Source organism: Gymnoscopelus braueri, assembly GCF_963280865.1.
Source record: "Gymnoscopelus braueri genome assembly, chromosome: 8".
Taxonomy (NCBI): domain Eukaryota; kingdom Metazoa; phylum Chordata; class Actinopteri; order Myctophiformes; family Myctophidae; genus Gymnoscopelus; species Gymnoscopelus braueri.
Window position 1 is genome coordinate 57048729 of NC_137609.1, and position 72089 is coordinate 57120817.

Sequence of the window (72089 nt, forward strand, 5' to 3'; positions counted from 1 at the left end):
TTGAATGGGGAAATAGGCGAGTTTATTAGACCTTTGAATGGGTGAAATAGGCGACCTACTTACCTACCCACGATTTATCAGACCATTCATTGGGTGTTATCAAGACATACTAACCTACCAACTGACATGACTTAATAGTTCAGTTTAGGTTTCGCTTTTGGTTTTGGACCCTGACGGAGGCGCGCAGTCACAGGCGAACTGTCACCCCGTGAAGGACCACAGAGGGAGCTAAGGCGACCGAGTTGCCGTCCTGAACGGTGTGACGTTCGCCTGTGCCTACTCAGCGCCGTTTGAGTTATGTACCGATAGGCACAGAATCGTAAATATTGTTGTGCGGACTGCTCCGCCTCCAAGTAGGTCAGTAGCTCCTGAATGAATGGTCTGATAAATCGCGGGTAGGTAGTAGCCTATTTCGCCCATTGAAAGGTCTAATAAACTCGCCTATTTCCCCATTCAATGCATTGATAGCACTCGAAGCCGGTCACACACGCGCGCACGTGTGTGTGTGGTCGCGGCAATATATGCTTGTGCACAAGCCTGGCTTGTGGCTCCCTCTAGTGTTGCTTCTACAGAATTGCTGGGTGGGTGGTAAAAACGAGCGAGCCTTCTTCAATCGTACTGGTTCTCCAATCATACTGTAACATATATATAGGTCTGAAGTGTTTTTGTTATAATACTAAAAATCTACAAAGTGACTAAAGTGTTCAAATAATTGTAGTGGAGTAAAAATATCTGCCTTTGAGATGTAGTAGAGTAGAAGTAAAATTGTAAAAAAATAATTGTAAATACTCCAGTAAAGTAAAAGAAAAGTATTTGAGTAAATGTACTTAGTTACTTTCCACCACTGCAGCAACATAAATAATGTCCTAATAATATTAATACACAGGAACAACGACAGACTTTCAAAACATTTATTAAACAATTACAGTTTATTCTACAAATGACCTTACAATAATCTCTCTCTCTCTCTGAGAAGATGATGTCATCTTTAATGATCGTACAATAACACATGAAATGAAACATTATGAAGAATGAGAATAATATGGAATGAAAACATAATGAAACAATGATCTAATAATGAATCAATAGATAAACAATGAATGATTTGACTTCATTGATGAATGAATGCATTTAGTGGATGTTTGAATCCAGAATCAAACACACACTGTTCCTCACTCTGTTGTGTCAAATAGACATCAAATACATGAGTGTGTTTCTACATGAGAGACACTCGTATGACCCTGATATTTACATCATCACCATTTATGATACATATTTATATCAAATACATGAGTGTGTTTCTACATGAGAGACACACGTATGACACTGATATTTACATCATCATCATCATCATCATCATCAGTATTATGATATATGATACATATTTATACATCTGTGGAGGTTTGTGCAGCGCTGTCTAATCTAATCTAATCTGATCTGATCTAATCTAATCTAATCTAATCTAATCTAATCTATTGTAATCTAATCTGATGTAATCTGATCTAATCTAATCTAATCTAATCTAATGTAATCTGATCTATTGTAATCTAATCTGATGTAATCTGATTTGATCTAATCTAATCTGATCTAATGTAATGTAATCTGATCTGATGTAATCTGATCTCCCTGTGGTGATGACTGAATCAAAGAAAAGGAGACGATAGTGAACTGGTGTTAGAGAGGATTTCCGTGGACCCCTCCTCTGAAAACATGTTGTACCAGGGACCCCCATACAAGATCTGTGATATTAAAATGTTTCAAAACATATTCTAAAATGTGTTCCAAGATGTATTTGACACTGGCAGATCTACAAGTTCACACGTTGTGAGCTTGTAGATCTGCTATTTCCAAAACGCCAATTTATATATGTTTAACTTTAAACCCTCCCTGGAACCCCCTCAAGGACCCCTGGGGGTCCCCGGACCACACTTTGAGAACCGCTGGTCAAGACCACCGCTTTTCAATGTCAGGTCTGGGGACCCCCAAGGGGTCCAAATGGACCCTTACAGGTCTGTAACTCTGAGAGTGTACCAGTGGCGTAACGCAGAATCGCGGGGCCTCCCCGCGGGAGTTTCACGTGAGGCCCACGTGCACAACCTGCGCGCGAAAAAAATCGGGTCTAATTCGGTTCTATTTGAACAATATAAATCAACTTTTTTCTTTTTTTTTGCTGTAAAAATATTTGTATCAGCGCAGGCGGGGCCCCCCCTGCTGGTGGCCCCCCCGCACCGCATCGCTTGCTGCCCCTCCGTTATGCCACTGGAGTGTACACATGGAACCAAATGGACCCTTACAGTTCTGTCCTTGGGGGGGGGGGTTCCCCAGCTAAAGTAGTTAACAGCATCACAATCATTTTAACCACTTTATAATGTTATGCATTGGCTACACAAAAACTGCAGATCTACAAGCTCACAGCGCGGCACAAAGTGCTGCGCTGTGAGCTTGTAGATCTGCTGTTTTTGAAAAAAGAAAAGTATTGAAAATGGTTGGAACATTTTGAACTAGAAAAAGTGCTCCTCGGAGCACAGGTCTCCGCCAGGTCAGGTAAGTTATTCTGGCCTCCTGGTGGCGCTATAATAGGCCAATGTGAAAAGGGTGCCAACCGTGCCATTTATTCTTGCATTGACACTGCATTCATGATTTGAGGCATTTTGTTCCAAAAATGTGTTTTGCTAAATTAGACCTGCTGGTGGCGCTATAACAGGCCAATGTGAAAAGGGGGGAATTTCTTCCTCGGCCTAGTGGGAATGTGCTTGTGAAATTTCACGGAAATCCCAAGCTGTGTGTATACTTTGAGGCTTTTTGTTCAAAACGGACCAATCCTGCAAACTTTGGGAGCCAACCATAGGCAATGAGGATCGAATATGGGAAATCGGGCAGATCCGTGTTGATCACATGACTATAGAGATAATGTGTACCGATTAGCATGACGTTTGGATACAATTTGTAGGAGTAATATAAAAAAATGGGTTTTGCACAAATCAGCCTCCTGGTGGCGCTATAACAGGCCCATGTGAAAGATTTGGGCCAGAGGTTCTGAATTGGCATCCAGGGAGTGTGTGTGCACAGTTTCGGAGCGACCGGGCCATCGGTGCCGGAGATTAGCTGGTGACAGACGGACACACACACACACACACACACACACACACACACACACACACGGACGGACGGACAAGGGGTAAAACATACTCTCTCGCCATGCCTTCGGCCTGGCGGAGACAATAATTTAGATTTTTCTGGTAAACATCTTCTCCTCTGGGGGTCCCTGGCACAACACATTTTCAGATGGGGGTCCCTGGCACAACATATTTTCAGATGGGGGTCCGCAGCCCAAACACATTAATCTGGGGGTCCTTGACTTGAACAGGTTTGAGAACCACTGCTGTAAGAGTCCATATGGACCCCTAGTGGGCCCCGGACCTGATGTTGAGAAACAGTGTCTAGATCAGTGGTTCTCAAAGTGTGGTCTGGGGACCCCCAGGGGTTCCAGGGGGTCCCCAGCTAAATGATTGAATCAGTTGATTCAGTTACAGATCTACAAGCGGCGAAGCGTTGTGAGCTTGTAGATCTGCAGTTTTTCTTATTAACCCATTAAGACCTGAGGACGATAAAAAAAAAGTTTTCTAAATCCTAACGCTTTAAAAATATATTTATATTTAATTTTCATGATTTTACAAAAATAGCAGATCTACAAGCTCATAGCGCGGCACTCGGTGCCGCGCTATGAGCTTGTAGATCTGCTATTTTTGAATAGCCTAAAGAAATCTAAAAGGTGACACAGATGCGTTCCCGGTCTAAATGGGTTAAAATGTGACTTTAAAAAAATTATCTCTGCCTATGGGGGTCCCTGGAATAGAATATGTTCATATGGGGGTCCTTGACATGAACATGTTTGAGAAACACTGATCTACAGATTGAAGTACTTGTGGTAACCATGACAACCTGGACTCACTCAGACATGTTGAGTAACCATGACGACCTGAGGTCACCCTCACATAGAGACTCTATCTCTGCTCACACAGACACACTGAGGAGGGGGAGAGTGATAACCTGAACCCAGCATAGAGAGGTTCAGTGAATGTGTCCCTGAAGGTGAACAGGTGTGTCAGAATGTCCTCTGATATTTGATAGAATGACAGAGTTCCAGCAGAACAGTCTAGATACACTGCTACTCTGTTAGAGCCTCTAGAGGGACGGACAGGGAGGCGAGTCTCCTTTCTATTGTGTCTGACACTGTACCTGTCACCTCTTGTACAGATCAGACTCCAGGACATGTCATTGTATCCTAGGCAGTCACCGAGGTGGCGACTTCCTTTCCTGCTGATTCCTCTGTCAGTCACTGCTATAGAAACCCCTCTCCCCCCCTGCCCCCTCCACTCTACCTCCCAGTAACAGCGTCCAGTCAGACCCTCTGAACACAGAACCTGTCTCTGTCCATCAAACCTGTCAGGATGAGGAGGATAATGATGATCCTGTCCTTCATATGTCACCTTCCTGTTGTCTTCAGACAGAGAGAGTTTTCTGTGTGCTGTGTTTGTGTCCAGTGTGAGACGATGATAATCTGATGAGAAAAACAACACAGTAAACATTAAACACATCATTCACTGAGTCACACACAGACACAGACACACACAGACACAGACACACACACACACACACACACACACACACACACACACACACACACACACACACACACACACACACACACACACACACACACACAGTCCAAGAACAAACGGGGGATTTTTATTTTTTATATCTGAAGAACCAGCGGGGACCCCCCCTACGGACCCCCTACCCACCCCATCCATGGCTGCAGTGAGCACCAGCCCGGCGGCGGCCCCCCCGACAGACACACACACACACACACACACACACACACACACACACACAGACACACAGACACACAGACACACAGACACACAGACACACAGACACACACACACACACACACACACACACACACACACAGACAGACAGACAGACAGACAGACACACAGACACACAGACACACACACACACACACACAGACACACACACACAGACACACACAGACACACACACACACACACACACACACACAGACACACACACACACACAGACACACACAGACACACACAGACACACACAGACACACACAGACACACACAGACACACAGACACACAGACACACACACACAGACACACAGACACAGACACACAGACACACACACACACAGACAGACACACACACACACACACACACACGGTTGTTGAGGCCGTAGAAGAAACGTTCTTTAAAGAATCATTATTTAACTATTTAAATGCTTCTATAAAGCAGTAATTCTAGCTTTTAGTGTCAAGGACCCCCACATTTATATGTATCTGTCTGTGGACCCCCATCTGAAAATGTGTTGTGCCAGGGACCCCCACATTTATATGTATCTGTCTGTGGACCCCCATCTGAAAATGTGTTGTGCCAGGGACCCCCAGAAGAGAAGATTTATGTTAAAAACTATCACAATTATTCAACTTGTTTCCAAACATTTTCAATATTTTTCAAAACATATCTAAAATAGCAGATCTATAAGCTCGCAGCGCGGCACAAAGTGGTGCACTGTGAGCTTGTAGATCTGCTATATTTAAACAGCCAACATGTAAAATATGGATAAAGTGGTTCCATTTTGCTGGGGACCCCCTGGAACCCCCCAAGGACCCCTGGGGGTCCCCGGACCACACTTTGAGAACCAATGCTATAAAGAACCATTAACCACTTTAACCCTTCATCGACCGGTGTCTCCCAGAGTACTTTTACTTTTGATTCTTTAAGTATATTTTGATGCCAATACTTTTGTACTTTTACTCAAGTAAATGTTAACTTTAACCCATTAAGACCTGAAGCCGATTCTACAAATGTCTTCTAAATCCCAACAGTTTTCTGATAAACGTATGTTTCTATATCAGTGGTTCTCAATCTTTTTCATGTCAAGGACCCCCAAAATGATATGTATTTGACCGCGGACCCCCATCTCAAGATATTTTGTCCCAGGGACCCCCAGAAGCAAAGATTTGCACACATTTTTCACGATTTTTCAAAAATAGCAGATCTACAAGCTCATAGCGCGGCACTCGGTGCCGCGCTATGAGCTTGTAGATCTGCTATTTTTGAATAGCCAAAGTGTAAAATAATGCTTTTTAGCTCAAATCAAAAAGTGACACAGATGCTTCAGGTCTTAAAGGGTTAACTTGTAACAGAGTATTTCTAAATTGCAGTTTTGATACTTTTACGTAGTAGTAAACAAATTGAGTACTTTTTCCACCACTGCTACTAGCTCTGCATTGTGAGCTTGTAGATCTGCTATTTTCGATGAATGCTCACGTATTAAGACATGTCAACATGGGATGCAGGGGTTTAAGTGGTTAATTCATCAAAGAAGGTTCTTTGATGAATTATTTATGGTTGTGAGCTTGTAGATCTGATATATTCAGGGAACATACTTGGTGTAGAGGGAAACAGAGCCCTGAGGAACTCCAGTCAGTGGCGTGGATTTAAGTGTTTAATATAGAAAATAAAATAATTAAAATAATGTTTTATTAATTCAAATCAGTTCCAGATTGCAGCTTTATTTAACACATTAACTGCCAGAGTTTATTCATAATGTACTCACCCCAGTGCAAGCGATTTGTGTTTAATAACCTTTTCAACCGGTCACTGAATTGTTATATCCATTATAATCGTTTGTCTGGCTGTGTTTATAAACAGACACGACAGCTCGACCAGCACTCAAACAGTTACGTTTTTGCTGTGTCTCTCCGCTCTCTCTCTCGACCCCCCCCCCCCCAATAGGCTGCAAACGTCATAATTAATTAATTAATTAAATAATTTGTGGATGGATGAATAGATGGATGGATGGATGGATGAATAGATGAATAGATGGATGAATAGATGGATGAATAGATGAATAGATGGATGGATGAATAGATGGATAGATGAATAGATGGATGAATAGATGGATGAATAGATGGATGAATAGATGAATAGATGAATAGATGAATAGATGGATGAATAGATGAATAGATGAATAGATGGATGAATAGATGAATAGATGGATAGATGGATGAATAGATGAATAGATAGATGAATAGATGAATAGATGGATGAATAGATGGATGAATAGATGAATAGATGAATAGATGGATGAATAGATGAATAGATGAATAGATGGATGAATAGATGGATGAATAGATGGATGAATAGATGAATAGATGAATAGATGGATGAATAGATGAATAGATGGATGAATAGATGGATGAATAGATGAATAGATGAATAGATGAATAGATGGATGAATAGATGGATGAATAGATGAATAGATGAAAAGATGGATGGATGAATAGATGGATGAATAGATGAATAGATGGATGAATAGATGGATGAATAGATGGATGAATAGATGGATGAATAGATGAATAGATGGATGAATAGATGGATGAATAGATGAATAGATGGATGAATAGATGGATGAATAGATGGATGAATAGATGGATGAATAGATGAATAGATGGATGAATAGATCACTGAGGATAAAAACACAATGAAGCTCGGAGTCTTATTTCCATCCTGGTTCTCTAAATACAATACTTATCATCCTGGTTCTCTAAATACAATACTTATCATCCTGGTTCTCTAAATACAATACTTATCATCCTGGTTCTCTAAATACAGTACTTATCATCCTGGTTCTCTAAATACAATACTTATCATCCTGGTTCTCTAAATACAATACTTATCATCCTGGTTCTCTAAATACAATACTTATCATCCTGGTTCTCTAAATACAATACTTATCAGGAAATGTAATAAAGAACCCATGTTCCAGTGGATCCAAAGTAGTTATTATAACCTCATGTTAATACTTTAAAATATATACATATAAAACCCACAGACACACTTTCACTTTCTTTTTTTTTACAAAAGTCACTAAAATATCTGATAAGCTCCCCACATGTCACATCCTTCTACCAGAATGAAGGAGGACACCCATGGAGTTGGGAGTCAGCGTTGGTGAGGATCTCACACACACAGACATTATGCTCCAAATAACTCCACACTTTGCAAAACATAATGCTCAGTATTCTGGCTGCTTTCTGCACCGTTAATGTACAGTTTCTATCAAACTCCATTATTACCCAATAATTATGTAGACTACTTCTGTAAGTGCTCTGACGTAATATACGTCACAATTTAGCAAAACAGATCTACAAGCTAACAACGCGTCACGACTCGATCACCAGCCCCTCCCCTTTTCACTGGACACACAGACAAAGAGAAAGGAGTTGTTTCCTAAATCATGGCTCTGCCTAAATCCACATAGATGTACGTTAGGATTGGCTGTATAGGATCGCTTCATAAATGTGACTTTGACGTTGCCCTACGGCCGAATTTATGGAAAAAAATATGCTGTTTTTTAGGCTCCATTAATAAATGAGGGCCAGTGTGTTTTGGGGACATTAAGCAGAATGTGTGTGGCAGAAGGAGTGTTGTATGTGGGGACAGTGGCCCTCATTTATCAATCGTAAAAAAACGGCTTATATTTTTGCCTATATTTCGCCTTTACACCAAAGTCCAAGTGACATTTATCAAAGGATCCTATACAGCCAATCCTAGCGCACATTTGGTCGGAGCTTTGATAAATCTGACGGCTGAAACCGACCGTCATTTAATCTAATATCACGTCCTTAAATATTCTCGAAACGCCCAGATTTTACGACATGAAGAAAATAAGAAAATAAGAGAGCGTTTCCCCCGCTCGCCTCGCTGCCTGTCAAGTCACACACACACACACACACACACACGCTCACACTCACACTCACACTCACACTCACACTCACACTCACACTCACACACACACACACACACACACGCACACACCTCTCTCTCTCTCTCTCTCTCTCACACACACACACGCCCAACTGTGTCTTTCATGTAATCCGTAGCGGTACAATCTTTGTCACGTAGGCTTGTAGCCTACATGAATGACATATTATGATACCAATCACATCGCCATGAATGGAATACGTTTGTATATACATTTATTTAACCCATACCGAGCAGTGCGCGTTCGAGTTACACTAACATAAAGCAGTCATGTAGGCTATTCCCCATGAGACTCGGGCGGGCTGCAGTGATCCCGTGCCGCCACGTTAATAAGAGATATCCTGCGCTCGGCAAAGATTACTTTGGAGTGCCGGGTTAATATCCTTAACCCAGCCAGGTTGTAGCCTTCATAACTCTCTATGACATAACTCCATACCATAGGACAAGCTACTGTTAAGTTTGTAGACCTCACTGTCCATGAAAAGATGGTCGGGAGTCCCGACTCCCGAAAATGCTCTCGCAAATGCGCCCGTATATTTTGAAAATAGCAGATCTTCAAGCTCACAACGCGTCCCGATGCGACTCTTGTGAGCTTGTAGATCTGTTACTTTCAATGCAGCCAGATCTGCATGACTGTTAAAGAAGTTTGTTTAAATTACTTTAGAAAATGATATATTTTCACAGGGATTATTTATTAGTGTAGATATACATTTAGGAGTGGATTATGTGTCCAGATGCCTGTCAGACGGTCCGAAAATACTGCTCTACATGTCTACAATGGAACAAACGGGTGCAGCCAAAGTCAACAACTGCCTACGACCTGGGATCTTAGGCGGCGGGATCTCGCCGTACACTCATTATTTGGTCTACACCGCGTTGACAAATGTGGGCCGGTGTGTTTTGGGGACATTAAGCAGAATGTGTAGCAGAAGGAGTGTTGTATGTGAGGACAGTGTGTTTTGGGGACATTAAGCAGAATGTGTAGCAGAAGGAGTGTTGTATGTGAGGACAGTGTGTTTTGGGGACATTAAGCAGAATGTGTAGCAGAAGGAGTGTTGTATGTGAGGACAGTGTGTTTTGGGGACATTAATCAGAATGTGTGGCAGAAGGAGTGTTGTATGTGAGGACAGTGTGTTTTGGGGACATTAAGCAGAATGTGTAGCAGAAGGAGTGTTGTATGTGAGGACAGTGTGTTTTGGGGACATTAAGCAGAATGTGTAGCAGAAGGAGTGTTGTATGTGAGGACAGTGTGTTTTGGGGACATTAAGCAGAATGTGTGGCAGAAGGAGTGTTGTATGTGGGGACAGTGTGTTTTGGGGACATTAAGCAGAATGTGTAGCAGAAGGAGTGTTGTATGTGAGGACAGTGTGTTTTGGGGACATTAAGCAGAATGTGTGGCAGAAGGAGTGTTGTATGTGAGGACAGTGTGTTTTGGGGACATTAATCAGAATGTGTAGCAGAAGGAGTGTTGTATGTGAGGACAGTGTGTTTTGGGGACATTAAGCAGAATGTGTAGCAGAAGGAGTGTTGTATGTGAGGACAGTGTGTTTTGGGGACATTAATCAGAATGTGTAGCAGAAGGAGTGTTGTATGTGAGGACAGTGTGTTTTGGGGACATTAAGCAGAATGTGTAGCAGAAGGAGTGTTGTATGTGAGGACAGTGTGTTTTGGGGACATTAAGCAGAATGTGTAGCAGAAGGAGTGTTGTATGTGAGGACAGTGTGTTTTGGGGACATTAAGCAGAATGTGTAGCAGAAGGAGTGTTGTATGTGAGGACAGTGTGTTTTGGGGACATTAATCAGAATGTGTAGCAGAAGGAGTGTTGTATGTGAGGACAGTGTGTTTTGGGGACATTAAGCAGAATGTGTAGCAGAAGGAGTGTTGTATGTGAGGACAGTGTGTTTTGGGGACATTAAGCAGAATGTGTGGCAGAAGGAGTGTTGTATGTGAGGACAGTGTGTTTTGGGGACATTAAGCAGAATGTGTGGCAGAAGGAGTGTTGTATGTGGGGACAGTGGCCCTCATTTATCAATGGAGCGTAAAAAACTGCGTATTCTTTGATTTAAATTTGCCCGTAGGCCAACGTCCAAGTGACATTTATCAAAGGAACCTATACAGCCAATCCTAGCGTACATTTGGTCTGGGCTTTGATAAATCTGACGGCTGAAACCGAGCGTCATTTAAATAACACGTCCTTAAATATTCTCAAAACGCCCCGATTTTACGACATGAAGAACCAGAATACGACCAAAGCATGGAAAGCCAGTAAGAAAGGGTGGTAACACTTTCTATGAAGGTCTATAATGCTTTATAAGCTCATTTATAATGCATTACAACGCCCTTATAAGGCATTATAATGCTTGTTATAAATGTTTAAATCATGTATAAGGACTTATAACCACATTTATAACGTATTATAACTGCTGGTCATAATGCATTATTATGCTCAGTGGAACAGCACATTATTTTTACCCTAACTTACTCAGTTGTAAAGGCTCATAGAGAAGTGCAGTAATGTGTCATAACACATTATAACAAACATATTTATTAAATGTCTAATAACTCATGAATATGTGGCCACTTTACTTAAAGGTCTCAAAGTCATGTTATAGCACATTATTGATGTTTATAAGACATTATTCCATTTAATACACATTTGATTATAATGCATTATTACACATTACAGCACTTCTCTATGAGCCTTTACAACTGAGTAAGTTAGGGTAGTTATAATGTGCTATTCCACTGAGCATAATAATGCATTATGAACAGCAGTTATAATACGTTATAAACACGGTTATAAGTTGTTATACATGATTATAAACATTTATTAGTCCAAAACTCCCGAAAATGCTCTCACATAAGCGCTCGTATATTTTGAAAACAGCAGATCTACAAGCTCACAACACCTGGTGATGTGACGCGTTGTGAGCTTGTAGATCTTCTATTTTCAAATAGCCAATGCAGCCAGATCTGCAATCTTATCTGAATGATTGTTAAAGCAGTTTGTTTAAATGAGTTTATAAAATGTTATAATGTGTTTTATATGGGGGTTGAACAGTGCAGAAGGTGTGTCAGGTGGGGGGGAGTGTTTCGTAAACAAGCATCAGCTGGTGTTAAGGACCAGGCTAAGAGCAGAGAAACCATCTGAATTCTCTGGAAGTTCTACTGAGGAGTTTTCAGGACAGCATCCAAGGAGGGAGGGGCTAATAGAGTATAAACACAGTGTATGACACAGACAGACAGACAGACAGACAGATACTCACATTTTTTAAGGAGATGAGGTTTAATCCAGTGTTCTCCTCCATGATTCACACTGTAGGAAGCAGAAAAATAATGCATCAATGTCTGACTGTCTAACACTACCTGACACTATTATTATTATATTATTATTATTATTATTATTATTATTATTATTATTATTATTATTAGGCAAGGTAGGGCAGGTGCCATACCTTGGCTCCAAAAAAACAAGGACGTATGACATAAGATGTCATGTGTAGACGGGTGACAGTGTGAAGCAGGTCAGTCCCTGTACGTCTGTGGGAGTTTTTTTTTTGTTGCAAGGTCAGGCATGTAGTGGGTAGTGGGATGCTTGTGTTTTCTGTTGATTGATTTTGCCAGCATTGGTAATGCAATACATGAGTTACAAGAATATGTAGTTGTTACCTGATAAGAAGTTGTGTAGAATTTGTTATTACATTTGTAATGTTTACATTACAATTGATTGGGATTCTATTTAAATATTTAACTATTAAGAATTGGTACAGTAAAACATCTTGGTAATAAGCACATATGGACTTGAGGAGATGTGGTACTATGATCAATATATCAACCAATAACTCATACTAAATATCAACAACGTTTTAGAAACAGGAACTCCAACTCTGTGAACCCCTCTTTGCAGACGTTATTGTAATATTCAAAGTCCTGTTTATTATTGTAGGCCTATATAATAAGTATCATGAAGCATCAGGGCATTAATTCACACGTTGTGATGCATTGTGAGCTTGGAGATCCATTGTTAGCTTTTAGGAATTTAGCCCCATTTCAAACCTCTCCCTCAGCAGCGATTGGCGCTATTGTCAGCTGTTCAGACACCTAACTTTGTTTGGACAAAACTCCTAACTCCACTTGTGCTGGATTTGGGTAAAGTGCTGATCATATATGACACATGCAAGTATCTGATAATATATATAGTCACTATACCAACTTTGATGAGGCAGTATTGCTTTTTTTAAATATAATGATTTCTTCATTTCCTGAAAAATTAGTGTTGTGGAGTTAGTTGGTTGCTGCTGGACAGCAGAGATATATTATATTAATTATTGTAATCAAATGTTATATTATAATGTGATATATTATAATAATATGTATTATAATGTATATGATATATTATAATATAATACATTTCATATTAATGATGTAATCTATTATATTAATAATGTTATATGTTGTTTTATTGTATAACGTGATAAAGAATGTTTTCTGTGGGATGTTGCGTGCTGGTGGTATGAAGAAGTTATCCCATGCGCCCGCCATGTCTTAAGGCGCAGTGTGAGTGTCCAAGGGCCGTATTTGAAAGTCCTTTGTAAGTTTGCCTGTGACGGTGTGGGCTCGAAGATTTGTGTACATAAACGAAAATACGGGGGCACAGACACACACACACACACAGACAGACAGACAGACAGACAGACACATCTACAAGCTCACAGTGTGCTTGAAGATCTGCTATTTTCAAAAAGATCTTGAAAAGAAATAGATATCTATATCTATAGATAGATAGATAGATATCAAATATTATTTCGCTATTTCTTTTTGAAAATAGCAGATCTACGAGCTCACTGAGCTTGTAGATTGGCTATTTTCACCATATATATTTATTAATTCAGATGGGGGTCTGCGAAGAAATACAATAATTTGGCATGCACATGTTTGAGGACTGTTTAAACAATAACATCAACAAAGTAACTACACTTTAAAAGCCCAAAAACCCGCAACACGCAACAACCAATATTTACAGGCAACTTTACAGGAAAAACAAGCCCAAAGTCGCTTATAATAAGCCGACATGGCAACCCACAGATCAGTTGCGCACTACAGCATTTTCAATCAGTGTTGCATCACCATCTAAAGGCAAAATAAAAAGTGAGAACGCAACGGCACTTTAACGTTTTCACTAGAGAGAACGTTGTCATCTAAACGTGTACACACGTGTAAATGAAAGTCCTTTAAGTTTAACTGTGTGTGTGCGCTTGAGGCAGGCGAGGCAACAACAGCCTGACCTGTGTCTGTGTCTGTGTCTGTGTCTGTGCTTGAAATGGGGCTCTCTCTCTCTCTGTCTCTGACGTTGAATTGTGGGCGTGCACTTCCAAAAGGTCTTATAGGGGGGCGGGGCTAAAGCCGAATTCCTCAAAGCTGTGTATAGAGACTGGGAGACTTCGTCAACCGTCATTTAAAAAAAAAAATCATGAATAGTAGCCTAATGCAGGTGTAAGACCATCGTGTTTGTATTGTGTTATAAGGTATAATGCATAGTTTTCTTTCTGTCTTGGGGGGTTTGACCCCCAAATTTGTTTCGGCCGCACGCCTTTGCCGCGCGCCCAGGATAGGTGTCCCTTACTTCAATCTCTGGGAGTTGGCAACCCTAACCTTGCCATACCTTAGCTTTTGCTGAACTGACGTCACTGTGTACACTACAGTGTTTCTCCTTCCATTATCTTGACCAGGCAGCCCTCCCGGACAAACTCAATGCCGCCCGCCTTAGAGGAAAGGGGTAAGAAATGTCTTGTCTTTTTTTGGGGGGGTGTTTTATTTTTTTACCAGCATTTCCACTACAATAGAGTGCTGAACTGGTTAAAATGCAAACCAGTTTTATTTATCATTAATTTTCAATGCTGATATGAAGAGGATGTAAATACTTTCTACCTGGATGTAAAATAGTGCAGTTCTGTTCCCTTTGCTATCACACACACACACACACACACACACACACACACACACACACACACACACACACACACACACACACACACACACACACAGTATTAATGAGACAGTTCAACCCCCCACAAGAAAAAATTTCATTACAAGCTCACAACACAATGCGTTGTGAGCTTGTAGATCGGCTGTTTTCGACAAAGAGATTTGGGGCCCTATCATCCATCCTGAGCTATCCCTTGGCACTACCCGCTATCAGTTAATTACGCACAAGGCAGCTGGCACTGTACCCAACAGTATCTTACGTCCACGCCGTAAACATTATGCCCACTCTGTTATTTGCGCCTGGAGGTTTGGCCATGGGCGTGTTGTTGCGTTATCCCATGTGTGTGTGCACACACACACACATGGGAAAGCGCATAGCGGATTCTTAAACCACCACTTATGCCGAATCCGTTTGGTAGAGCGTGACTGAAAAGGACGTCATCCCCGGGACCCGGCGGGACACGCTCGAATATAACGGAAATAGAGGGACGCTCGAGTGGAACGGAGGTCCGGCGGAGCGAGGTAGGAGGAGGGGATTGATTATCAACTGGCGTCAGTGTGAAACAGGTCAGTCCCTGTATGTCTGTGGGAGGCGTTTTTTCCGAGGTCAGGCATGTAGTGGATAGTAGGATGTGTGATGCTTGTGTTTTCTGCCAATTAGTTGATTGATTTGGCCAGCATTGGTAATGCAAGACATGAGTTACAAGAATATGTAGTTGTTACCCGATAAGAAGTTGTTTAGAATTTGTTATTACATTTGTAATGTTTACATTACAATTGATTGGGATTCTGTAATATTTCAATATTTAATTATTAAGAATTGGTACAGTAACATCTTGGTAATAATCACAGATGGACTTGAGGAGGTGTGGTACAAGAATCAATATATCAACCAATAACTCATACTAAATATCAACAACGTTTTAGAAACAGGGACAAACCGCAACCACTAGTCTTTACAGTTAGACTCTAAATCAGACTCTAAATCAGACTCTAAATCAGTCTAACTCCACCTAAAAAATGCAGCATGCAATTTCAGTGAAATTTTGCACGCATATTCCCACTAGGCAGAAGAAGAAATGCCACTCTTTTCACATTAGCCTGTGCCACCAGGAGGTCTAATTTAGCAATACACATTTTTGGAACAAAATGCCTCAAATCATGAATGCAGTGTCCGATTGCCATGAAAGGCCTAAGAAGAAATGCCACCCTTTTCACATTGGCCACCAGGAGGCCACAATAACCTACCTGACCTGGCGGAGACCTGTGCTCCGAGAAGCACCTTTTCTAGTTATTATTAATATTATTACTAGTGGTGGTGGTGGTTGTAGAAAATAGCAGATCTACAAGCTATCAACAAATAACTCATGCCAAATATCAACAACGTTTTAGAAACAGGGACAAAGCCCAACCACCAGTCTTTACAAGTACCTTCACAGAAAAACAAGGGCAATGTCGCTTATAATTAGAGGACATGATCAACACTGAGCGTGGCAAGAGCTCTATAACAAAGAAATCTGTCATTTACTCCTAAATGTATTGAAATATGCTGTATTGCAGCGCAGCGCGGAAAAAAAGTGACGCTTCACCGGAGCGTTTCAATGTTGTAGCGCTCCTTTAACAGCCGCTGCTTCTAAATTTCAAAAATGTTCACGTCGTTTGGTGCCCCCCAAGGTTGGTGCCCTGTGCAGCACCTACTGTAACCTGCTGTTAGGGACTGTTCGTTATTTAGTTACCAGGGGGGGGTGGTCCAGATGTAATTTCTTTCTTTTTTTCTTCTTGCTCCCCCCCCCCCCCGACCTCCAATGAATGCTGATGTACCCCAGGTCCAGAAATGGGTTAAAATACACTGAATCACCCTTTACAATAAATAGATAAATAGCAAAGTAAAATGGATTAAATCATCCTTCCGTATGAATAAATGAATAACTGTTATCAAGTGACAATTCATTCATTCAGTCATATTCCCTCACTACCATAAAAGATGCACAGAAACCCCCTCAGATCAGTTCATCCAGCCATTTCATTATAGCAGCTTGATTGACATTAAGCTGTGGCCCAATTAGATGAGAGACAACGCACTGTCTGAACAAGGGCCTGTTGCCTGTGTGTGCAGAGACAGCAGGTGGAACGAATTCCAGCTAATCAGAGTGAGATCAGAGAGGAGCCACTGAAGCAAACTTTTGCTTGGGAACCCTGTCCTTGTCTCTTGCACCAGAAAAATATTAAGTTTAAGAACATATAGAATAATATCAGTTGTGTACATCAAAGCACAACATTAATGACTTTAGCCTGTTGTGAGAAGCAACATTGAGTCATCTAGACAGCCCTGATGTGCTGATGCTGATTTCATTTGCAAACCTTGGTGAGTGACAAACAGTGTTTGGATGCATTAGCTGCTAGGTGGCTAACATGTTAAGAGTGAAGTCCCAGCACTGCTGGTGACTAGGCTGTTTGTTCAATGAACAGTCATTTAAAGTTTATTTTGTGTTCAGCTAAAAAAAACGTTTTGCACCAAGTGTATTATAATTTAATTTAATCAAAAGAATGTGTTCTCAATGTCACTCATTTTTTATTTATAGTGTGTCACTCACGTGGTATTTTGCTGGACCCTGCTGTTACTAATTTGAGTGTAAGGGACACACCACCATCGGTGAGAGGAAGATTGATTTTATTTTGTTTTGTTTGAACTATTGTTGAATTGTAATTATATGAATGTGAATTTGAAAGGTTTCATGTATTTATTTCCAATAAGTATTTTGAAGTGAAACCTTATGCAGTATTGTGTTTATGGTACATTAACACAGAGATGCCTCTGGCCTTGCTTTATGCAGGTCAGGTTTTTTGTTTGGATACATTTGTTCTGATTCAGCCCGACTCTGGTTGACCAAGGATGGCGAGCTAACCTAACCCACACTACAGACCTTGACTCACAGACCACATTAGAGTCACCATACTACCCGTTAAAAGGTTTAATTTTCAAAAGAAAAGAACCCAGAACGTGATAGATATCTCCTTGGACAGACCCAGAGCCGTAGCCCTTCCCCAGTGTGGTAGGAAATTGTCACACACACACACACACACACACACACACACACACACACACTGCCCTGCAAGGAGCAGTGCAGTATTGGACGGTGATACACACATACAGAACCACACACACACACACTCTTCTGCCCTGCCAGTAGTGCAGAACTGTACATTGACACAAGTCTGTACATTGACACAACTCTTCTGCCCTGCAAGGAGCAGTGTAGGTCTTGACAGTGGACACACACACACACACACACACACACACACACACACACACACACACACACACACACACACACACACACACACACACACACACACACACACACACACACACTACACTACACTAAGGGTCAGACACCCTGTGTCTTGGGACTATTCTATAGCCACTTAGTGGTGTATGGGTCATTGTCAGTTAATGTGTTTTTGTTTTATTGTCCTGGGTTATTGTAAATGTGAAGTGTGATATTTTTGGTCCTGATTGTTTATTTGATTGTGAAATATTGGAACCTGAACTGGTTTAATACTGCAAATAAGTTGCATACAGTTATTGTCAGTCAGCGTAGTTGGGTGCACCCTAAAGATTTAGAGGTCCATTGATACCAAGGTATACCTACCTCATTTATTGCCTATTGTCCTATGTTTGTGCGCATTGTTTTATGTTTGTCTTTTATTACCCATTTCATTCAATATATAAAATTGAGCCGGCCAACTCAAAGTGATTTGCATCTGGTCTCATCATTTACCCCTCTGAATCCAGTAGACAAACCTAACTAGTCCAACTTTTAATCCTCCATTGTAATTAGGTAACTTGTCTTACACTACCTTTTCGACACAGGTGTTACACTGATCATTTCTGACGTTTATTATAGGCGAATTTAGCGCCCTATTTCACGTCGGGGTCCATTTCGTTCCATATGTGTCCTCTTACTTGAGGTTACAAAAACAGCCTAAACGAAAGAAAGATTCATCTGCAACACAGTGTTATACAACAGCCTATGTACTGGGGGTCCCTGCTTGATCTCTCTCTCAGCTAAGGGGTCCTTGACCTGAAAAATGTTGAAGACCCTGGACCTAGACTGTGTTATTAAATATTATATGAATTTAATCCAGTATGCAATTTTTTTTTTATTATGTTTTAAAAACATTGTTGTGGCCTGGCAGAAAGGGGGGGGGGGGTTAATGAGAATAAAAGTAATACAAGTATTACTATTCACAAATGGAGTGTGTGTGTGTGTGTGTGTGTGTGTGTGTGTGTGTGTGTGTGTGTGTGTGCGTGTGTGTGTGTGTGTGTGTGTGTGTGTGTGTGTGTGTGTGAGACCTAGACTGTGTTATTAAATATTATATGAATTTAATCCAGTATGCAATTTTTTTATTTATTATGTTTTAAAAACATAGCAGACCTACAAGCTCACAATGTGTTGCATCCACGACGCGTTGTCAGCTTGTAGGTCTGCTATTTTAGGTGCGCGACACCGTCGTGCTGCAAAGTATAAAGTAAGCTCTATAGCCCCTCTTCTCTCAGCAGCAGAGACTAAGCTGGCCTTACACTACGAGATAATCGGGATAAAAAACAACCCTCCCGGGTATCGGGGGGCGTGCCCTACCCCAGCCTATATCGGGGGCGAATCTTCTCGGGCATAAATATCGTCTAGTTTGAGGGTTCAAAGATCCAATCTAAACCCTCCCGAGTTGCTCACAGGACGGTCGGGGCCGCTCCGACCATTTTCAAACATGTTTGATATTGATGGAACACCTGCTGCGGGGGTCGGACCGAGAGAAATGCGGCCGCTGTTCCAACACCGAAATGACACACACACACACGCACATACGCACACGCACACGCGCACGCACGCATGCACGCACGCACGCGCGTGCGCAGACACACACACACACACACACACACACACACACGCACACGCGCACACACACACACACACACACGTTGTTTGTAGGATGGACGATCAGGTGCACCTGCGGTGGATCCATTTTTTATATTATAATTAATTATTTTAATAATGATTTTTATTTTTTTTACAATATCGGACTGACAGTCCTACATATAGGCTATTATAGGTATAATGTCCATAGAGAATCTATCCCCACCTGAAAGATGCTTATTAAACTTTTATATAACTTGCCTGGTACCATTCCATGCTTCATCTTGTGGTGCCAACACATAGTTTGCTGTCCATATTCATCTTTAAAAGCCCTGTTTTCAGCACTGTCACACACATATCCTCTTTATACTTTTGGATAGTGTGTCATTTCTCTTGTTAAGTAGCAGATTAATGTTTTGCGATCTCAAGCAGTCTGTCTCTCTCCACAAGTAGTAGAGCACGATTCATCCAGTAATGAGTCTAACGACCAATTTATGCTTCGACGTTCAGCGGTTTTGTGCCCCGAATATATTCAATCTGTGCCGCGGTGTGAGCAAAGCGATCCTATGATGAATCATGCTTAATGTGCCGTTGTGGCCTGGCAGAAAGGGGGGGGGGGGTAATGAGAATAAAAGTAATAAAAGTATTACTATTCACAAATGGAGTGTGTGTGTGTGTGTGTGTGTGTGTGTGTGTGTGTGTGTGTGTGTGTGTGTGTGTGTGTGTGTGTGTGTGTGTGTGTGTGTGTGTGTGTGTGTGTGTGTGTGTGTGTGTGTGTGTGTGTGTGTGTGTGTGTGTGTGTGCGCTCAGCAGTGTTGCTGGCTGTCGAAAAAAAACACACTGAATCGATTCTCCACAATAGCCAGTCAGTGCATGGCATGCTCATAAAAAACTTTAAATATGCAAATGTATATGAAAATGTACGGATTGTAATGTGTAACTTTATTTAATATCAAAATAATATAGGCTACCAATATAATTATAAGCCCAGTCGCCCGGGGCAAATCCGGCGGTATTCACCTGGTATTTCTAAACGTAACCCCAGTAAATGATGCCTAAACTAAACCTAACCTTATTCCTAAACGTTACCTCACGGTGCCAAAACCTCTGTCTCTCTCTGTGTCTTTTTTTTTTGCGTGCTCCCATGGCTGCTGCAACTCCCTGTGTGTGTGTGTGTGTGTGTGTGTGTGTGTGCGCCGGTGGAATTGTGGGCGTTCACTCCATCTCTTACTTATAAGGAGGCTTGGCTAAAGGAAATTCCTTCATTTCAGTTTATAGAGACTGGAGACTGACGTCACCAGTATAAAAACATACTTCAGTATGTTTTTCCTGAAATGGAGACGGAACTGTTTGGACAGTGGCTGAAGTCACGCTATGCGGCTATGGAGCAGTTTGGACAGTGGCTGAAGTCACGCTATGCGGCTATGGTGCAGCAGCCCGGCAGCTCTTCTAACCAGACACACAAGCTCGTTGCTAGGCAACCCCCACTACAGGATATTGACAATGTTTCACTTCCGGGTCGAGATAACATTATCGACTCACAGTTGAAAACAGCTGGCTTGCATGCTAAATGTGATCATTTGCCTCAAGATGTTTATGATTACACACTGGCTGTAGGAGCTAGCTGGGAGGATGCTATTCCAGAGCTGGAGGATCTGAGTTTGGCAGATAAACTTTATTTTAGCCTGTTTATCCAATCCAATATGGCAGCATGTTTTCCAATATGGCTGCCGATAAATTGTAGAAATGTACATCTGCTTATAGTTAATCCACATGAGCTTGTAGCACATGTATTTGTATTCATTACCATACACATAATCCATTCATGGTTAATATGCTGTGTCTGGGGGAGGACCCCTATATTATATTTGTTATTAGTGTCCTCTGAAACAATGTGGTTTACAGTTAGTGAGAACTTACGTCACTTGTCCCTTAAGCTTGTATACTTGTATTTATTTATTGTGTGTAAAGCACTCTGCATCTATGTTTTTTAAAGTGCTTTATGAATAAAGTATTTTTAAACTCAAGCTGATGGTGTGGTGGACACTAGATGGAGGTATCTCACCTCAGAATAGACTGGGTGGGTTTTAATGGGAGGATATTAGGAAGTGCCTGTGTGCCTTCTTGAAATGTTCAAACACTGGTGAGACATTCGATTTAAACACACTGTCATTCAATATGCGTTTGCATCTTCAGTTTTAAAATATGTAAACGTCATCATCCGACCAAAACCTTTCAAATGAATGGCTCGTCTTCAAATTAAAACAATACACTCATCCAATGGTGTATAGTAACTAAGTACATTTACTCAAGTACTGTACTACTTACAATTTTGAGGTATTTTTACTTTACTGGAGTATTTCCAATTTTCAATACTTTTACTCCACTACATCTCTCAAATATTGTACTTTTACTCGGCTACAATTGTTTGAAAACGTTAGTTACTTTGGAGATATAAATTATTACATTATAGATAATTACATTAACCTCTTTAGCCCTATTTTATACATAGGCTATTTGAAAATACAAGCTCACCATTGTGAATATTTGCCTCATGAATACAGGTTGATGCTTTTATATTCATGGTGGAAACGTTTGTGGATGTAGGCCTACTTAATTCTTTATTGCATGAAATAAATAGGACGCGCTTAAGATGAAAAGCAGAAAGAGGTAAGTCCCCCAGTGCGTAATAACGCACGATGTGGTACAACATAATAGATCATTTAAGTGATTTGCACATTTAAATGTAGGTTATATCTCCAGACAAGCCGACGACAGTATCGGTCAGGATCTAATGTTAATCAATGTTTTTAGTTTTGCTGCTTGGACTGAGATATTTACTGCAGTGAGTGACACATTATAATGTGCGCAACTGAAAGCAGTCTCTAATCATCTTTAGAGAACCTTGTTTATCAAAACAACCACAGGCTACAACACAGTGAACACACACACACACACACACACACACACACACACACACACACACACAAAAAAACACCTGGAAAGCTTGCGCTGTTCGTGGAAATAATTTGAAAAGAATATAAACTAGAGGGACAGGGCAGAGGTGGAGTGTGGTGTCTGTCGGGCTGCCAGTGTTCTGCTGCGCTGTGTGTCAACTACAAGAGCTGGCGGGTGCATTATGCGCTCCGTTACTAAACAAGACAGCTGTCCATAAGTGACAGACAGCTTACTAATAATGTGAATGGGCTCCTCATAATAATGGTATAATAAAATGTCAATGCATTTTTAGTGACACGGACTCGAGTGGACTCGGTGGAGGAGTCCCGAGTCCCTTAGTCCAAGACCGAGTAAAGACCGAGTAAAATCATGGGCGGGACCGAGACAAGACCGAGTAAAATCATGGGCGGGACCGAGACAAGACCGAGTGAATCAAAATGCAGACTACAACCAGTTTTTTTTCGAACCCAAGATGCGCTGTCAGGTGCATTAGAGCCTATATGTGGTATGTGCCTGGACCGCTAGGCCGGCGGACGCCCCACAACAGTCCTGTTTAAGTTTGCTGAAAAGCATAAACTTTTGCCTTCTGTCATGCACCATGCCCCTGTTTCACTAGGATATACGGCAAAAAAACATGTTGTCTTTAAAAAGTGGACATACATTAATTAATAAAGTCATGATTTCTGTGCAGCAATTTAAATGAAGCCTGGATAAGTTGGGATTCGATCCAGGGACTTTCTGACTGATAGGTAGAAACTGTTCTTACTGAGCTACAGCAACCACATAATTGAAACTGAGAGAAAGATGCCCATGCACGGCTGTTTTTTTTTGTTTGTTTATAAAGCCTCTACAATATTCATTGGCTCATGGAGGCTTCACTTTTTTCACGTACAAACTTCCCATCTTAAGATCCCATCGTTTAGCTGAGGACCCAAGAACAAGAGCTGCACCAGACACTCTAAATTAATCTAACATTCCTGACCAGTGGCTGAAGTCACGCTATGCGGCTATGGAGCAGTTTGGACAGTGGCTGAAGTCACGCTATGCGGCTATGGTGCAGCAGCCCGGCAGCTCTTCTAACCAGACACACAAGCTCGTTGCTAGGCAACCCCCACTACAGGATGTTGACAATGTTTCACTTCCGGGTCGAGATAACATTATCCACTCACAGTTGAAAACAGCTGGCTTGCATGCTAAATGTGATCATTTGCCTCAAGATGTTTATGATTACACACTGGCTGTGGGAGCTAGCTAGGAGGATGCTATTCCAGAGCTGGAGGATCTGAGTTTGGCAGATAAACTTTATTTTAGCCTGTTTATCCACTCCAATATGGCAGCATGTTTTCCAATATGGCTGCCGATAAATTGTAGAAATGTACATCTGCTTATAGTTAATCCACAAGAGCTTGTAGCACATGTATTTGTATTAATTACCATACACATAATCCATTCATGGTTAATATGCTGTGTCTGGGGGAGGACCCCTATATTATATTTGTTATTAGTGTCCTCTGAAACAATGTGGTTTACAGTTAGTGAGAACTTACTTCACTTGTCCCTTAAGCTTGTATACTTGTATTTATTTATTGTGTGTAAAGCACTTTGCATCTATGTTTTTTAAAGTGCTTTATGAATAAAGTATTTTTAAACTCAAGCTGATGGTGTGGTGGACACTAGATGGAGGTATCTCACCTCAGAATAGACTGGGTGGGTTTTAATGGGAGGATATTAGGAAGTGCCTGTGTGCCTTCTTGAAATGTTCAAACACTGGTGAGACATTCGATTTAAACACACTGTCATTCAATATGTGTTTGCATCTTCAGTTTTAAAATATGTAAACGTCATCATCACAATAGTAGGCTACAGTAGTTATACAAATTAAAATATTTAGAAAATAGCAGATCTACAAGCAGATTTCACAATGTAAAACATGCTGTCTCCATGTACCAGCTACTACTACCAACTTTGTGTTTTCTCGAAATATGACAGTAAAATTGGACATTGTCCCTGATATTTCTTTTAGGGCTTTACCACAAAACATGCACTTTGCAGCACATGCTTCTTCTTTGCAACAGTCTTGCAAATAAAGTGTTCCACAAAGTCAAACCACACAATAGCTGAATTTGCCGACATCTTCTTGAATGTACACAATTAACCTGTTTGGTGTCAGTTTCCGACCAAAACCTTTCAAATGAATGGCTCGTCTTCAAATTAAAACAATACACTCATCCAATGGTGTATAGTAACTAAGTACATTTACTCAAGTACTGTACTACTTACAATTTTGAGGCATTTTTACTTTACTGGAGTATTTCCAATTTTCAATACTTTTACTCCACTACATCTCTCACCTATTGTACTTTTACTCGGCTACAATTGTTTGAAAACTTTAGTTACTTTGGAGATATAAATTATTACATTATAGATAATTACATTAACCTCTTTAGCCCTATTTTATACATAGGCTATTTGAAAATACAAGCTCACCATTGTGAGTATTTGCCTCATGAATACAGGTTGATGCTTTTATATACATGGTGAAAACGTTTGTGGATGTAGGCCTACTTAATTCTTTATTGCATGAAATAAATAGGACGCGCTTAAGATGAAAAGCAGAAAGAGGTAAGTCCCCCAGTGCGTAATAACGCACAATGTGGTACAACATAATAGATCATTTAAGTGATTTGCACATTTAAATGTAGGTTATATCTCCAGACAAGCCGACGACAGTATCGGTCAGGATCTAATGTTAATTAATGTTTTTAGTTTTGCTGCTTGGACTGAGATATTTACTGCAGTGAGTGACACATTATAATGTGCGCAACTGAAAGCAGTCTCTAATCATCTTTAGAGAACCTTGTTTATTAAAACAACCACAGGCTACAACACAGTGAATAAATACTGCAAAAACATGTTGTCTTTAAAAAGTGGACATGCATTAATTAATAAAGTCATGATTTCTGTGCAGCAATTTAAATGAAGCCTGGATAAGTTGGGATTCGATCCAGGGACTTTCTGACTGATAGGTAGAAACTGTTCTTACTGCGCTACATAAACCACAGAATTGAAACTGAGAGAAAGATGCCCATGCACAGCTGTTTTTTTTTGTTTGTTTATAAAGCCTCTACAATATTCATTGGCTCATGGAGGCTTCACTTTTTTCACGTACAAACTTCCCATCTTAAGATCCCATCGTTTAGCTGAGGACCCAAGAACAAGAGCTGCACCAGACACTCTAAATTAATCTAACATTCCTGACCGTTGTTGGACGATCTTATGACTTTATGATTGTTTTAAAACCACTGTTTTGAAAGCAATGTAAGTGATGTTGTAATCTTGTATCTTTTTTTGAATAAAGTCATTCAGGTATTACTTGAATGACTTTATAAAAAAAAGAGTTGTCTGATTATTTTAAGTAGCCTACTTATGTGTGGGTGAGTCTATGTAAAGGGCTTTTATATAAAACTAAAAGGAAAATAATTAATTGAAACAAATAAAAGCAACTAATTAACAATGCAACTAAATAATAAGATATGATTACATTCCATCACATAATATTGCAGTATTTCAACTAGCACTGAGCTGAGCGGCTATGTGCACATGCATGCATGCGTGTGCATGTGCTTGTGCACATGACGTCATTAAAATAGAGCTCCGCTAGCTCAAACATCCACAGCACATCCCTGCACCTACGTCAATCCGACTGATATGCCCATATATGGAGATCTCTGTATCGGTCTGTCCTTGTCCCTTTTATGCCCATATATGGAGTTCCCTGATGTCATCAGTATATGCCCACATATGGGCATGCCCGTTTTTTGCCCATATATGGAGCTGATTGATTTGTTTGTGCATGATGCCATGACAACACATTGAGGTTAGACAACACACTCCATATTTGAGCATAGCTGCATTGGGAACTCTTTATATGGTTATGGCTGAGTCATGGTGACATGAGCGTGACGTCAGAGGTTTGTGCCGATTGCTAAAACATCCCACACAAAGTATGCATTTAACTGTTTTTCATATATTCTACTGTATATTATAATTGCCTATAGGGTGGGTGGACCGAGGACCACGGTCACAAACGTAACATCCAGACCTGCGAGGCGCACAGTTGCTCCGATCCACACCAAACTTTAGCCACACCCTCACAAAAAACATGCAGTAATCCTGGTCTCTATACTGCCTCCCCCTGGTCAGCCGGGGCGCCTGATGGAGGGGAAAGGAACTGGTTGGAATAACGTGTTCCTTCCACGTGCTACGTCCAACCGGGGAAACTCCCCCCTGGCAGGTGATAAGAAGCGGCCTGATCACTCCTCATGCATTGAAGGAAGCATGAGCTCAGTTCGGAGCTCTCTCCAGGCTGGCAAAGGGAGAGTAGCGCCCAGGATTACAAGCTTAGGCAATTGGCATTGGGTGTAAAATCGGTTACAAAATTGTGGGATTAAAAAAAGAAAAAGATAAAAGAGAATAGCCACACCAGGGACCACGTGTGTGGGTCACCATTGCTCCGCCCCCTCTGTGTTCCTATTGGCTGGGGTTTAAACAGCCATAAGGGCTTCCGGTTGCTGCGTCATGGAGTAGTAGACGCCTTCCACCACGCTCCCACTACATTTTTTAATTTAATCTTTCTAGCCCTTTTATATTCACCAAATGCACACCAAACAGCTTAGTAATGTATAAAGTTTGCCTGACCACGAAACCCACGTACAATTTGAGATTGGACGACGCGAAAAAAGACTGCCTACAGCCTGGTGGCGCAGACATGGACGCCATTGCAGTTATGCTGGAGAAGCACAAAGAGGCCTTGTCCTCCGAATTTAAAGATGGATTATCTACTCTCGAGAAGAAACTGGACCTTATCAACTCAAAAGTAGAAGATCATGAACAACGTGTTTCGTCCCTTGAGTCCAACGCCAACACAACCAGCGACCGTTTGGTGGAGCTGGAGAAGCTAAGCGCTAACCTGGCTAACGACAATGCTAAGCTACAGGCCAAGTTTGGAGGGGTTCAGCCGTAGGAACAACATCCGTATAATCGGCTTGCCTGAGTCCACTGAAGGGGCTTGCCCCTCCGAATTCCTTCCTGGGTTCCTGGTAGAGGTCTTGGGCGACCAGGTGCTATACTCTCCCCCAGAATTGGACCGTTCGCATCGTGTCCCTTCATCCACAAAGCCAAGAGTAATTGTTGCTCGCTTCCATAAGACCTGTGACCTGGTGGTCCGTGAGGCACGCAAGATGAGGGGTAAACTCAAATATCGAGGCTCCACGATACAGATTTTTGAGGATCTTCCCGCGGAGGTCCTGGAGGAGACGTCCCGTCCTCCCTATGATCATAACATTGTCTTTTTTTTCTTCTCGCTTTTTACTTTGAGCTGTGGCCCACTTTCGACCCATCTAGTTTTGTCATTCTGTTTAACAACTATTTTATTTCCATTATTGTATTGGGACTCTTATTTTTTTGCACTCTGGTGGTTCAACACAAAGTTTTTGTTGCACTTTTTTCCTAGGTGTTTTCATTTTATATCCATTACTTTTCAAATGAGCAAATGTGATTTCCATTTTCTATTTTAGTTACTACTTATTGTCTCCGCCAGGCCGAAAGGCATGGTGAGAGAGTATGTTTTCGCCCCTGTCCGTCCGTCCGTCCGTCCGTCCGTGTGTCCGTGTGTCCGTCCGTCCGTGTGTCCTGTCTGTGTGTTACCACCAAATCTCAGGCACCGTTGGCCCGGTCGCTGCGAAACTGTGCACACACACTCCCTGGATGCCAATTCAGAACCTCTGCCTCAAATTTTTCACATAGGCCTGTCATAGCGCCACCAGGAGGCCGATTTGTGCAAAACCCATTTTTCCCCATTACTCCTACAGTTTTTAACCAAACCTCATGCAAATCGGTACACAGTATCTCTATAGTCATGTGATCAACCCTGATCTGTCCGATTTCCCATATTCCATCCTCATTGGCTAAGGTTACCATCCAAAGTTTGCAGGATTGGTCCGTTTTGAACAAACTGCCTCAAATCATGAACGCAGCTTGCCATTTCCATAAAATTGCACACGCACATTCCCACTAGGCCGAGGAAGAAATGGCACTTAAAACTTTTCACATCAGCCTCATGGTGGCGCTATAACAGGCCGATTTGCATTTTTAACTATAACTGCACCGATCTGCGTGAAACTTTGCACGCCTACTCCCTAGAGGCCAAGGAAAAACATCTGCACTGCATTTTTCACATCTGCTTTTTACAGCGCCACCAGGAGGCCGACTTATGTCAAATACATTTTTGGATATTAATCCTTCAGATTTTATCCAAACATCACGCACATCGGTACAATGTATCTCTATAGTCATGTGATCAAGACGCATCTGTCAGATATTTCATATTCCATCCTGATTGGCTAAGGTTGACTTCCAAAGTTTGCAGGATTGGTCCGTTTTGAACAAAATGTCTGAAATCATGAACGTGGCGTGCGATTTCCGTGAAAATTTGCACGCACATTCCCAGTAGGCCGAGGAAGAAATGCCACCCTTTTCACATTGGCCTATTATAGCGCCACCAGGAGGCCACAATAACTTACCTGACCTGGCGGAGACCTGTGCTCCGAGGAGCACTTTTTCTAGTTCAAGCTTGTAACCCTACTAGTGACGTCACCTATTCCTCCTGCAGTATGTGGGTTTTCTTGGTTTGATTTGTTTCTACAATATTAGTCATATAGCGCCTCCCTCTGGCCTTTTTTGTTTAGCTTTTTAAATCTACAGAGAGGCAGCTATTGTAAAGTTGACATCGTTTTTCTGGTGTGTATAAGGTGTTTTTGGGCAGCTTTTTATTTCAGTGGTTTGTGGTCTTTGACCTGTTAGCCCAAGTTATGGTGAGTTGTAGCTGTTGCTACATTTTGGGGATTTACCCCATTGGGGAGGGTTGGGTTTTTGACTGTGTGTTTTGTTTTTTGTTTTTTTTCCTCAGCCTTTTTTGTACATTTTTGCTCTTTCACTCTTGACAGCAGTTGTTTAGAGTGTATAACAAAGCTAAGTGATAACCCATAATGCATCTGTTTCTCGAGCGCAGGTTAGGGGTTTCAGGATTTAATTAGGAAAAACGTCCCCTTTATTCACTTTTTAAAAAATGTAATCCCTAATTTTTCAGGTACCAATCTTATCTTTGTAGTAGGGCGGCGTAGCACGACAATCGTTCATTTTTGCGATGAAAGCGCACATTTTGGCAGGAGTGTTGATAGATATATGTTGAACAAAACTGGATATTGGGACATCACAAATTCTCACCCTGGTGGGCGTGGCAGCCATTTTTCAAAATGGCCACCAGTGGTTGATCAAATCCTCCTAATTTTTGTCCTAGTAGGCTAAAATGTTGCGTGATGTATGTGAGTATGAAGGTGTGTGGGTGTGTTCATGCTAATTGCCTAAAAGGGGGCGTTGCAATGGGAGTGGCCTAGTTAGCAGCAATATTTTGGGAGATTGTTCAAATAGTAATACAAGTTGGAAATGTGGTACAAATCATCTTTGGAGATCACGCTTCGATTTAGAAAACCGGGCCACTCCTAAATTAAAGATAGCAGCAATTTTTTTTTCAAGATGGCCACCAACATTAGACTGTTTTTGCATTTCTGCATATATTTTAATTATTTGAGGTCAATCACCAAATAGCACTCCCATAGTATGTTTTTGAACATTTTCAAGCCGGAGTTACCATTTATAACCATCTAAATTAAAACATTTCAAAAACACACCATACAACTGTGCTCACAGTCAAATTCAGGGACACAATCTCATGACTTCTGATCATGTATAAATTTTTTTGCCATCTAGTTCTGTGTCTTCCTTGGTGACTCCAGCCACCTGCATGCCGTCTCTCACCAAATCCTTAAACCGCCGTTTTGGCATTTTGTCAGTGCCACCGTTCCCAAGCCGTACAGCATCATGGCTGGTCCCCCTACCGTCCTATACATCTTCCCTCTCACTGGTATCCTTCTGTTACAAATAACTCCTGCATAAAGAAAAACATCACATGGATGCACCTGGGACGTATCATCAGTGTTGTAGCCTGGGGTCGATGGATGTTTCGGGTCTCGCAACATACACCCTCGCCGAGGTGACCCGGCTGGGGTTGATCAAGCCCCCGACTTACATCCCAGTAGCTACCCACGGTCAGTCCTCTTAGGGCAAGACAGGGCCACTCAGTCCGCTTATCCGGGACTACTCTGCCAGGACTGGGGGAGAGCGGAGGCTCTGGCACGTGGAGGGACTAGGCTCTGTGGATGGCCTGGACTGTGGATGGCCGGACTCCTCCTTCGTCTTACCAGGTCCAGGACCTGAGCGTTGCACCAGACTCCCCTGTTCCAAACATTTCATTCTGGCGTGATGGTGGCCATTTTGAAAAATGGCTGCCACGCCCACCAGGGTGAGAATTTGTGATGTCCCAATATCCAGTTTTGTTTCCAATATATCAATCAACAATTCTGCGAAATTTCTCGCTTTCATCAAAAAATTGAACGATTAGGCTGATTCCTCGTGCTAGGCCGCCCCACTATTGGTGGCGATCTGAACTTGACCCTTGATCCCCTTTTGGACAAGCAGTCCTCTAAGTCCCCCGAGCCATCCAACGCCAGTGCTTGTTTGAACACTTTGATGTCCAACTCCAATTTAGTGGATATTTGGCGACTCCTCCATCCAACCACTAGAGATTATAGTTTCTTCAGTCCGGTTCATAAGAGTAGTAGTCGCATTGACTATTTTCTCCTGGATGCTAAATTAATTTCTACAGTTGGGTCAGTAACATACCACCCTATTGTTATTTCTGATCACTCTATACTGTCCATGGATCTCAGGATTAGAGAACATAGCTCTAGAGGGCGACAGTGGCGCCTTGACCCCACACTTCTGGTTGACGAGCAGTTGGTCAGAGATTGGTCAAAGATTCCTTCTTTTTCAAACCTGTATTGACTGTTGATGTGCAAAACAAACTCCCCGCCCTAAAGCCAAACAAGGCCACCGGCCTTGACAACATCCCCACCAGATTCCTCAGAGACGCAGCGGTCTCCATTGCTCCCATAGTAGCCCACATTACAAACTTATCCATCAGTCAGTGTCACGTCCCACAAGAATTCAAGTTGGCAAGAGTAATCCCTCTATTTAAAAAAGGAAGCAAACTAGATCCTGGCAACTATAGGCCTGTTTCCATCCTTTGTTCCATCTCAAAGGTTATAGAGCGATCAATCCAAGAACAAATCAACAGCTACCTCAGTGAGCGCAAACTGTTGTTTGAATTCCAATCGGGCTTCAGAACATCCCACTCCACTGACACATGCCTACTATATTTGACCGACTACATCAAACGTGAGGTAGACTCGGGCAAATACTGTGGCATGGTCATGCTGGACCTCCAAAAGGCGTTTGACACTGTAAACCACGCAATTCTACTTGATAAGCTGAGGGCGATTGGTTTTGATTGCACATCACTAAATTGGATGAGATCTTACTTGGAGGGTAGAGAACAAGTGGTTGACATCAACGGAACCATGTCCTCATCCCTCCCGGTGAGCTGCGGGGTTCCTCAAGGCAGCATTCTAGGGCCGTTACTGTTCCTTCTATACATTAACGACATGAATGCTGCCTGTAACTGCAAACTGTTCCTGTTCGCTGATGACTCGGCACTCCTGATCTCGGGTGAGGACAAGTTGCAAGTTGAGGAAGCTCTCAGCTCTGAACTCTCAAAAATCCGTACCTGGCTTACCGATAACAAACTGTCACTACACCTTGGGAAAACTGAATCCATCCTATTTGGGACCAAACATTCCCTCAGTAAAATGAAGGTAGATGACTTCAAGGTCATAGTCGATGACACAATCATCACTAGCAAAGAAGAGATTACCTATTTGGGATGTATTCTTGACAAATACCTGTATGCATGGCAACAAAGGTGGTCAAAGGAGTAAACCAGAGAACCAGATTTATGGGCAGAGTTTCCTCTTTTGTCAACCCTCAGGCCCTCAGGACCCTCTCGGGGGCCCTGATTCAGCCCCTTTTTGACTATGCTAGCTCCTCTTGGTACTCTAACACCTCAGTGTCACTGCAGACTAAGCTTCAAACCTCCCAAAACAAACTGATCCGACTACTTCTCGGACTGGGGCCCATGACCCACCTCTCTCCCACTCACTTTGCCAGCCTAGGCTGGCTCAGGGTGGAAGACAGGGTTAAACAACTAAAAATGGGTCTGGTCTTCAAAATTGTAAATGCAGATTTGCCCGAAATGCCCCCTATACCCGCATATCTGTATAAATACCTCGAAAAAGTTAGTGACACCCACAGCCACGAAACTAGAGGGAGCGTAAACAACAATCTGGTACCACCCACCCATAAAACAAACATGGGCAAATTCTCCTTCTATAGCACAGCCACCAAGGAATGGAATAGTCTAACCCCATCCTTCAAAAAATGCAGTTCGCTGGGCTCATTCAAAACAGCCCTAAAAACTCATCTTTCTGGAGGCCGAAAGAGGAGATAGTACCAGTTTCCCTGTAGACAGACGACCCCCCCCCCCTCCTCTTTTTTGTACATATTTTGTATTTCCTCATGCATTTTTTGTATATAATCGTTATTTTTCCATGCTTCACCCCCCCCCCCCCTTTTTTTGTACATTTATTTTTATTTTTATTTTTTTTCATGCTCCTTTTTTTGGTACATAGTTGTATTTTTTGGGTGGTGAAACCGCCCCTATAAGTGAGATTTGGAAAAATGTACATTTTCCTGCGCTGTGATCTGGGCCCAGGAAATTAGTAGAATTATCCTGCGCTGTGATTGGCCAATCACAGCCTATTCAGGACTGTGATTGGCCAGTGTCACATGACACATGTGCATAGCCCTATATAAGCAACCATAACTTGAAAAAAACCAAAATTTGGTTTTTTTCAAGTTATGGTTTTGTCCATCATAAAGAGTGTTTCAATAAATGTATTTATCCTTTGTACATGATTGATCGACTCCATTCAGTATTGTGATTAGCTAGCAAGACACCGCCCACTTCACACAGGGTGTGATTTTTTCTATATTATCTGTATTTTCATGTTGGTTTTTGAACTGTTTGGTTGCTACTATATATGTCTATGAAATTAATTCAAGGACCCCAACGGAAACAAGTCCGCAAGGACTTTTTTGGCCGGACCTTTTAGTCAAAAGCATTATAAATGTAACTGTGTTGTTTTACATTCTTTTGCCTAATAAAAATTTCAATCAATCAATCAATCAATCAAACATGGAGAAATCAATTTCTCATTTAATTAGGGAGAACGACACTGGAGATGTTAATGACTCTATCCTGTGGGAATCTTTTAAGGCGGTGAGTAGAAGCCACATTATATATTTTGCCTGACAGACATAGAAAATGACCTTTCCATTCAAGAAAACGCATTTAAAGGGATATTTCACTTTCAAATAAAATAAACATTAAAAAAATATATTTTCAAAAAATGAAAGAAGTTATGGCAAAATCACGGCCCCCTCACACATTAGTAGGACACTCTAATGCGTGAGGGGGCCGTGATTTTTCCATTACTTTTTTCATTTATTTTTAATATATTTTTTTAATGTTTATTTTATTTGAAAGTGGAGTATCCCTTTAAGGACAACCCTAACGATGCAACTCTGGAGTCAATTACTAAATTAAAATTTGAATATAACACTTTCCTCTCACAAAGAGTTAGCGCACTGCTTGCTAAAACCCAACAGAAATACTTTGAATTGGGCGATAAACCCCATAGTTTACTGGCAAGGCAGCTCCGGCACTTACAATCCACCCGAGCCATTCACAAAATAAAAGATAGACAAGGTAAACTTATTACTGATCCAGCCGGGATCAATAAGAGTTTTGCTCAGTTCCATGAGGAACTCTACCAATCCAAAAGTAAGAATACAGATCCCCAAATCATCAATCAGTTCCTTGCCGACAGCCAGCTGCCTACTCTAGCTGAGGAGGGCGCCACGGCAATGGATGCTAATATAACGCTAGGTGAGATTATAACAGCTATATCTCAATTTCCCAACAATAAAGCCCCCGGCCCTGACGGATTTGTAATTGAGTTCTATAAAAGGTTTCAATCAACCATAGTTCCATTGCTTTTGCGAAGGTTCAAGCAGTCAAAACAAGCTTCAGAGCCGCCGGACTCTCTTTATCAGGCAAATATTAATTAATATCATTTATCATAAGGAAGAGTCGGTGGTCATTGCCTTAGACTGCGAGAAAGCTTTTGATTGTTTAGAATGGAAATACATACTGTCTACTTTAAAACATTTTGGCTTCTGGGAAACATTTATAGACTGGATCAATATAATTTACGCCCATCCTGAGGCATCAATTGTCACTAATGGTGAGGTCTCACGGCCTTTCCATCTTAAGAGAGGGGTGAGGCAGGGGGACAGCTGCTCCCCTTATCTCTTCAATTTAGCCATCGAAGTTCTAGCCAGCCAGATTAGAGCTAATCAAGAAATCGCCCCAATCCAAGTTCACAACACTGTCAACCATCTATCGCTATTTGCTGATGATATGACTTTATTTATTTCCCGTCCTAAAACATCTATCCCACCTTTATTACATTCAATTGAGACATGATGCCCATTTCTGAGAATGTTGATCCAAGCTTCCTGCGCACGACAGCCTTTAAGGTTTCCACAGACACATTTTAAACCCTGGGTATAATAGCCACTCGTAAACATGGGGAACTTTTTAAAGAAGAACTGTGATTGCAAGATGCAACAATTGAAAAATAACATTGAATTCTGGAACACTTTGCCCATATCCATGGTTGGTCTGCCTAGATTTTTATACATCAATTGTTTACCTGTGTTTATACCTCTCTACTATTTCAAAAAGTTGAATTCTGTTGTTTCATCATTTATTTGGAGTAACAAATCTGTGACGATATCTAAAAAACATATATGTAAGTCTATTGCAGCAGGGGGCTTTGGGCTACCGCAATTTAAATTGTACTACTGGGCATCCAACTTGTATGCGCTGTCTTTTTGGCGCAACTACCTATCAGCAGAGCATGTAAATGGACCAGCTTGGCTTCAGATTGAGATGGCTTCAGTTGCTGTTACCTCTCTTCTTGCGTTGCTTAATAATCCAGCCAAGCGTAAACTACCACCCTACATACCCAACTCTATTATACTTAACTCTTTAAAAATCTGGAATCAAATTCATCAATAGCTGGGCCCACCTGCCCAGCCATTGAAGGACTGCATTATCCAATAGAACACAGTCCATGTCTACTCACACGACAGTCTCCAATCCAACAGATAGCATTTCCTGGCCAGAGTCTCCTGTATGGTTGCAGTTCAGCTCCAGGTGTTTAAGGTAGGAAGGATTGAGTTTCAAAGCTGAAACCAGAGAAGAACAGCCCTCCTCTGTGACCCCACAGCCTGACAACCTGCAGAGAAATAAAGACTTTAACAAACTGAACTTGATGTTCAAGTACAGATCCACATAAAAATAAACCACATTATTTACCTCAGGGTCTGCAGTTGACAAAGTGGACTCTTCAGTCCATCTGAGAGCGTCTTCAGTCCTGCATCCTTCAAGTTGTTGAAGCTGAGGCACAATTCTCTTAGGGAGGGAATAAAGCTGAGAGCTGAGGCCAGGATCTCACAGCATCTCTCTGACAACCAGCAATGAGTCAATCTAAAGGAAGAATAAAACACATGTCTGATTGTGTGCTATAGTACATTTAGCACACATTTAGTTTCACTCTCACACACCGACAACAAGGGCTTGGGTGAGTGAGGTGAGTGAGTGAGTGAGTGCCCATGCTAAGAATGCAGTGTGCCATCCGATTCGGCAATAGGTTGTCAACTTTTTTAAAATCACACGTAGCCTATGCAGGACATTGCATGAAGCAAACCAAGCATTTGCATCTCCCTAACACGAACAGTTTCCTCTTTCCAAAGAAGTATTATCATATTGATATTTGCATTCTTCATTCTGATCTTCTTAGATATTAAAATAGTTAGTGATTGATTGATTGATTTAACATTGAGTGTTAAAAATGTTAAATATACATAGTATTAAAAAAAGAGGGGATGGGAACAAAACATCCAAAGTCTAGTGTAATCAGAGATGTTCAAGTTTTAAATTTAAATCAGTATGCCTGTACATACTGTTGTCACTATACCCAATCATCAAACGTGTTCACACTCCTCAAATGAATAAAATGCATACTAAAACAAACTAATTATGGTAAATTAATCTGACCTAAGTTTCTCCAGTTTACAATGTGGACTCTTCAGTGCAGCACACAGTCGCTCCAGATCTGAATTGTCCAAGGCGTTGTCACTGAGATCTAGTTCTCTCAAATGGGAAGGATTAGAGCTGAGAGCTGAAGCCACAACTTCAATGTGTGTCTTGCCGAGTCCACAGCCAACAAGTCTGTACAAAAAGATTGAATGCAAAATCAGAGATTATGACAATTAATTAGACCATGTTCACTGTCAAGGAAGATAACTAAGAGGCATTCTATCTAGTTATCCATTCATTAACATAAAGTAAGAACAGGCAACCAGAGAACAGAGTGAAACTTGCATGATGTATTGTGTGTGTGTGTGTGTGTGTGTGTGTGTGTGTGTGTGTGTGTGTGTGTGTGTGTGTGTGTGTGTGTGTGTGTGTGTGTGTGTGTGTGCGCGAGCGAGCGAGCAAACCTAAGTAATGTCCATGTTCATTGTTAAAAGTCCATTCTCTCTACACCCCTTTACTAATGGTATGATCCAGTTCTTATTGGTGGTATGGTCTGTTACGTTACGAATAGCTAAAGAGGACTCTTGTGAATAGTACAGAGTTTTCCTGTTGTTCTGGGTGGTACCATGTTCTCTGTACCCTGTGTGTGTGTGTGTGTGTTTGTGTGTGTGTGTGTGTGTGTGTGTGTGTGTGTGTGTGTGTGTGTGTGTGTGTGTGTGTGTGTGTGTGTGTGTGTGTGTGTGTGTGTGTGTGTGTGTGTGTGTGTGTGTGTGTGTGTGTGTGTGTGTGTTTTGTGTGTGTGTGTGTGTGCGCGCGTGTGTGTGTGTGTGTGTGTGTGTGCGTGCGCGCGTGTGTGCATATCAATGTAGTACCAGAATAGATACAGTTCAATAGTAGTACTACTAGTAATACTGACTATAATTTCTACAGCCACATCTCTTGTGGTTGACTTAAAGGTATCATGACATTCATTTTCACTTTTTTTATTTTCAATGTTTTATTTGGGGTTTTATGACCTCAATTACACCCAAAAAACCTGAACTTAAAACATTCAGTGGATTTTCTGTGGTCTGGGGTTTTCTGAATAATTAGGCTGAAAAGTAATCTGAGCTTGGCCCTTCGACAGTGAGGTCACTGTCGAATAATCCCGCCCACTCTCCTCCTCGCCCCTCCCCTCCCCTATCCTTTCCTTTGGGGGGGGCGGAGCAGAGGCGATGATTGACAGGCAAAATCCCTCACCAGCGACACCCGCAGGCAAAGATTTATTTTTTCATTGCAGTTGAAAAGGCTTTAGAAATGTGAGAGAAAAACACCTGCCATGGATCACTGGAATGGAATTTTCACTTAAAACTTTTTGTACACTTTTGAAGGACCAGGTCAAAGACTTTGAATGTGGTGTAAAAGTGAATGTCATTAAACCTTTAATAGTAGTGGCGTAATTTGTATAGGGTTGCTGGGCTATGAGAACCCATACACGGTACTTCCACGCAAGGGGGTCCCCCAGGAGGGGATTCATTAATTAATTTAAGTTTCATTAATTGTTTTTTAATAAACATAAAAATAGACGCCCATATCACAGTAAAGGCATCTGCTATTATATTTATTTTTGTAATTTCCAATATATTATGTAGCCTATAGTTTTATATCCCCATAATATTATTCATATTGTTTCCGCAATACTCATTGACGAGAAGATTCCAGTGGTAATCAGAACGCTCACCCCAAAACACACTCACCCCTATTCGTTTCGCGGACAGGCTGCCGATACCTGCGACTCCAGTTCAAAGTAAACTAGCGAGCACGGGAGTTCTCATCAAATCCAAATATTCCTTGTGAATAATTATAAACAAACAACCTCCTGTTGCTCCCAAGCTGGGGATCAGTTTGACCAAAACCAAAGGTGTTTAAGAGGAGGTGGAGACTATGTTGCGGCCGTCGGAGACCAAAGGATTTTGCTGTAGCAGCATCAGTCATTCTTAATGACAGGACCACTGGACCAGGCACTACGACCAGGTAGGGTCCAAGTGTTTCCAATTGGTCTGCACCTAACCCTATCCATCAGATCCAAAGTAGACTTACTAGGTCAATTGTTTGCGAACAAAAGACCATGTATTATGCAAGTACAAAATTAAGTTGACCAAAGTTTCTCAGCTGCATTTAAAAGACATTTTCGTTATTATATTAAGCCTTTAAATGTCTTCATGGCCTTATATAGATCAAAATGATAATGTGAACTGCTGTGGCTGTTTTCTGAGTGTTTCTTTAATTTTAGACTAGTATAGGCTATCTTAGTCGGTTACTGTAAATGTTGTTTAAACCAGTGAAATTGCTGCATATGATGCATCCATATCAAGGGCCCTTATGATACAAAAACCCACTGCAAATAAAGTCGGTCTACGCCACTGCTTACTAGGAAACCATGAGAGATGTGAATCAGTTGTTGTGTGTGATATAGCATTTGTGTAGAGTTGATATTGGTTACCACCATATGTACATGTTTTCACCTAATTACATGGTGGTTCTCAAACCTTGTAATTTGAAGAACCACTATAACTCAGAGTATACACATGGAACCAAATGAACCCTTAGGGTCCATTTGGTTCCATTTGTATCTCAGAATTATGTTAAACACCCTCAAAGAACACCGATATAGTTATATATCAGTGGATATTGTTCCGATTAAACTGAAATACCATTTGTTTTAAACAAATATTTAAGATAAATGTTATCTTCGCGGCCCTCACATCTAGGCCAGATTAGCTCTAAGGAAAGCTGCTGTGGCTACAATGTTAAGATGTAGTAGGAAATGTAGTTTTGTATTAACCGTACAATATGTAAGTACATTTAAGGCGGGGAAAGAAGCCTATATTATAGCCAGAGCTCTGATCAACAGTCTGTGGCAAGTTTCGGGGCAAATGGAGTGTTTGTGTGTTGAGCAACCCCGGACACATTTTGGAGGTCATTTCAATTAAAGTAGTAGGATAACTAGGACCTAGTAAGAACAGTGTTGTGCGTGCCTTGTGATCTTATAGATTGTTGCTTATAGATCAGCTATTATGACATGTCATGATATGGTATCACATGGCAAAAACAGCTGACGTTAACACTTGAGCCCTTGTACAAACGTTGTCATTTTGTAACAACGACGCATGAAATAGGGCTCAAGTGGTCAGGAGTATTTTATGGTGTTCTATTGTGGGAGGAGGGGGAGATGGTATGACTTATTATCCAATTTTTTAATTTATTTCTTTGTTTCTTTGTATTTCTGTAGTTTGGTACCTACAAACTATTATGGGAAAAATATGTTTTATGTTCTGAAAAGACAAAAAATACTAACCGAGCCTTTGTGCAGTTCCTCACAGCTGGGACCAGTGTGTGTCGCCCATCCTTTGATGTGTTGTATTTTTGCAGGTCCAACACCTCCAGAACCTCCTCTGACATCTGCAGCAATCTGACCAGAGCTGAACATTGGATCTCAGAGAGTTCCTTTCCTGACTCCAGGTACTGTTGGATCCCCTGACTTACTGAGTGGGCCTTCATCTCCATCAAACATTGAAAGATGTTGATACATCTGTCAGGAGAGCCACTGCAGGGATCCATCTCCTTCAGGTTGACGATGGCTTTCTGGATCTCCTCTGGACTGTTCTCTGTCTGACCCAGCAGGCCTCCTAACCCTCTTTGGTTGGACTCCAGTGAGATTCCATGCAGGAAACGGACAAAGAGGTCCAGGTGGCCACTTTCATTCTGCAGGGTTTTTTCAATTGCAGCTTTCAGGAAGTCAGACAGGGAACTGTTGCTGTTGAAATCATCATTGTTCAGGAATGCCTTCAGTACCTCCATGTTATTCTGTGTGAAACAGTCAAACAGGTAAACTGCAGCCAGAAACTCCTGGATGCTTAGATGAACGAAGCAATAGACAGTTTCCTGGAAGAATTTACTGTCTGGTTTGAAGATCTCTGTGCACAGTCCTGAGTCCACTGGACCCTCTCTCATATCAAGGTGACATTTCTTCAGGTCTTCTTCGTAGAAAATGAGGCGGCCTTTCAGCAGATGTTCAAACGCCAGCCTGCCCAGCTTCAGAAGAACTTCTTTATCAGCCTCTGTGAGTTTCTGTTGATTCTCACCACGCTTTAGCCACTTCATCTTTGTCTGGACGAAGATGAAGTGGCTGTAAATCTCAGCCAGGGTCTTCGGAAGCTCTCCTTTCTCATCTGTCTTCAACTTGTGCTGCAGAACGGCGGCAATGATTGAACAGAAGACTGGGGTGTCACACATGATGTGGAGGTTCGTTGATTCTTTGACGTGTGAAATGATTCTGCTGGCCTGCTTCTCATCTCCAATTCTCTTCCTGATGTACTTCACCTTCATTTCATCAGAGAATCCTTTCACCTCTGTTACCATGTCAACGAAGCGATCAGGGATCTGTTTGGCTGCTGCAGGGCGTGTGGTTATCCAGATTTGAGCACAGCGAAGCAGTTTCCCTTTGATGAGGTTGACCAGCAAAACTTCCAGTAATGCGGCCTGGGACAAGTCCTTAGAGCATTTATGATGGGTTTTGAAGTCAAATTTTATGTGACTTTCATCGAGGCCATCCAGGACAAACTGAACTTTGCAGGGACTCTTGTCGTAATTAGTCTCTCCTGACGTCTGCAGCTTGGTGAAGATTTCATTAAGAGCTTCTTCTGAGATGCATTCATATATGGGGTTGCATTCATGAATTAGCTGAGCCAAACTAAACTCTCGCCCCTGCAGGAAATTGAGATGGCGGAATTGGAGCACAAATGTGAGATGGGGATCTTGATCTTTTTTGTTTGCCCAGTCAGAGACAAACTTGTTTACGAGAAAGGTTTTGCCAACTCCTGCTTCGCCAATTGACATCACTGTTCTCATGCGTTTGTTTTGTCCAGAAGGGTGTGTAAAGATTTCACTGAGTTGGATCTCCTGCCCTGCTTTTTTCTTCTCCATTTGTGTGACCTCATTGTCACTGCTGATCTCTGTATCATCCACACGTACGATTGTGAGACGCGTGTAACACTCAAAATCCTTCTTATCCGTCCTTTGGACTGTCCCATCAGGTACACACGCAAATGGGTCCTTAACGTTTGTTTTAAGCTTGTCCTTGTAGTAAGCAATTCCTTTAGATATTGAGGGAAATGATAAGATCGGCATGATGTGTTAACATAATGAATAACAAAATGTTTTCGCTTGACATTATTATCACTATATTTTTGTCCAGATCTTTTATACTTTACTTTGCTTACTTTACTTTACTTTACATTACTTTACTCCAACCATGTTATCCCAGCATGATCTGACATGTCTGATGCAACAATGCTACATGCTACCATTATCAGAAACATGTTAACTGTTGTACAATGCAATGTAATGTAATTGAGTGTAAGTGTAATGTAAGTTTAATGTCCAATGAAAACAGAATCAAACTAAAATAAGAAAGTTACTAGGCTGAAATGGCACCGAATAGTAGGAATGACCCATCATTATTAGAACAAAAAAGACTTTAAACAGCACTGACCTGAGACAGAAGCAGCTGTTCCTTTGGGTTGTGTTGCACTGGGCTGAGCATTCCTGTTGTGACATTCAAATTGATTTTTTTTAACTAACTATACTGTATATACAGTAAATATACCATCCTCTACAAATCCTACATTACATTATAGAACCAAACATTGTCAGTAACTTATTTATCATATTCATAGATTATAACTAAGACATATTTTGTCTCTTGAAGATCAACTAATGCAAAGTTAACACCACAGTGACAAACATAAGATTAACTATATATGAAAATATTGGGTAAACGATTCTAATTAATATTGTAAGACTTATGAATATACTGGCATTAAAGTGTGAATCTCTTGGAAATAGAAAGAGGATACATGAGAATGACACATGATAGAGAAAGCATCATGGCCTGAAAAGGTACATTGTCTTGTATTAGTACAATGTTTGGTCTAAAGATGAACATAAATGAGTATTACTTACAGCTCATCAAGAAGACCCTTCTCATTTGTTTCAAGACCTTTGTAGAAAATGTCTTTGGCTTTTCTGCAGTTCAGGAGTGTGTAGAGTTCCCTCATCTGATCCTGAGGGGTGGGTTTGACTATCACATTAAAGTAGCCCTCGTTGATGATAACACGCTCCTGAAGGAGCAGATCCAGGATGGGTTTGACCATGGTCACTCTCTGAACCAGGCCAAGCCGGTGTTCATCGACAAAGTGATTATCTGAAGATAAGTGGAATGAAAATGTAGTTCTTGGTGATACGCTGTGCCAAACCCATTTAAACACGTTTCTGAACATTTTACATTTTAAAATGCAAAGACTTTCCATCCCCCTGTTAATGGAATTTTAGCAAATGTTTGTATTCACCTATGCCTGTTTTGGGGGGAATTTAAATGGGCTCATCAATCATTGGAATAGCCAACAAGCCTTCCAGTACAAAAATATATGGATGGAAAGTGATCATGTGAATGGAATGTTAGATCTGTTTCGTTATGATGTATGTGAACCTGTTTTAACACAGTATATGAAGCACTTAAAGGAATACTACAGACTACAGGTAAATAATGTGAACAGCTCATAGCACATCTATTCATAGTGTCAGCTTACCTTCAACTTTGGAGACTCCTGTACTTGTTGACGTTGGAATTGACATTGGTGGGTCAGTGTCTGTAGCTTCATGCTGGTCTGATGTTACAACTATTGTGAGTTAGAAAAGACAACAGACTTGTATAAGAAACCTGGTATTACCTGACATTAACGGATATTAAATCAATTGCATTTGTGTTAACAAATAAAGTGCACAAGGCTTTCCTGTACTGTTTTCTGGAACCTGCCTGCTGCACTCGGTGAGATCTAGAAGGTGTTCCGTCACCGCAGATGCAGATATAACACAATATTTTTCTATTTATCTTTCACGTTTCCCCTCCATTTCCCTTCCAGTTAATAAAAAGGACCATGGATGAAAAGAAACGAACTTAGGTTTGTAAATTGCCACAATAACCATTATTATTTGCTTTTAAAAATGGTTGCCCGTGAGTCGGATGGTCTGACTCCTACACTCACTGCATTAGTTGCAGAGGGCTCTGCAAATAACGCAGAGGCTGCAGTAAATAAAACAGTGTTCAAATTAAATTAAAACACATGTGAGCTAATATGGCCTAATAAAGATGAACACTAACTGTTAAGATGAGTCGCTTACCTAGCTAAATGCATTGATTAAGGACTTTTTTCTTTATTAAATTTGTTTAACCAGATAAGTGAAAGTATACTGTGTAAATATAGGCTTGTAGCCTATATTTAGGAATGCTCAGGAATGCGACAAAAACAAAAATATCTCCATGAATTCAAGGCTTCATTGGGTGAGTAATTGATAGAAAATAAGTATTTTTTGGGGTGAACTACTCCTTTAATGAACTAAGCACCTATTGTCTATTAAATCCCGAGCTTTATATTTCACATTTATAATCAATCTAAAGTATCTAGGCCTACACAAAGTCAGTCCGGCTAAACACATACTCACATTGGCCCCGATTCACTAAGCAATTTACGACTATATTTTGATCGTATCGGCATTTAAGACAATTCCTACACTAGCAGTCAGATTCATTAATGTTTTTTTGTCTGTGTTTTGAGCGGGAGGTCTGCCCGTTCTCAAGTCAGCCCTGAGGCTGTCTTACCAGGGAGCAAAGCTGTGCGTATGTTGTTAGAATGCTTTATTATTCATGCAAAATCAATTACAACAGTGTTCAAACCTCTAATAAAATAGTATGTGCTCAACATTTGTCAACACGTATATATAAAAATATAAAAAATATGTCAAGCGATGTATTGCTTGTAGCCGATGCATAATAGACCATAGGTATAGACAAGATGCAGATTCCACCACTTTTTCCCCCCCCCAGGCTATCAGTTGCATTTAGAGCTGAATTATTAGGTCCCTCAGAGTATTTGCCAGTGTCGCCTAGGCTGCCCTAGCGCGTCTGATATCTGGTCTAGAGGGGCGAGTTCAAAATCTCCGGAGAAAAATTCTGCGGGATCCCATTGGCAGGGCCAGGTTAACTTAAGAATGGGCCCTAGGCTAAGCCCAATTTTTGGGACCCCCCACCTCGCTACATTTAAGGTAAAATATAAGGTGCTTATCCGCTTGCCCCAAATGTTAACTAGGTGTCCGGAGTATTTGTACAATGTATTAGTCCATATTTTTCAATGAAGAAGTGTTTTAATCCCGCCTGTGACCGAACGCCCTTTCCCCCCCCTCGTTTACTTCCTGTTTACATTGAGTGTAATTCCGGCTTTCACCGGATGCGGTCCCTCACTACCGCCCATTGGGAAATTCCGACAGAATCGGCCATAGACTGGATTAAAACACTTCTTTATTGAAAAATATGGATTAATACATTACACAAACACACCGGACACCTAGCTAACATTTGGGGCAAGCGGGTAAATACCTTATATTTAGCATTTGTACATGTTCGGAGAAATACAGGCTTTACTGGTGACATTCCAGGGCAAAATGGGGGGTGGTCGCTGTTATGTTTGTCTACTTACATAAACAGCATAATAACGACTCAAACAAGGTTAGAGAGTTTATCCATTGTTTACTTATTCAGCTCGCTTGTACTACAGACATGGTCCGCCAATGATGACGTAACAACCTCTCTTAAAGGAACAGTGAGCTGCCAATATAACAGTAGTGCCAAGACTCAAATACATAACAATTCCTCCCTTCTAATTTTTTGTCAATCTCAACCAAACAGAAATTAAGGCACCATAACAAACAATTATCAATGTGATACAGAATACAGAAACTTGACTTTGTTTAAGGCACCAGAACAAACAATTATGAATGTGATACAGAATACAGAAACTTGACTTTGATTTTCTTTATTTTATTTGACAATCGGCCCTATAGTCATTGGTTCAGGGTCTTGTTGTCCATATCAGTGTTAACTATAACTCAAAACTCTGAGGGGGTCTACGGTCTCTTTCAGGGTGTCATCTGCATCCTGAGGAGTATCTGAACCCCCTGGCTCCGTGGTGACTTCTCTGGTGGATGCATCTAGAAGTTGGTCGACGTGTCGGCGCCGGATCAAGTTGGGCTCCACACCGACAAGGGTCCTGTCTGTGACAGTATCTCACCAGACTTCCATTTCTGGGTGGGACTACGATAGTCTCTGGCCAGGACTTTCTGTCCGACGTCAAAGGTTCTCATCTTCCTTTGTAGCTGACTGGGAGAACACTGTTTTTCTTGAACGTGTCTGGTTTTAGCAAATCTAAGCGTGACCTCAAGGGTCTTCCTAGGAACAGCATTGCAGGTGTCTGTCCTGTGGTGGCATGTGCAGTGCTCCTGTCGGACAGAAGAAAGTTGCCTACCTTCTGTTGCAGCACTTCCTCCTTCCTACTTGCTTTCATGGACTGTTTGAAAGTTTGAATAAAACGTTCTGCCAACCCATTTGTGGCTGGGTGGTGAAGGGCCGACGTGATATGTTTAATGCCATTGCTCTTGAGGAAACATTGGAACTCCTGCCCCATGAACAAGCTGGCATTGTTACTCACCAGTTGCAGGGTCAAGCCTGCACGAGAAAAAAGGAGGTTTACTGTCTTAGCAGCAGTAGCTTTCTTAACTACTGTATAAAGATTTCAGGCCACTTTGAATGGGCATCGACAACAATAAAAAATATGTGATCCAAAAAGGGCCCAGCATAATCAACATGTATGCATTGCCAGGGGGTGGAAGGCCATTCCCATGTGTGGACAGGTGCTGGCTGGGGTTGTCGCTGGGTCTGTTGACAACCTGTACATGACTTGGCAAGGTCTTCAATTTGGCTAGCCATGCCAGGCCACCATACATAACTTCTGGCAAGGCTTTTCATTTTAACTACACCAAGGTGTCCTTCATGCAATGATGCAAGCACTCTCGAACGTAACTTTGGAGGTACAACAACGCAGGACCCCCACATAATGCAACCTTGGCACACAGAGAATTGATGTTGTTGTTTGGCTTACTCCAGAAGCTGGGAATCCCTGTGTGCTGGCCATCCATTCACTGTCAAATCATAGACCTTAGCTAGGACAGGGTCATTTCTTGTCTCTCTTTGTACCTGTGCGCTAGTGTTGTGTATTATGAGGCATTAAACTGCAGGTTAGCAGGCTTGTTAGTCCCAGGTACCTATAGGAGTTACCCGTGACACATCAAGTTGCATCTGCAAATTGAAAGGCATGACACTTTCTTTCGATCATATGAAAAGAGGGGCACCCGTACGGATCAGGTATGGATAAGAGAATCCTGATTGTCAATATCAAGTCAAGTACTGAAATAGCTGTGATTCGGTTCAGAAGCAACACCCTTAGGATGACAATTCTTGTGTGATTCCCAAATTCGGACAGAAAGGATATGGGCGGGTTTTCTGGGCTATGATGGTGTGCAAATCTGCAGATTGCATATTCAGCATGTCCAGAGAATTCGTACTTATGCCTCATGTCAAATTGTGCAAAATGGACGGTCAAAAGAATGAATTGCGTTCGTTAGAATAGAAAAAATAAGAGCAGAGCTGTGTCTCTGTATTTGCGCGTTGTCCACACAATGTAACTGCCAACTTGTAATAATGATGTTTGTATTAACTTGACTTTTTCTTAGGTTTTGTGAAAAGAAGTCCAGCTGAGAGTACAGTGATATTATTTCTGTGTGTTTGATGTACAATGATTTGTTGATGATTCACTTTATAAGTCAATAGTCTAGAGGGGTTACGGATTGACCATTTTAATAGAATAAGTTGTCTTTTTGGTTAAAACAGATTCTAGTTGATACCTACACAAGTGACATCAGTCCTTGAATATCCTTGTGTGGAGATGTATTAATATATCTCCATGAGGGGAATATGTGGTGTATCAGTATTCAAGACTGATGAATATGAAGTTATTATGATATTAATATATTATAAACACAAACCGTTAAAGTGTCTAATAACAAGAGGAGACCAAAACGTCTCTAGGCTATCTGGGAAGATTCTGGTGGTGACTGCCAGCTGCAGTGAATTGATCAAGATAACACTGCTAGCAATCCTGTCTATTGTCTTAGCTGTGAATCTAGACATAGGATCCGGCTGAACTCTTGGTTCTCACAAAGCGCATTCTAATATTAGGCAAGAGTGCCTGTTTGACACTAGAACAGTTGCCCTTTTCAGTCAAGCCAGCCGAGATAAGTTAAAACAAACTTATAAAACGTATACTAATCTTTTCTAAATTCACAGATAGATAGGACTAAGTTTTAGTAAAATAGGGCCGAGGGAAAACCCTTTAGTGGGATAGAATGATCACTCTGTGTCTAAGTCCGAGGTTAATGACGGCATCATTGTTAAAGGGATTTTGACGCTCTTTCCAGAGAGCTCCGACAGTTGGAGCAGAGCGCCTTTCTTTTAAATAACTTTAAAGGAGAATACCGGACAAATTAAGTGTTGTCTTTGATGTCTCGTTACTCACCGACCGACGTGAAAAGTGGCGTTCTTTTTTTCCATAGATTCCCCTGTCGTCATTTTTTAAACCCCCTCCGTTGTCATAATGGGAGCGCGTGGGTTAGGGAGATTCGTCTATTATAACCGACGCAAAGTAGTATTTTTCTCTACTGCTAGTCATTGTGGAGTCTCATGATAGTCAAACATGCGTTGAAAATTCCTGCGAGGCCACCGTTAATGGCGAACGATTTAACACCATGTTGCCAGGTTCTGGAAACAAGCAACCAGTGTTAAGTCGTCAGGGGAATCTATGGAAAAAAAGAACGCCACTTTTCACGTCGGTCGGTGAGTAACGAGACATCAAAGACAACACTTAATTTGTCCGGTATTCTCCTTTAACTATAAAGGCCATTCATACAACGTCGGATATATTACTGTTTAGACTTATTTCGAAGCTAATAAAATGTTGTAGAATAATGTCATAATGTGAACATATGGGAAAGTACGGTTTCATGGATAGGGATAAAGAAAGATTTCATGTGGTAAAAGTAAAAGGAGTCAGATGTTAAATCAGTGCCCTGGAGGAGGCGGGCCAAGCATTGTTTAGACAAGGAGCCTATTTGTGATTGACGGTCACAGACAGCAGGTAGTTTATTTATACTAAACTGTCTGTATATAATGACTCGCATTGGAAGCAAACAGGACTCTGTGTTTGGGCTAACACACAGATGTCGCGTCCAACCGGATAAAATGGATCCATGGACTATGCACTGTACGTCGAATTGACTTGTATGTATGGGATGCTGAGAACTCTGACAATAAAATGGAATTGTTAAGAAAGGAAAGCTCCGGTCTCTGAACGATGATTCTTTATTCCCCGCCTCGGAAATTGACTCGTATTTCCGCCGGTTCCCTTATGACCCAGATACGACACTAGTAACAGGCAGAGGTTCTATATGTGACATGTGTAGCATGACAGCAGGATCAGTAGCTTTTTCAGACTTCACTTGTGGAAGCCGGGACAGTCCATCAGCATTTCCATGGAGCTTAGTACTTTTATATTCAATTGTGTACATGTGTGCTCCTAAGAATAAAGCCCATCTCTGTATGCGTGCCACTGCCATGGCGGGAACACCTTTTTGGGGACTAAAGATGGATACAGGGGCGGCAGTGGCTCAGTGGGTAGAGTGGCCGGGTAGAGGGAACTGGAAACCACAAGGTTCCCAGTTCGATCCCGGGCTGGGGGGCTCCCCGAGAGTTAGTGTCGAAGTGTCCTTGAGCAAGACGCTGAACCCCTAATTGCTCCCGATGAGCAGGTTGGTGCCTTGCATGGTTTCCTCTCCCATCGGTGTATGAATGTGTGTGTGAATGTAATGCACAATCTATGTAAAGCTCCTCCCGGGGAAGGGCTGTCCGCACCAAGACATGGCCATCACCATTGATAATGCTGTGGTGACGTCAACTCAGACTGCGAAGAATCTGGGTGTGACCCTGGACGATCAAAGGACAAAGATGCGAAAATATCATCTATACGTGGGAGTGGGTACTGCTCTGCATGTATTACAGGATTCAATGTCACTTTAAAATCCCCACAAATCCTTACTTTGTCAGTTGTCTTTTTGCCCACAGGTACTATAGGCGTTGCCCACTCAGCCCAATCCACTTTGGATAATATTCCTTGGTCCACTAGTTGTTGGAGCTCGGCTTCCACTTTAGGGCGTAAGGCATATGGGACAGGACGAGCTTTGTGAAATGTTGGCGTTGCATTGTTCTCAAGCTCAATCCGTGCCTTGATGTGTCTTAGGGTACCGATGCCCTCTCTAAACACTTGCGCATGTTTATCCTTTATCCGTGTCAGTTCCACGTCTGCACACAGATTTTTGTCCTTGGTGGCGATTTGCATGGCCTTTATATCATGCCAGTTCAGACGGATGTGCCTCAACCACTGTCGTCCGAATAATGGCACGCCTCCATACTTAAGTACATACAACTCAAGGTTGCCACTTTGGCCCTCATATGTCACTTTCACCTTCAGTTTTCCCAGTGGAGTGATCCGCTCACCTGTGTATGTTTTCAGTCTCACACTGGTGTGTTTCAGTTTCAGTTTAGGGAAATGCTCCTTGTAGTCTTGTAAGGATATGATAGACAGTGCAGATCCAGTATCCAGTTCCATTTTGAATGGCACTCCATTAACTTTAGGTGTCAGCCATATGACTTCATTGTCATCATTTTCTGTGGAATATAAATCAAGACAGGACAAATTCTCTTCATTTGAATCCTCCAAGTCTGTCTTTGCTACTTCATGCACTTTTTGGCTGCCCTTTCCTGTTCTCTTCCCTTGTCTATCACTGTACGTTGATTTACACATTTTCTGTATGTGTCCTCTTTTGTTGCACTGCCTGCATCTTTATCCTTGAACCAACAATCAGCAGGGTCATGTGACTTTTTTCCACATCTGAAGCAGGGCTGTGTTCTCTCATACTCAGCGTTGGTTTGTTTGGAACTTGTGCACTGATCTTGCTTCATTGTGTTTGCCTTGTAACTCACTTGCAACCTTTGTTGCCGTTTCCATTGATATGGCTATTTCCAATGCACGAGCTAGTGTTAGTTTGTCTTCAGTCAGGAGACATTTCTGGATGCCTTCGTTGTGCATCCCACACACAAATCTGTCTCTTAGAGCGTCTGACAGCCCCTCCCCAAACTGACAATGCTCTGTTAAACTACGGAGCTCTGCAATGTACTCCGATATGGTCTCAGACTGTGATTGATTCCTTTTCTGAAATGGAAAACGTTCTGCTATCAGCAATGGCGTCGGATTCAAATGCTTCTTTAGAATGTCTGTAATTTCAGCAAAGGTTTTGGCAGCTGGTTTGATGGGTGCAATGAGACTGCGGAGCAAGTTGTATGTTTTAGCTCCCATAACACTTAGTAGCCTAGCAACTTGTCTGTCCTCTGATATTTCGTTAGCCACACAATACTGTTCAACTCTTTCCATGTAAGATATCCAATCTTCAGCTGTACTATCAAAACTGTCCATATGTCCCATAAGTCCAGCCATTTTCGCTGAGTTTTTAAGCCACTTATTTTACCTGGATCTGTTTATCAACAGCGCCGTTCGTCGCGCAGCACCCACAGTTTTTTTTAATTTTATTTTTATTGTCCGTTTGTTGCACGTTAAAAGTCTGTATAACTCCGTCGCCAGTTCTATTATGTTTGTCCACTTACATAAACAGCATAATAACGACTCAACAAGGTTAGAGAGTTTATCCATTGTTAACTTATTCAGCGCGCTTGTACTACAGACATGGTCCACCAATGATGACGTAGCAACCTCTCTTAAAGGAACAGTGAGCTGCCAATATAACAGTAGTGCCAAGACTCAAATACATAACAGTCGCTAAGACTCTCGTAGATACAAAAGTAAAGGTCAGACTTGATAAAATACATCTACGATAGTCTTGATCAAAGGCTAGCATTGTACATACACTAACATGTCCGCAATGTAATGGCTTATTTAGTGTTTGCAGTACACTACGACATTTTCAAGTGTAATGTCGACAGCAGCAGGGGTGGAAAAAGTACTCAAATATTTTACTGAAGTAAAAGTACCAATACTGCAATGTAGAAGTACTCGTTAAGGTAAAAGTCCGGAATTCAAAATGTACTTGAGTAAAAACTAGAAAAGGTGCTCCTCGGAGCACAGGTCTCCGCCAGGTCAGGTACGTTATTGTGGCCTCCTAGTGGCGCTATAATAGGCCAATGTGAAAAGGGTGCCATTTCTTCTTAGGCCTTTCACGGCAATCGGACACTGCATTCATGATCTGAGGCATTTTGTTCCAAAAATGTGTTTTGCTAAAATAGACCTGCTGGTGGCGCTATAACAGGCCAATGTGAAATGGGTGGCACTTCTTCCTCGGCCTAATGGGAATATGCGTGTGAAAAATTCACGGAATTGCAAGCTGCATTCATGATTTGAGGCATTTTGTTCAAAACAGACCAATCCTGCAAACTTTGGAAACCAACCTTAGCCAATCAGGATGGAATATGGGAAATCGGACAGATCCGGGTTGATTACATGACTATAGAGATACGGTGTACCGATTTGCATGACGTTTGGATAAAAGTTCTAGGTGTAATGTCAAAAAATAGGTTTTGCACAAATCGGCCTCCTGGTGGCAATATAACAGGCCCATGTGAAAAATTTGGGGCAGAGGTTCTGAATTGGCATCCAGGGAGTGTGTGTGCACAGTTTCACAGCGAGCGGTGCCGGAGATTAGCTGCTAACACACAGACAGGACACACACACACACGGACGGACGGACGGACGGACGGACGGACAGGGGGTAAAATATACTCTCTCGCCATGCCTTTCGGCCTGGCGGAGACAATAATGGTATCAAAATATACTTAAAGTACCAGAAGTGTACTCATTATGCAGATTGCAGAATGTCCCATTTCACACGTTTTCGAATGTATAAAAATCTTTTGAAAATAGCAGATCTACAAGCTCACAACACGTCGCATGATCTCGCATCGCAACACGTTGTGAGCTTGTAGATCTGCTATTTTCAAATGGCCAAATTGTATATAGGGCTGAAGTGGTTAATGTATGTTTTGTAATAATCTAAATCTACAAAGTAACTAGTAACTAAAGTTTAAAAATAATTGTAGTGGAGTAAAAGTACAATATTTGGATCTGAGATGTAGTGGAGTAGAATTAAAAGTATTGGAAATACTCAAGTAAAGTACAAATACCTCAACATTGTACTTAAGTACAGTACTTGAGTAAATGTACTCATTTTCTTTACACCACTGGACACTAGTCGGTTCAATACTAGCCATATTTCATGGCCAGTTCAATATAAATCTTTCCTGGCTAGTTTTACTCTACCTTCATTCAGAGTTTAGTTCAATATAAAACCTTTCATGGCTGGTTTTACTCTAACTTCATTCATTCAATATAAAACCTTTCATGGCTGGTTTTACTCTACCTTCATTGTCTCCGCCAGGCCGAAAGGCATGGCGAGAGAGTATGTTTTGCCCCCTGTCCGTCCGTCCGTCCGTCCGTCCGTCCGTCCGTCCGTCCGTGTGTCCGTCATTCTGTCTGTGGACAGCTAATCTCCGGCACCGTTGGCTTGCTCGCAGTGAAACTGTGCAAACACACTCCCTGGATGCCAATTCAGAACCTCTGCCCCAAACTTTTCACATGGGCATTTTATAGCGCCATCAGGAGGCCAATTTGTGCAAAACAATTTTGTTGACGGTACTCCTACAGATTTTGTCCAAAAATCCCGCAAATCGGTACACAGTATCTCTATAGTCATTAAACGAAACGGGTCTTTCAGATTTTTCATATTCCATCCTGATTGGCTAAAAATGGCTTCCAAAGTTTGTAGGAGTGCTCCGTTTTGAACAAAATGCCTCAAATCATGAACAAAGCATGCAATTTCCTTGAAATTTTCCACGCATATTTCCACTATGCCCATGAAGAAATGCCACTTGAACATTTTCAAATCAGCCTCATGGTGGCGCTATAACAGGCCGATTTGTGTTTTTACCTATAACTGCACCGATCTGTGTAAAACTTTGTAAGCGCACTCTCTAGAGGTCAAGGAAAAAACCTTTGCCCTGCATTTTTCACATCTGCCTTTTATAGCGCCACCAGGACGCCGACTTATGTAAAACCCATTTTTTTATATTACTCCTTCCTATTTTATCCAAATTTCACGCACATCGGTACACACGATCTCTATAGTCATGTGATCAAGACGGATGTGTTTGATTTTTCATATTCCATCCTGATTGGCTAAAATTGACATCTAAAGTTTGCAGTAGTGGCTTGTTTTGAACAAAATGCCGCAAATCATGAACGCAGCGTCCGATTGCGGTCAAACTTTGCACGCACATTCTCACTATGTTGAGGAGCAAATGTCACCCTTTTAACATTGGCCTGTTATAGCGCCACCAGCAGGTCTAATTTCACGCAAATCGGTACACATGATCTCTATAGTCATGTGATCAAGATGGATCTGTTTGATTTTTCATATTCCATCCTGATTGGCTAACATTGACATCTAAGGTTTGCAGGAGTGGCCCGTTTTGAACAAAATGCCGCAAATCGATTGCGGTGGAACTTTGCACGTACATTCGCACTACGTTGAAGAACAAACACCACCCTTTTAACATTGCCCTATTATAGCGCCACCAGGAGGCTTTTTTTTTTTTTATATTACAAATTTTGTCCAAACATCATGCAAATCAGTACACATTATCTCTATAGTCAAGTGATCAAGATGATTCCGTCCGATTTTTCATATTCCATCCTGATGGCAAATTCTGAACATTGCTGGCCCACAATAACCTACCTGACCTGGCGGAGACCTGTGCTCCGAGGAGCACTTTTTCTAGTTCAATATAAAACCTTTCATGGCTGGTTTTACTCTACCTTCATTCAGAGTTTAGTTCAATATAAAACCTTTCATGGCTGGTTTTACTCTACCTTCATTCATTCAATATGAAACCTTTCATGGCTGGTTTTACTCTACCTTCTAGAGATGCGCGGATCGCGGTTTTAGCCGCGGTTGCCGCAGTTAACCGCAGTTTGGGTGGATTTGGGTCAATCAAATATAATTATTAATTCATATTGGATAAACCGCGGGTGAAATAATGCGGGAATTAAATTAATGATATCAATCTATAGGCCTATAATAGCTTTTAAAAAGCACTAAATTTCACCGTGTGTGCGTTTGTAGTATTTTAATATTACGTCATTTTACACCAGGCACAAAATAGCCGCTCACGACATGTTGCTTTGCAGGCAGGCCAGTGTTGCCAGGTTGCGAGAGAAATAAGTAGCCAGGTCTATGAAAACAAGCCCAAAACAAGTGCCAAACAAGCCCAAAAGTCGCAACACAGAGCATTGTTTTTGCTCTGTGTTTTGTTTTCACTTTTTCTTTCTTTTTCTGTAAAGCACTTTGAGCTGCATTTATGTCATGAAAGGTGCTATATAAATAAAGTTTATTATATTAAAAGTCGCTTATAAAAGCTTATAAAAAGCCGACATGGCAACAAAGTGGTTGAAAGCGAAAGTAACTTAATGAAGACGTGCGCTTGTTGTTACCATGGTTGTGGATTGTATACAGTCACTGCATCGCGACAGTGGTGAGTAACACTGTTTATAAGAAAACTAACGTCAGGAAAATAACAATTATTTGGTGCGGTTGGTGCGGATCTATAAATAGGATGATATAAGTACCGCGGGTGGATGGCGGATGGATAATGAACTTGTTAACGCGGATTTGGGTGACCAAAAAACCCATCCGCGCATCTCTACTACCTTCATTCATTCAATATGAAACCTTTCATGGCTGGTTTTACTCTACCTTCATTCATTCAATATAAAACCTTTCATGGCTGGTTTTACTCTACCTTCATTCAATCAATATAAAACCTTTCATGGTTGGTTTTACTCTACCTTCATTCATTCAATATAAAACCTTTCATGGCTGGTTTTACTCTACCTTCATTCATTCAATATGAAACCTTTCATGGCTGGTTTTACTCTACCTTCATTCATTCAATATAAAACCTTTCATGGCTGGTTTTACTCTACCTTCATTCAATCAATATGAAACCTTTCATGGCTGGTTTTACTCTACCTTCATTCATTCAATATAAAACCTTCATGGCTGGTTTTACTCTACGTTCATTCATTCAATATAAAACCTTTCATGGCTGGTTTTACTCTACCTTCATTCATTCAATATAAAACCTTTCATGGCTGGTTTTACTCTACCTTCATTCATTCAATATAAATCCTTTCATGGCTGGTTTTACTCTACCTTCATTCATTCAATATAAAACCTTTCAAGGCTGGTTTTACTCTACCTTCATTCATCTACTCTTATAAAGGGGGAATTGCTTCTTCCGCAGCTGACGCCCACAGCAATTCCATAGCAATTCCATTCATTTGCACCTCTCGCCTGCTGACGCCATACCCACAGCATTGATTTCGACTAAACACAACAACTACATCGGACCTCTCAACACAAAACCAGCCACAACGTGCACGCTGAATTTACGGAAGGCGTAGGGCACCTCTCATTGCTCACTACATATTTTCCACCTCGCAACATAATTAATTCCACTCACCACATTACGAGCACAACGGAAGGGGAAACAGTTTCGCACCGTTTACCGTGCGCACTACCGAACGCCAACGGCCACAGCCGAAACAACACGAAGCAGCGGCCATTGAAATCAGCCGTCTTCGCTCGCAAAAGTATGTAAGGGATAATGCATGGGGACGTAGTCATTATTCACATTTAAAGCCCTTCAGGGTGATTAACCACCATTATCCCGCTTATTACACGGCTACTTAATAAATACATACATAAATTTACCCAAAAGTAACAACAAAACCAAGTATTTCCTTGCTTACGGCAATGAAAGTATTCCATAACTATTGGGCTGGGCGGACACGTTTGCCTCGGAAAACAAATGACACAATGAAAAGAAAATCGCCCCAAAACACAGTCGCCCCGGGCCAAATCCGGCGGTATTACAGGCAAATCGCCAGTATATACACTGGGGGGCGACTGTGTTTTGGGGCGACTTTTTTTCATTTCCTCATTTGTTTTCCGAGGCAATTGCATCGTCTATTTCTCACTTCAAATGTTTTCCAAAACATTCTTGAGAGCAACGTTTAGTTGTAAATGACATCGGTTGTTTGTTTACATGGCTGTCATGTTGGATAAAGCATAAAACCAAACAGCGCAGGTTCAATCTCTCTGCATCGCCACAACAACAGAAGCACGTCCTTCGCTTCACCCCCCCCCCTCCTCCCCCCCCTCTTGCTTACCTTTCTGTTCGAACCACGCCGTTGCTTTCCACACTCACGCTAATATGTCCGTAATTCACGTGCCATGTACATCCCAAAGACAACCTACAATCTACACCAGACTTTTCAAAGCACGCGTATGCGTGGCGCGTATGCGTGGCGCGTACAGCGCGTTTCTTCAGATCCAATTGATATCAATGATAGCGGCTACACCAGGCGCGTGGATACGCGAGTCCCGCATACGCAGGCTTTAAAATAGGACTGGATGTAAAAGTGCGTGTGTGCGTGTGTGCGTGTGTGCGTATATGCGCGTGTGTGCGAAAAAAAGGCTGGTGTGTTTCCACACCTTACTGTGTGTGTGTGTGTGTGTGTGTGTGTGTGTGTGTGTGTGTGTGTGTGTGTGTGTGTGTGTGTGTGTGTGTGTGTGTGTGTGTGTGTGTGTGTGTGTGTGTGTGTGTGTGTGTGTGTGTGTGTGTGTAAGCACCGCAGGTTACATCTCCGCACAGACATCCTTCCACTATGATCGTCACCCAGCCAGCAACAACAACAAAACAATCTTATGGCCTACCTTTCCTTGAGGTCACCTGTGAAGAATAACATTGCAAAAATAGTTCCAATCCAGTGCGTAAAACACCTAATTTTGAGCCACGAGCGCCGTGAAGAAATGGTCCAGGCTTTTAATGTGTGTGCGACATGTGTGTGTGTGTGTGTGTGTGTGTGTGTGTGTGTGTGTGTGTGTGTGTGTGTGTGTGTGTGTGTGTGTGTGTGTGTGTGTGTGTGTGTGTGTGTGTGTGTGTGTTGTTGTCACGTGACCACTACTAGCCAACCAACAGCCTGGACTGCAATCAGTGTTGCCAGATTGTGCGCGAGAAACAAGCTACCATCCATGTTTATGCACAAACAACAGACAAAGACGGCGACGCGACCGAACGTGTGCGGTGTGGGGGGGGGGGGAGATGACGTGTTTCGGTATCACATTAGTTTGTCTGCTAAATACTTTGGACATCTCTAGACAGCAGAAGCAAGTTGTGGAAGTCAAGAAAGTAATCCATTATCCATGCAAGTTTAACGTCAGCGAACTTGCAACATTCTGTTGCACGGGTGTCTGTTACTACAGAATATGCATCAACATGCATATTATTATTTATAATTACTTATCTCAGTATTAAAAAAATCAAGACAACACGTGTAGTCGTAGGCTACTCTTAATAAATAAAAGTTTGATTTCCCAGTAGACTTGTATTGTCTTTTTTTTTACAGGTTAATTGAAAAAATCGGACAGAACCATCTTGATCACTTGACTATAGAGATAATGGGTACCGATTTGCATGATGATTGGACAACATTTGTAGGAGTAATACAACAAAGAAAAGTTTTGAAAAAATCGGCCTCCTGGTGGCGCTATAATAGGGCAATGTTAAAGGGTGGCATTTGTTTTTCAACTTAGTGCGAATGTGCTTGTAAAGTGTCACCTCAATCGGACGCTGCGTTCATGATTTGTGTCATTTTGTTCAAAACGGGCCACTTCTGCAAACTTTAGATGTCATTGTTAGCCAATCAGGATGAAATATGAAAAATCAAACTTCAACACTACAAGTTCCATCTTGATCACATGACTATAGAGATCATGTGTACCGATTTGTGTGAAATGTGGATAAAAGGCTTAATATCCAAAAATGTGTTTTACATAAGTCGGCCTCTTGGTGGCGCTATAAAAGGCAAATGTGAAAAATGCAGGGCGGATGTTTTTCCTTGGCCTCTAGGGAGTGTGCTTGCAAAGTTTCACGCAGATCGGTGCAGTTATAGTTAAAAACACAAATCAGCCTTTTATAGCGCCACCATGAGGCTGATTTGAAAAATGGCAGGTGGCATTTCTTCCTCGGCCTAGTGGGAATGTGTGTGTGCAATTTTATGGAAATGGCAAGCTGCGTTCATGATTTGAGGCAGTTTGTTCAAAACGGACCAATCCTGCAAACTTTGGAAGCCAACCTTAACCAATGAGGATGGAATATGGGGAATCGGACAGATCAGGGTTGATCACATGACTATAGAGATACTGTGTACCGATTTACATGAGTTTTGGTTAAAAACTGTGACAGGCCCATGTGAAAAATGTGGGGCAGAGGTTCTAAATTGGCATCCAGGGAGTGGGTGTGCACAGTTTCGCAGCGACCGGGTCAACGGTGCCGGAGATTAGCTGGTAACACACAGACAGGACGGACGGACGGACGGACAGGGGCGAAAACATACTCTCTTGCCATGCCTTTCGGCCTGGCGGAGACAATAAAAGCCTGGAGATCGGGTCTAGTGTCGCCCAAGCGGGCCATCTCAGCCAAAGTGTCACATAATAATGAAAATAGGCTATGATGCCTTAATGTCACTGCAGAGGCTCAGACGCACCTCCAGTGTCCGCACGGTATTCATTTATAATAGCCTACAGTAGGTTACTGTATATTGATCACATGAACACCACACACAATACAATAGCCTAATAAGTCTTACCATCTAATGAGGAAACTAGTGGATGAAAGCTGTGTCCAGGAGAGCCATTCCCCATTCCGACGTTGGACAGTGATATATTAATCCAAAATTAACTAATTTAATCAATAAGTAATCAATAAGCTCTAGTCCATAATCGGATAGCAGCGTTCCACTTGTAGCTATGCCCTGGATTTCAACATCATCTTTTTAACTCTGTAAAGGTGAGCAATGTTCAGTAGAAAAGACTTATATAATATCCTTTCCATGTTTATAGTCTATTATTTGGTGGTGGGGTTAGCTGTAAACTTCTTTAGTCTCATCACACATGATGAGAGCATTATGTTCAGCTGATCCCCGCTTCCATACAGAGCAGATCTACAAGTTAACTGTCAAGGCTTCCAGACAGAGCAGATGTACAAGTTAACTGTCAAGGCTTCCAGACAGAGCAGATGTACAAGTTAACTGTCAAGGCTTCCAGACAGAGCAGATGTACAAGTTAACTGTCAAGGTGATGTGACGCCCACATCTGTTTTTTTTTAAACGAGAGACGATGTTGAACTTCTCCACACCACCAGTGTTGCCAGATTTTGTGAGAGAAATAAGCAACCACATCTAGGAAAACAAGCCCCAAAGAAGCAACTATGACACTAAGCCATTATGAACACTTTAATTAAAACTATATACTGAATACATTGAAATTAGATGCTGTATACATTGAAAATAGCCGATCTACAAGCCAATCTACAAGCAAATTGAAAATAGCTGATCTACAAGCTCACAACGCTTCGCGATGCGACGCGTTGTGAGCTTGTAGATCTGCTATTTATTTATTTTTAATCTTGAAATAAAATGTCAAGATTTCTAAAACATTCTAACAACACAAATCTACTACGGGGCTCCAGCTGGCACAACATATTTTCAGATGGGGGTTATAGGGACAAATTAGCCTACATTAATTTGGGGGTCCATGACATGTAAATATTTGAGAATCACCAGTTAAAATAATTGAACAATTGTGAAGCAAGCCCAAATAAGCAACTACACTTTAGAAACAAGCCCAAAAAAACTGCACCCCGCAACTACCAATATTAACAAGCAACTTCACCGAAAAATAAGCCCAAATTCCCTTATAATAAGCGGACATGGCAACACTGTTCGGTACGGTGAAGTTGAAGTTGGATTTTCATTTCCTGTTGCCTTTTATGGTGTGAAAAGGGGAGTGGAACAATGCAAATGAACTTCTCGGGAACGCGCTTGACGTTTTACGACCAGCTGGCAGCCGTCATAATATACACCTGTGATCCGCACGTTTGAGGCATCTAAACCCCTTTGTGAATTGCAAGTCAGTTTGTGCTTACTGAAAATACACCTTCCTTTAGTAACTTTATTTACCCCATATTTACGACCAGCTTAGTGAATCGGGGCCAATGGCACCGATTCAGGGGTTTGTATATCCCTGAGATGTGCGTATGACCAGGTGTAGGACATGATTAATCTGGAAGGCTGCATCCAACAGCATCCAACTTCAACGTCACCGTGCTGAACAGTGTTGCCATGTCCGCTTATTATAAGCAAATTTGGGCGTATTTTTCTGTAAAGTTGGTTGTAAATATTGGTAGCTGTGGGGTGCAGTTTTTTGGGCTTGTTTCTAAAGTGTAGTTCATTATTTGGGCTTGCTTCACAATTGTTCAATTATTTTAACCAGTGGTTCTCAAATATTTTTATGTCATGGACCCCTAAGTTAATATGTAGGCTAATTTATCCCTATAACCCCCATCTGAAAATGTTTTGTGCCAGCTGGAGCCCCTAACCAGATTTGTGTTGATAGAATGTTTAAAAAAATCTTCCAAATATTCCACATTTTATTTCAATTTATTTTGAAAATAGCAGATCTACAAGCTCACAACGCATCGCATCACGAAGCGCTGTGAGCTTGTAGATTGGATTGTAGATTGGCTATATCCAATGTATACAGTATATCATTTCAATGTATACAGTATATATAGGTTTACAGTTCTCATATGGCATATGGTTTACAGTTCTTTTGGGCTTATCTTCATAGACCTGGTTGCTTATTTCTCTCACAAAATCTGGCAACCGGTGCTGCAGGAGTTAGCTTCTCGTCCAAACTTGATGTCGGCCGCATTGCCTTGACAGAACTTGAACATCATTCTGATCTGTCTGGAAGCGAGTCCCACTATTGCACGATGGATCAGCTGAACGTAATGTGTAATGTTTACAAGGTTTAATCCCGCCAGCAAATAATAGACTAATAACCTGGAAAGGATATTTTATAAGCCTTTTTCACTGAACATTGCACACGTTTACCGAGGTAAAAACATGATGTTGAAATCCAGGGCATACAAGTGGAACGCTGCTATCTGATTATGGACCAGAGCCTATTGATTACTTATTGATTAAATTAGTTAATTTTGGATTAGTATATCACTGTCCTACGTCGGAATGGAGAATGGATCTTCTGGACACAGCTTTCATAAACTAGTTTTCTCATCATATGGTAAGATGTATTAGGCTATTGTGTGTGGTGTTCATGTGATCAATATACAGTAGCCTAGCCTACAGTATTATGAATTAGTACCGCGGAGCGGACACTGGAGGTGCGTCTGTGCCTCTGCAGTGACATTATGGCATCATAGCCAATTTTCATTATTACGTGACACTTTAGCTGAGACGGCCCGCTTGGCCGACACTGGCAAACAGGCTGAGGGACCTAATAATTCAGCTCTAAATGCAACTGATAGCCTAGAAAATAAATACAAAGCGGTGGAATCTACATCATGTCTATATTATGCATAGGCTACAAGCAATACATCGTTTTTTTATTTATATATTTTTTGATATATATGTGTTGACAAAAGTTGCCACATATGTATTTTATTTGAGGTTTGGCACTGTTGTAATTGATTTTGGCATGAAGAATAAAGCATTCTAAAGACATACGCACATTTCAGCCCTGGTAAGACAGCCTATGGGCTGACTTGAGAACGTGCGCACCTCACGCTCAAAACACAGATCAAAAAACATTAATGAATCTGACTGCAGCTGTAGGATTTGTCTTTAGATCATTGTTCTTTAGATCTAATACTTGTGTTACTGTTATGCCTCTTTATATATTCACATGCATTAAATTAAGAGTTCAAATAGCCATAAGAGAGATATGAATGTATCACCTCTGTATAATTCATTATTAAACTATGATAATTGTATAATACCCTGCTTTACTTTATTTATTTATTGTACTGTTACTACAATGTTAAACAACGTAAATCAAAATATTAGACGTTTCAGATTATAAAAACAATAAACAGTCTTTCATTTCATTAAGTGTGAGTGGAGGACCAACATCTCATGATATAAGGTGTATTGATATTAAAGTAGTTCCATGTGTTCTGTGCAGTGTTGGGCCACGTAGTGCCTACATTCTAGATTTGAGGGTCACTTAGCAGCTTGAAATCTAGATGTGAGGGCCACGTAGCAGCCTGAACTCTAGATGTGAGGGCCACGTAACATCCTGAACTCTAGATATGAGGGCCATGTAACAGCTGGAACTCTAGATGTGAGGGCCATGTAACAGCCTGAACTCTAGATGTGAGGGCCATGTAACAGCCTGAACTCTAGACGTGAGGGCCAGTAGCAGCAAAAACTCTAGATGTGAGGGCCACGTAGTGACCTGAACTCTAGATATGAAGGCCATGTAACAGCCGGTACTCTAGACGTGAGGGCCACGTAGCAGCACAAACTCTAGATGTGAGGGCCACGTAACATCCTGAACTCTAGATGTTAGGGCCATATATCAGCCTGAACTCTAGATGTGAGGGCCACGTAGCGACCTGAACTCTAGATGTGAGGAACACGTTGCAGCCTGAACTCTAGATTTGAGGGCCACGTAACAGCTTGAAATCTAGATGTGAGGGCCAATCAGCAGCTTGAACTCTATATGAGGACCACGTAGTGACCTGAACTCTATATGTGAGGGCCATTGCTATTTTTGGCTAGTGTTCCCCTTAGAATATGGACGCTGGGGTTCAAGTGGTTTATTGAATACATCTATTCATAGTGTCATCTCACCTTCAGCTGTAGAGACTCTTGTACTTGTTGACGTTGAACTTGGTGGGTCGGCGTTTGTAGCTTCTTGCTGGTCTGATGTTACAACTATTGTGTCAGAAAAGAAAACAGACGTAAGAAACCTGCTTATTACCTCCCAGTAATTATCCTGACATTAGAATGATATTATTTGTGTTTTAGCAATTTTAAGTAGCAGGAAAATAACCAGGCACTCAAATGAGTAAAAAGTCTGAAACAAACTATATTATCTCTGGGTGCTCAGGGCTTAATTTGTGCCGGAGCTCGACTCCAGAACCTGCCTGCTGCGCTCCGGGAAATCTAGGAGGTGCTTAATTTGTGCCGGAGCTCGACTCCAGAACCTGCTTGCTGCGCTCCAGGAAATCTAGAAGGTGTTCTCTCACCCCACGTAGCAGCTCAAACTTTAGATGTGAGGGACACGTAGCAGCCTGAATTCTATATTTGAGGGCCACGTAACATTCTGAACTCTAGATGTTAGGGCCATATATCAGCCTGAACTCTAGATGTGAGGGCCACGTAACAGCCTGAACTCTAGATATGAGGGCCACGCAGCGACCTGAATTCTAGATGTGAGGAACACGTTGCAGCCTGAACTCTAGATTTGAGGGCCACGTAACAGCTTGAACTCTAGATGTGAGGGCCACTCAGCAGCTTGAACTCTATATGAGGACCACGTAGTGACCTGAACTCTAGATGTGAGGGCCATTGCTATTTTTGGCTAGTGTTCCCCTTAGAATATGGACGCTGTGGTTCAAGTGGTTTATTGAATACATCTATTCATAGTGTCATCTCACCTTCAGCTGTAGAGACTCTTGTACTTGTTGACGTTGAACTTGGTAGGTTGGCGTTTGTAGCTTCTTGCTGGTCTGATGTTACAACTATTGTGTCGGAAAAGACAACAGACATAAAAAAACTGCTTATTACCTCCCTGTAATTATCCTGACATTAGAATGATATTATTTGTGTTTTAGCAATTTTAAGTAGCAGGAAAAATAACCAGGCACTCAAATTAGTAAAAAGTCTGAAACAAACTATATTATCTCTGGGTGCTCAGGGCTTAATTTATGCCGGAACTCGACTCCAGAACCTGCTTGCTGCGCTCCAGGAAATCTAGAAGGTGTTCTCTCACCCCACGTAGCAGCTCAAAATTTAGATGTGAGGGACACGTAGCAGCCTGAATTCTAGATGTGAGGGCCACGTAGTGACCTGAACTCTAGATATGAAGGCCATGTAACAGCCGGTACTCTAGATGTGAGGGCCGTGTAGCAGCCTGAACTCTAGACGTGAGGGCCACTAGCAGCAAAAACTCTAGATGTGAGGGCCACGTAGCAGCACAAACTCTAGATGTGAGGGTCACGTAACATCCTGAACTCTAGATGTTAGGGCCATATATCAGCCTGAACTCTAGATGTGAGGGCCATGTAACAGCCTGAACTCTAGATATGAGGGCCACGTAGCGACCTGAACTCTAGATGTGAGGAACACGTTGCAGCCTGAACTCTAGATTTGAGGGCCACGTAGCAGCTTGAACTCTAGATGTGAGGGCCACTCAGCAGCTTGAACTCTATATGAGGACCACGTAGTGACCTGAACTCTAGATGTGAGGGCCATTGCTATTTTGGCTAGTGTTCCCCTTAGAATATGGACGCTGGGGTTCAAGTGGTTTATTGAATACATCTATTCATAGTGTCATCTCACCTTCAGCTGTAGAGACTCTTGTACTTGTTGACGTTGAACTTGGTGGGTCGGCGTTTGTAGCTTCTTGCTGGTCTGATGTTACAACTATTGTGTCGGAAAAGACAACACACATAAGAAACCTGCTTATTACCTCCCAGTAATTATCCCGACATTAGATTGATATTATTTGTGTTTTAGCAATTTTAAGTAGCAGGAAAAATAACCAGGCACTCAAATGAGTAAAAAGTCTGAAACAAACTATATTATCTCTGGGTGCTCAGGGCTTCATTTGTGCCGGAGCTCGACTCCAGAACCTGCCTGCTGCGCTCCGGGAAATCTAGGAGGTGCTTAATTTGTGCCGGAGCTCGACTCCAGAACCTGCTTGCTGCGCTCCAGGAAATCTAGAAGGTGTTCTTTCACCCCACGTAGCAGCTCAAAATTTAGATTTGAGGGACACGTAGCAGCCTGAATTCTAGATGTGAGGGCCACGTAACATTCTGAACTCTAGATGTTAGGGCCATATATCAGCCTGAACTCTAGAATTGAGGGCCATGTAACTGCCTGAACTCTAGATATGAGGGCCACGTAGCGACCTGAATTCTAGATTTGAGGAACACGTTGCAGCCTGAACTCTAGATGTGAGGGCCACGTAACATTCTGAACTCTAGATGTTAGGGCCATATATCAGCCTGAACTCTAGAATTGAGGGCCATGTAACAGCCTGAACTCTAGATGTGAGGGCCACGTAACAGCTTGAACTCTAGATGTGAGGGCCACTCAGCAGCTTGAACTCTATATGAGGACCACGTAGTGACCTGAACTCTAGATGTGAGGGCCATTGCTATTTTTGGCTAGTGTTCCCGTTAGAATATGGACGCTGTGGTTCAAGTGGTTTATTGAATACATCTATTCATAGTGTCATCTCACCTTCAGCTGTAGAGACTCTTGTACTTGTTGACGTTGAACTTGTTGGGTCGGCGTTTGTAGCTTCTTGCTGGTCTGATGTTACAACTATTGTGTCGGAAAAGACAACAGACATAAGAAACCTGCTTATTACCTCCCTGTAATTATCCTGACATTAGATTGATATTATTTGTGTTTTAGCAATTTTAAGTAGCAGGAAAAATAACCAGGCACTCAAATGAGTAAAAAGTCTGAAACAAACTATATTATCTCTGGGTGCTCAGGGCTTAATTTATGCCGGAACTCGACTCCAGAACCTGCTTGCTGCGCTCCAGGAAATCTAGATGGTGTTCTCTCACCCCACGTAGCAGCTCAAAATTTAGATGTGAGGGCCACGTAACATTCTGAACTCTAGATGTTAGGGCCATATATCAGCCTGAACTCTAAAATTGAGGGCCATGTAACAGCCTGAACTATAGATATGAGGGCCACGTAGTGAACTGAACTCTAGATGTGAGGGCCATGTAACAGCCTGAACTCTAGATGTGAGGGCCGTGTAGCGACCTGAACTCTAGATATGAGGGCCGTGTAGCGACCTGAACTCTAGATGGGAGGGCCACGTAGCGACCTGAACTCTAGATGTGAGGAACACGTTGCAGCCTGAACTGTAGATTTGAGGGCAACGTAGCAGCTTGAACTCTAGATGTGAGGGCCACTTAGCTGCTTGAACTCTATATGAGGGCCACGTAGTGACCTGAACTCTAGATGTGAGGGCCATGTAGTGACGTCCCCTAGAATATGGATTCTGGGGTTCAAGTTGTTTACTGAACATTTCTATTCATAATATCATCTCACCTTCAGCTGTAAAGACTTTTTTACTTGTTGACGTTGAACTTGAACTTGTTTTGACGGCGTCTGTAGATTCATGCTGGTCTGATGTTAGAACTATTGAGTCAGAAAAGACAACAGACTTGTTTAAGAAATCTGCTATTACCTCCCAGTAGTTATCCAGACATTAGATTGATATTATTTGACCTGAATTCTAGATATGAGGGCCACGTAGCGACCTGATCTCTAGATATGAGGGCTACGTAGCGACCTGAAGTCTAGATGTTAGGGCCATATATCAGCCTGAACTCTAGATGTTAGGGCCATATATCAGCCTGAACTCTAGATGTGAGGGCCACGTAGCAGCCTGAACTCTAGATGTGAGGGCCGTGTAGCGACCTGAACTCTAGATGTGAGGGCCACGTAGCAGCCTGAACTCTAGATGTGAGGGCCACGTAGCGACCTGAACTCTAGATGTGAGGAACACATTGCAGCCTGAACTCTAGATTTGAGGGCTACGTAGCAGCCTGAACTCTAGATGTGAGGGCCAATCAGCAGCTTGAACTCTATATGAGGGCCACGTAGTGACCTGAACTCTAGATGTGAGGGCTTTGTAAAGGCCTGAACTCTAGATGTGAGGGCCACGTAGCGGCCTTAACTCTAGATGTGAGGGCCATTGCTATTTTTGGCTAGTGTTCCCTTTAGAATATGGACGCTGGGGTTCAAGTGGTTTATTGAATACATCTATTCATAGTTTCATCTCACCTTCAGCTGTAGAGACTCTTGTACTTGTTGACGTTGAACTTGGTGGGTTGGCATTTGTAGCTTCTTGCTGGTCTGATGTTACAACTATTGTGTCGGAAAAGACAACAGACATAAGAAACCTGCTTATTACCTCCCTGTAATTATCCTGACATTAGATTGATATTATTTGTGTTTTAGCAATTTTAAGTAGCAGGAAAAAATAACCAGGCACTCAAATGAGTAAAAAGTCTGAAACAAACTATATTATCTCTGGGTGCTCAGGGCTTAATTTGTGCCTGAGCTCGACTCCAGAACCTGCTTGTTGCGCTCCAGGAAATCTAAAAGGTGTTCTCTCACTCCACGTAGCAGCTCAAACGTTAGATGTGAGGGCCACGTAACATTCTAAACTCTAGATAATAGGGCCATATATCAGCCTGTACTCTAGATGTGAGGGCCACGTAGCGACCTGAACTCTAGATGTGAGGGCCATGTAACAGCCTGAACTCTAGATGTGAGGGCCATGTAACAGCCTGAACTCTAGATGTGAGGGCCATGTAACAGCCTGAACTCTAGATGTGAGGGCCATGTAACAGCCTGAACTCTAGATGTGAGGGCCATGTAACAGCCTGAACTCTAGATGTGAGGGCCTTGTAGCGACCTGAACTCTAGATGTGAGGGCCGTGTAGCGACCTGAACTCTAGATGTGAGGAACACGTTGCAGCCTGAACCCTAGATTTGAGGGCAACGTAGCAGCTTGAACTCTAGATGTGCGGGCCACTTAGCTGCATGAACTCTATATGAGGGCCACGTAGTGACCTGAACTCTAGATGTGAGGGCTACCTAGCAGCCTGAACTCTAGATGTGAGGGCCACGTAGTGACCTGAACTCTAGATGTGAGGGCCACGTAGTGACGTCCCCTAGAATATGGATTTTGGGGTTCAAGTTGTTTACTGAACATATCTATTCATAATATCATCTCACCTTCAGCTGTAAAGACTTTTGTACTTGTTGACGTTGAACTTGAACTTGTTTTGACGGAGTCTGTAGCTTCATGCTGATGTGATGTTAGAACTATTGAGTCAGAAAAGACAACAGACTTGTCTAAGAAACCTGCTATTACCTCCCAGTAGTTATCCAGACATTAGATTGATATTATTTGACCTGAACTCTAGATATGAGGACCACGTAGCGACCTGATCTCTAGATGTTAGGGCCACGTAGCAGCTCAAACACTAAATGTGAGGAACACGTAGCGGCCTGAATTCTAGATGTGAGGGCCACGTAGCGACCTGAACTCTACATGTGAGGGCCACGTAGCGACTTGAACTCTAGATGTGAGGCTCACGTAGCGACCTGAACTCTAGATGTGAGGAACACGTTGCAGCCTGAACTCTAGATTTTAGGGCCACGTAGTGACCTTAACTCTAGATGTGAGGGCCATTGCTATTTTTGGCTAGTGTTCCCCTTAGAATATGGATGCTGGGGTTCAAGTGGTTTATTGAATACATCTATTCATAGTGTCATCTCACCTTCAGCTGTAGAGACTCTTGTACTTGTTGACGTTGAACTTGGTGGGTCGGCGTTTGTAGCTTCTTGCTGGTCTGATGTTACAACTATTGTGTCAGAAAAGAAAACAGACATAAGAAACCTGCTTATTACCTCCCAGTAATTATCCTGACATTAGATTGATATTACTTGTTTTTTTTTGCAATTTTGAGTAGCAGGATAGATAACCAGGCACTCAAATGAGTAAAAAGTCTGAAACAAACTATATTATATCTGGGTGCTCAGGGCTTCATTTGTGCCGGAGCTCGACTCCAGAACCTGCCTGCTGCGCTCCGGGAAATCTAGGAGGTGTTCTGTCACCTCATGCAGTGACCTGAACTCTAGATTTGAGGGCCACGTAGTGACCTGGACTCTAGATGTGAGGGCCACGTAGTGACCTGGACTCTAGATGTGAGGGCCGCGTAGTGACCTGAACTCTAGATGTGAGGGCCACGTAGTGACCTGGACTCTAGATGTGAGGGCCACGTAGTGACCTGGACTCTAGATGTGAGGGCCGCGTAGTGACCTGAACTCTAGATGTGAGGGCCACGTAGTGACCTGGACTCTAGATGTGAGGGCCACGTAGTGACCTGAAATCTACATGTGAGGGCCACGTAGTGACCTGGACTCTAGATGTGAGGGCCGCGTAGTGACCTGAACTCTAGATTTGAGGGAAACGTAGTGACCTGAACTCTAGATTTGAGGGAAACGTAGTGACCTGAACTCTAGATTTGAGGGCCACGTAGTGACCTGAAATCTAGATGTGAGGGCCACGTAACGGCCTTGATTCTAGATGTAAGGGCCTCATGTCAGCCTGAACTGTAGGTGTTTGGGCCACGTAACAGCCTGAACAGCAGGCTGAATTGTAGATGTGAGGGCCGCGTAGTGACCTGAACTCTAGATGTGAGGGCCACGTAACACTGGCTGTGTGTTTCTACAGACGACAGGTAAATAGTCTAAACAGACAGTTGAATCAGTTTACTCCTACAAAAAACACGCAAATCGGTACACAGTATCTCTATAGTCATGTGATCAACACAGATATGTCCGATTTTCCATATTCCATCCTGATTGGCTAAGATTGGCATTTTGAACAAAATGCTTCAAATCATGAACGCAGCATGCAATATCTGTGAACATTTCCACGCAGTTTCCCACTTGGCCCAGAAAGAAATGTCACTTGAAACATTTCAAATCAGCCTCAAGGTGGCGCTATAACAGGCCGATTCACGTTTTTACCTAAAACTGCACCGATCTGCGTGAAACTCCCTAGAGGCCAAGGAAAAACTTTTGCCCTGTATTTTTCACATATGCCTTTTAGAGCGCCACCAGGAGGCTGACTTTTGGAAAAAAAAACATTCTTTGCTCGAACTCCTTCAGATTCTTTCCAAAAATCATGCAAATCGGGACACAGTATCTCTATAGTCATGTGATCAAGACGGATGTGTCCGATATTTCATATTCCATCCTACTTGGCTAGCATTGGCTTCTAAAGTTTGCAGGATAGGTCCGTTTTTAACTAAATTCCTCAAATCATGAATGCAGTGTGCGATTTCCGTGAAATTTTGCACGCACATTCCCACTAGGCCGGGGAACAAATGCCACCCTTTTTACATTGGCCTGTTATAGCGCCACCAGCAGGTCTAATTTAACAAAACCATTTTTTGGAGCAAAATTTCTTAAATCATGAATGCAGTGTGTGATTTCCGTGAAATTTTGCACGCACATTCCCACTTGGCTTAAGAAGAAATTCCACCCTTTTCACATTGGCCTGTTATAGCGCCACCAGGAGGCCATAATAACCTACCCTACGTGCGTTTGTGTGTGGGGGGGGTGGGTGGGTGGGTGGGTGGATGATGGATATTAATGAATTGCACCTGCTGTTCCTATCCAATAGGAGTTCCTATCCAATAGGAGTGTTTCAGTAGACCTATGTAGACCTATCTTGTAGACCTACTGTATGCAGCTTCTCTTCACCTACCTTGGGATATGTCTGGAAACCTGTCCACTAGATCATTCCTGTGGATCCTCTTCAGAAGATTCACCACGATCTTCTGAGCTGCTTCACTGGAGTAGCTCCGCACCATCAGACGAGCGATGGTCTTCTTGCCCGCCTTCTTCAGGGGTCTCTGTGGGATTGGAGCCAGGCCTTCAAGGACATCAGGGTGTCGCAAATGCAACTTGAACATCTCAAACTCACAGTCTTCCAGCTTATCCAGAGTTTTCAAGATGTGTTTCTCAAGTGGCTCAATGGTTGAGTCCTGGTACAAACAGAGGATGATAACATCTCAGCTACATTTTCTTCATGTGTTGGTTGTGAACAGACTGAACACAAGCTTAACCATGCTTTATATACATTAGTGAATACACATTTATCTACAATTATATATTTTTTTATATATTTTTATATATTTTTCTAAAACATATTTGGATTAATTACATGTATTTACATATAGGGAACTTGTCCACAGAGAATGAAGAAAGTCCATGTTTACATTGTTTCAGTGAAGCTATTAGTGCTAATATCGAACAT

The 72089-nt window shown here is 41.9% G+C and overlaps 1 protein-coding gene across 1 annotated transcript; it reads right to left on the bottom strand.

Annotated features, from left to right (window-relative positions):
- Window positions 1-3948: 3948 nt before the first annotated feature.
- LOC308090983 (NLR family CARD domain-containing protein 3-like) lies at window positions 3949-46196 on the bottom strand (the record flags this gene model as incomplete). The annotated part of the gene is made up of 10 exons (XM_080436256.1): window positions 3949-4010; window positions 4247-4561; window positions 12128-12177; window positions 36007-36159; window positions 36240-36410; window positions 36981-37154; window positions 40297-42022; window positions 42815-42834; window positions 42963-43203; window positions 46124-46196. 10 exons carry the CDS (start codon window positions 46194-46196, stop codon window positions 3949-3951), a joined length of 2985 nt encoding a protein of 994 aa, XP_080292382.1.
- Between the last annotated feature and the right edge of the window lie 25893 nt (window positions 46197-72089).